At 47.5% G+C, this 72,089-nt stretch overlaps 3 protein-coding genes and 1 long non-coding RNA gene across 5 annotated transcripts; 2 read left to right on the top strand and 2 right to left on the bottom strand.

The window, feature by feature from the left end:
- The first annotated feature begins 3,251 nt into the window (after positions 1-3,251).
- Positions 3,252-8,597, top strand: LOC135821339 (uncharacterized). Of its 2 annotated transcripts, XM_065334401.1 has the most exons (6): positions 3,252-5,216; positions 5,478-6,014; positions 6,206-6,508; positions 6,704-7,351; positions 7,430-7,654; positions 7,809-8,597. In XM_065334401.1, exons 1-6 carry the CDS (start codon positions 4,683-4,685, stop codon positions 8,595-8,597), a joined length of 3,036 nt encoding a protein of 1,011 aa, XP_065190473.1. In that variant the 5' UTR covers positions 3,252-4,682. The 2 variants fall into 2 exon arrangements, with proteins under 2 accessions (XP_065190473.1, XP_065190474.1); XM_065334402.1 differs by lacking the exon at positions 7,430-7,654 and having other exon boundaries at positions 3,254-5,216.
- Positions 8,598-30,873: 22,276 nt separating this feature from the next.
- LOC135821848 (uncharacterized) lies at positions 30,874-35,793 on the top strand. Its single transcript, XM_065334844.1, has one exon. It carries the CDS (start codon positions 30,874-30,876, stop codon positions 35,791-35,793), a length of 4,920 nt encoding a protein of 1,639 aa, XP_065190916.1.
- An 8,734-nt stretch (positions 35,794-44,527) lies between these two features.
- Positions 44,528-49,821, bottom strand: LOC135821435 (uncharacterized). Its single transcript, XR_010554351.1, has 3 exons — positions 49,595-49,821; positions 45,101-45,185; positions 44,528-44,567 (listed from the first exon to the last, which is right to left on the bottom strand). It is a non-coding gene; the product is annotated as an uncharacterized LOC135821435 (long non-coding RNA).
- Positions 49,822-59,890: 10,069 nt separating this feature from the next.
- LOC135821338 (NACHT domain- and WD repeat-containing protein 1-like) lies at positions 59,891-71,627 on the bottom strand (the record flags this gene model as incomplete). Its single annotated transcript, XM_065334400.1, is given in 9 exon segments — positions 59,891-62,845; positions 63,579-63,800; positions 65,202-65,354; positions 65,702-65,913; positions 66,454-66,601; positions 68,298-68,447; positions 68,839-68,957; positions 69,522-69,981; positions 71,434-71,627. Coding segments are annotated over 9 exon segments (3,792 nt in total), but the record flags the coding sequence as incomplete, so codon positions are not given.
- Between the last annotated feature and the right edge of the window lie 462 nt (positions 71,628-72,089).

Raw genomic sequence — 72,089 nt, 5'->3', positions numbered from 1 at the left:
CTGCTCGATGTGGTAGATCACAAACAATTTGATATCGCACAAATTGATCTCAGCATCGTGCGTACGGTATTTTATATTCAGAAAATCCCAAAGTGTCTCTGTGTGGCCGTCCTATGCCACGAGAAACTCCAATCAGGCTCCTATGTCCTCTGCCTTCATGATTGAATGTCCACTTCGTTTGAACCACGAACACAACAATCGAGGACGGCTTTGCAATGAAAAATACAGCTATACTGGAGCTGAAAAAAAGAAGAAAAAAACGTGCTCAGGATGAGACTCGAGTACACGCATACACTCCCAGCAGGTGAAACGCAATTTTTGTGAAAAATGCGTGTCGCCGACTGACCAGTAATTTCGCCTGACGATTTGGGGAGTCCATTGCACATTAGCGAGAATTTCGCTTTTAGTAATTTTATAATCTCTTCCAAATAGAAAGAGAGCTGAATGACTGAATTAATTAGTGATGCATTTGAAGCTTACGTGCGCATGTTGGAGTAGCAGACGACCACTTATCCTGGTCAGTGCACGTAGCTGTTGGTGAGCCGATAAGATTGAAACCCTCATCACAGGTGAAGTTGACATGGCTGTTGTAGCTGAGGCCCTGGATGTTCTTACTGCCATTTCGGGGTGTGGCAGGATCCTTACAAGTGATTGCTGTGGGTTGCAAAGCAAAAACACAACAGAGTAAAGTATGTATGAAGTAGTGGGAAAAAAATTAAAATCAAGATCGGGTGCACGAATCTAGACCTCTCCTGGACCGGGAAAATATTCCATTGAGGAGGGGAAATATGATACGATTCTCTGCAAAGACTGTTGTTGCAAACCACCAGTTCTCAATTGGGAAAGGCCTTCGCGCGTATGGCATTGTGTTCGTTGCAATGTTGTATTTCGACTCCGCCGTACCGCTGATGTTGCTGCATGGCATACGCTATATGCGCTGTGTGCGTTTAGCTGTATACGCTGTTATGTCCAGTTTTATATGCGTATGTTTTGCATGTACGCTGTTTTTGCATGCTATAAATAGCTGGTGTTATTAGTGTTCATTGTTAATTATTCGATGAAGTGAAATACACTGTGTAAAGGAAAAGAGTTGTCCTCGTGCCGTGTGATCGTACGATCCTGACAATTTAGAGAATCTTAGAGGATTCATAACATTTGGCGACCACGCCAGGATAGGAGCGAGCATGGCAGAGCAACTACGCAATTTGGAAGCCAGCTTTATCGCCAATGGAGTTCGGTTAGGATTAGAAGGTGAGTTGTTGATGGAACATGTGGAGCAGAGGCTCCAACAGTACGAGGAGCGTGAGGAGCGCAGTGCCAGACGGCGAGAGGAGGCGCTCCGCACCGAGTTTGACAAAACACTAAAGGAGATTAACGAGCGCATCGCCAATGCGTATGAGGGTGATGGTAAAGCCGCGATGGGAGGTACAGAGGAAGCTTCCTGTCACAGCGGGGGGCGTCAACCGTTGATGAAAATCCCCTCATATGATGGAATGCAGCCATTGGAGCGTTATCTTGACCTGTTCGAGGACATCTGTTCCAAGAACGAGTTCGAAGAAAGCGAATGGCTGCTGCGACTGCGCATCGCGCTAGCGGGGAGCAAAGCGGAGAGGATATGTATTGGATGCAACAATTACGAGGAAGCAAAGCGAGAGTTGCTTGCCTCGCTCGGAAAGACTCCGGATGGAGTGTGGAGGACATTGCTGACAGGCAAGCAGCGGTCAGATGAGTCGTTTCATCAATACGTTGTCCGTGTTTGCCGAGAGGTAGAGGTGTGGGCCACACTCGCTATGACAGAAGATGGCAAAGTGGACACCAAGTATAGCGCCGATATAGGTAAAATGGCCCCGGTGCTGCAAGCAATGGCAAAGCAGGTAATCTTGGAGCAATGCGGACCTGAGATGAAGATGTACCTGGTCGAACGGCAGTGCTACGGGATGTCTCTGCGCCAGGTACAGGAGCACGGCGCGTCTTACCAGGTCGCACACGGACGACAGGGTGATACTGCCAGGAAGCCAGTAGAACGATCCGTGCCAAGGCCCACGGCGTCGGCACAGTGCATGGCGATATCGGTCGCAGATGCAGAGAAGCAGCTAAAGTCGCTGCCACTGGAAGGGAGAAAGGGTTTTCTGCAGCGAGAGAGACTCTGCTGGAACTGCCTTAAGTATGGCCATATGGCCAGAGAATGTCGGTCAGGCTCGAGATGCACGAAATGCCAGAGGAAACACCACCTGCTAATACATGATGTGTTGGATAGAGCAGGTTACAGCCGGAAGAAACCGACTGAGATAGTAACAGAGAAGAATGTTGGATCGTGCTGTCTACACTCGCCAAGTGTGCGGCTGATGACCGGAGTGGCACGGGTTGAGGGAAGAACTCGAAACGCGAAGGTTCGCGTGTTCCTGGACTCGGGTGCTGAGGCATCATTCGTGACTGCAGCGTTGGTGTCAGCAATCGATGCAGAACACGTTGGGGTTGAAAATGTAGAGGTGAAGCCGTTCGGCGCGGAACCAACCCAACAGCGCATGGATAAGTACGCCATCACGATCCAGGGTAGCTCCGCTAGCATTCGGGTACGCGCGTTCGTGAAACCAACGCTAGAGCTGGACCTGAAGTGCGCAAGTCCGCAGACCATTGCGCAGTGGCACAGTTGGGGAGTAGAGCTGAGTGACAAGCCTCAACAAGGGACATCAGACGAAATACATATGCTGATTGGTGCAGACTATATCAACGCGGTACTGCACAGCAAGAAGGAAGTTAATCGTGAGACGGTGTGGAAGTAGGAAGCGACGAGCGGGTTCTGGGCCAGGGGGCGCCCGGGTCCCAAAAAATGGGGTATTATTGAAAAATGGGGTACTAATAGTACCCCATTTTTGCGGTGAAAATTATTTTTGGCCCGGTTTTTTTTGCGGATAAAAATATGTGCCAGGGGGTGACCCTACCTCAAAAAAAAGGGGTATTATTGAAAATATGTATTGGGGTGTTATGCTCTACCCTAAACAATAAGGTAATATGGTGTCATGATTTGGAATTCTGCATGTATCATTAATTTTGATTTTTAGGGGTGGGTAATATGTCCAGCACTACATCATAATATTGCATTCCGATGTCTAAAATATTACTATTTCAAATGTCAATGTTATCTTACTTTTTCCAATTTTATATTAATCAGAACTCATAGTTTTGCAGTATTTTGACTTGTAATTTCAATTTTTCGGATCAATCTCCATGGGAGTCAAGTCCGCCCGATCCGGGTGAAGAAGCATGGGTCTTAGCTCGTAAGCTGTACCCAGATCGGTGAGTAACCGAACGGTTAATTCATCTTTATTACTACAAGAAAATAAATAAAACTTCTCTACATATGGTTCGGAGGTTGACCAGGCCGACATCTTTGATCTGGTAGAGAGAGAAATTCTGGAGACGGTACTCGATCATCCAATGGACTCAAAAATGAATTGTGAACCAAAAATGAAATTATATCAGGTTTTATAGGTCCCGCCAAGTCCCGTCCCGCCGGGTCCCGCCTCCGGGAAGGTGACGACCTTGGAGAACACGGTGAACACGGTGCGCGCCAAAAACCAAAACGTTGCTCGCGACATGCCGTGTCTTTTTTGGTTCGGGTTTGGAATCTTTCCATTGACATAAGTCAATTAGTTTTCCATCTATGTCCGTAATCGAAAGGTCCATGAGGTGTAGAATTTTTCTAGCTTTCCTCTCGTATAATTCTTTTCGACATACAACAATTCTTTCTCGAACTTTTAGCTGCTGGAATACCGGATTCATCTTGACCTCAGATGCACAGATCATGCATCCATGCATTGACGTCACAGTACATCATTGCAGCACTGATTTCACTGTGAAGTGTGGAACATGGGTCAATGCGCGATAAAAGGATGAACGTGATTTCAGCGGGAAGTGCGCTAATTGGTCACATGTTTTCAGCGGGAAGTGCGGTAAGTGGTTAATTGTTTCCAGCGGGAGATGAGTGGATTGGTTAATTGAAAAACAACCAGTTATTCCGAATTCAACTATTACGAAAACCCTATAAAAATAGATCCTCGGTACCTTGTCAAGCCATTGTGTGGTTGTCCGCCACCACCCCTGCTCAGGATGGAACCCCTTCGGAAGAAACCTCGTCAGTCTTTTGATGTAGTGAGATCATCTGATCTGTTGCAATTCTTTAGTTATTGTCCTGATCAAGAGTTTGCAGATGTACTAAAGTTTTTCTCTCATGTTCTACCGTCGCTGGAGCTGCTTCTTGAAGAGAATATTGAGCAATGGGGTCAGTACAAGTGTTCTTTGGTAGTTCAGGTGGTGATGCAGAAGCTGAATCCTGCTACAGGACAAATGGTTTCCAACACATTCTTCTTCCGATCGAGTACAACGCTGGTGCTCAACACCATGGACCTGAGGGACCTTCTCAGTAGGATGATTGCTCAGATCAACGCTCGTCTTGATGATTTCGTTCGTCATGGATCAGGTTGGGTAGTTGAACGGATTTCCTGTTTACACATCGAAATGTCACGCTACTGTGTACTTGGAGGAAGTTCGTACATCCCCTTGCCACCGGAGTTGAAGTCGAAGAAGGCCATTGTTAACGTGCAGAACACTGACAACAAGTGTTTACTGTAAGTATAGCAGTGGGGTTTCAGTGTGGTGATACGGTGTATGGATTGAACTGTATGCCGCCTGTCCATGTCTTATGTCATCCGTACTTTAGATGGTCAATACTGGCTGCTAAATTTTCGGCAGACAAGTCTCATCCATGTCGTCAATCGTCGTACGCAGAACATGCGGATACTGTGGATGTGAGCGGCATCGAGTTTCCAGCAAAACTGGAAGACATATCAGTCATCGAAAGACTGAACGACGGTCTTTACATCAACGTCTTCGGATATGAAGAGAAAGTCATATATCCGTTAAGAATTTCTCAGCAACCGCAGACCGCCATCAATATATTGCTCATCCAAGACGAACGCAATGACGTGGAGGTGCAGCACTGGGTGTGGATAAAGTCATTCAGTCGTCTTGTTGCTACTGGAGCACGTCGAGCACATTTTGTCTGCTTCAGATGTCTCTCAACACACGTCACGGAGAAGGCATTGAATAATCATATGATGTACTGCAGTGAACATCCTGAAGCTACGGTGGAGATGCCAAAGGCTGGTGATAGAGTGATGTTCAGGAATGTGAACAAGCAGCTTCAAGCCCCATTTGTAAGTAGAACACTTAATCAAGGTGAACACACTGTGGTCTGTTTTTTTTTTTTTTTTTTTTTTTTTTTTTTTTTTCTTTTCTTTTCTTTCCTGCACATGTTTCTTGACTCTGATTGTTCACCTTTCTGCTGTTTTACTCGGTGTTGTCTCTGCAGCTATTCCTAATTCTCTATCTGTCTTTTCCGCTGTTTTACTCGGTGTTGTCCCTGCTGCTATTCCTACTTCTCTCTCTCTCTCTCTCTCTCTCTCTCTCAAATGCAGGTGATCTATGCCGATTGTGAGGCCTTCATAGAACCTCTGTCCGCTGTCAAGAAAATCGGTCATTCGACATTCCAAAAGAACAAGCATGTAGCCTGTTCCTGTTCGTACATTGTAGTACGATCTGATGGCGTCGTCACGAACCGTTTCTTCTACCGTGGAGAAGATTCTATGTTCTGTTTTCTGCTGTCACTTGAGCAAGAGGAGGAGATTATCCGTGATGAGCTTCTAGCATGTAATGCTGGTCAAATGATCATTTCAGAAAGTCAGCAACGTGAATTTGAAACGGTAGTCTCCTGTTGGATCTGTGGTGAAGCGTTGGGTAGCGATCGTGTACGTGACCACTGTCACATCACCGGTGCTTACCGTGGTGCAGCACACAACCATTGTAACCTGAACATGCGGATTGAGCCGTTCAAGATCAAGATTCCTGTGATCTTTCATAACTTGAAGGGATACGATTCTCATCACATCATATCTGCCATTGGGAGAACATCCACTGATGAGATTACGTATGTGAACGAGAAAGGACAAGAACGGGTACGTTACATATGCGTGGTGTGTGTGTGTGTGTGTGTGTGTGTGTGTGTGCGTGTGCGTGGATCATGATGTTTTTCTAAGAAGGAAGATCATTACTATGTTGGTACTCATATTCACGTTTATATGATTGATATTCATCTTTACAGCTGCACCTTAAAACTGTGTCTCCTCTTTTTCTTTCTTCTTCTCAGACCAAGCGTCTCGGTGCTATCAAAGTGGTTCCCATCAACAGTGAAAAATATGTCACATTCGGATGGAGACAGTTCCAGTTCATCGACAGCCTGGCATTCTTGAACACCTCCCTAGACCGGTTGGTTTCGGCTACACCACCAGATGCATTCGCCCTTCTATCCGCACGATTTCCAGACGAGGATGAACGCAAACTGTTGACACGAAAGGGTGTCTACCCGTATGAATATATGGGGTCGTACGACCAATTCGAAGAAACGCGTCTACCACCCAAGGATGCATTCCACTCAACGCTAACGAACACGGTGAGTAGTGTGACAGATATAGTAGATCTTTCTCTCTTTCTTTTTTCACCATCTTACTTCGAAGTACTAAAATAAGACAAAATGTGTTTGAACGCTTCCTGCAGCTTCATACTAAATAATTGATTGTGTGGGCGAACTACTAAAATAAGTTCGTTGATTTGTTTTTCTTTTTGGTGTACATTTTCTATTCCCTAGGGTATCAGTGATGAAGACTATGCCTATGCGCAAACAGTATGGACTGCGTTTGACTGTGAAGATCTAGGAGACTATCACGACCTCTACCTGGAGACTGATGTGCTGCTGTTGGCTGACGTTTTCGAAAACTTCAGAAGAACTGCTCACGCAACCTATGGATTGGATCCCGCTAATTACCTCACCTTACCGGGATTTGCCTGGGATTCGCTGCTGAAAATGACGAAGGTGTCCCTTCATCTCATTTCCGACATTGACATGTTCAACTTCATTGAGCATGGCAAAAGAGGTGGCATAAGCATGGTGTCCGCTAGACACGCCACCGCCAACAACAGATATCTATCGGAGTACAATCCAGACGAGCCGACAAGCTTCATCCAATATTTAGATGCGAACAATCTATATGGATGGGCCATGTCTCAACCCTTGCCCGTGTCGGACTTCTGCTTTGAAGCAGTGACGGATGATCTTCTGGAGACGGTACTCGATCATCCAATGGACTCTTCGACGGGATACATGGTGGAGTGCGATTTAAGGATTCCAGATGGTGTGCATGACATGATGAATGACTATCCGTTGGCTCCTGAGAAGATGAAGGTGACACGAGATATGCTTTCTCCATATCAGACCCACATGGCAGAGAAACTAATGGTAAGTCATGGTCTATCTGGTGGATATGCTTGTATTAATCTTCTAAGGTTTGTGTATATCTATACTGTACTCTTGTAGGTGACCGGTTTGGAAGCGAAGAAACTGGTACCAAATCTACTGGTGAAAGAGCACTATGTTCTGCACTACAGAAACTTGCAGCAGTATGTGTCCTTGGGTGTGGAGATTACAGATGTGCATCGTGTGCTCTCCTTCACACAACACCCATGGATGAAGCCATACATCGACACTAATACTGACCTGAGAAAGCTATCAACTTCTGATTTCGAGAAAGACTTCTATAAGGTGGGTACTCCACATCATGTGTGTGTGTGTGTGTGTATTTAGCGATAGTGTGGGATCTAGTATGTACTGGAAGTGTGAATGACCTGAAGATAACAGTTTTCTTATTGTTGTTTTTCTTGGCTTTTTTTTTTTTTTGTATGCCTGTTTATCGTAGTTGATGAACAATGCTGTATATGGCAAGACCATGGAAAACGTTCGAAACAGAGTAAACATCAAGCTCATTCGTGAACAGGATGAAAAACCACGTCTCCAGAAAAGCATCAACAAACCTTCGTACATCCGCAGTGTAGCCTTTGAGAACGATCTGATAGCAATCGAGTTTGCCAAGACAAAGGTGACTCTCAATAAACCCATTTATGTGGGTACAGCCATCCTCGATCTGTCGAAGCACTTGATGTATTCCTTTTACTATGAAGTTCTCCTACCCCGCTATGGACAAAATGTACGTTTGCTCTACACTGATACTGATAGTCTGATCGTACATATTCAAACGGATGATCTGTACACCGATATGTCAAACAACATAACAGCCTATGACACATCCAACTATTCACCATCCCACCACCTGTACAGCACGGTCAACAAGAAGGTGGTAGGGAAGTTCAAGGACGAACTAGGTGGCAAACCCATCAAGGAGTTCATTGGTTTGCGGAGCAAGATGTACGCATACCGCTGTGAAGACAACGACGACAATGGCAAGCGTGCCAAAGGTGTGCAGAGAAGCGTGTTGAAAAACACCATAACCGTCGATGATTATCGAACATGTCTCGTCGAGGAGTCTCAGCTGAAGAGAACAATGAATGTTCTTCGAAGTCGACGACATTGCATTCACGGAGAGGAGCTACACAAGATTGCCCTCTGTGGATTCGACAGTAAGCGTTACATTCTGGAGGATGGTATCAACACCCTGGCATTCGGACACAAGGATATTCCAAAGCACTGATGGATTTCCACACATACTAGAGCATATGTCATATCTTCTCATGAAATACATTGTAAATACTATGCGATTCATAATATTCACGTTAATCCAAAGCATGAGCTACATTGTACATATGAAATGCTAATACTTTTTGAGATCATTCACATCCTTCTTTGTTAACCAGGTATGGAATTTTTCGTCTTGATAACCCTTCCATTTGACGAGCCGACTGTTCTTGTTGTATTTCAACACCTTATCGAATCTCAATCCTGTGTGTCTGGCATGTTGTAGCTCAGCTCCATAGAACTGTCCTTGAATGACTTCTCCCATCAGGTCTTGAACACGATAGGTGTGGGGTACAGTGGGTAGGACATCGTTTACCACGAACACTTCCTCTGTCCAGTTGGGCGTGTACCCTTTCTCGAAATGACGTTTAGCCACAGCCAAACGCACATCATCGCCCACTTTGAATTTAGCTGGTGATTGCTTCGAGTGTACGTCTGCATCTTTTGGTTTTCCATCAAGAGAAGCTTTCGTGGGACTCATGCCGATACTGCGATGTTTCGAGCTGTTGTACTTGGCCATAAGCTGAGGAAGGACGTCAAGATACTGTGTCGTAGCTTTCTCCGTGAAATGGCGCCACATTCTGCCTTTCAGTGTTCTATTGAAGCGTTCCACCACCACGGCTTTTCCTTCGTTGTGGGTGCTGTACATGATGATGTTGTGATCCTTGACCCATTGCTTCATTGTTGCATTGTAGAACTCCTTGCCTTCGTCTACCCATAGTTTTTGTGGTACCCTGTTCGATGTTTTCAGGATCAGGTCGAATGCATCCCTGACAGCAGAGCCAGTTTTGGTTTTCAGGGGTACTGCCCAGGCATAGCGACTGTACAGATCGATGACGGTCAGCAGGAATTTGTAGTTCTTGTTGCTTCGGGCAAACCGTTGCATATCCACTAGATCGGCACTCCAGATGTGATCCACAGACCTGCTCTTCACCTTGCGTCTTTTGAAATGCACTCGTCTGGGTTTGTGCAATTCGTTAGCCAGTTGCGTGTGGAATGGTGTGGACTGCGACTTCTTCTTCTGTCTTCCATCATGAAGTGCTTTTTGCACTTTCGTATCCCACAAGGCTCCACCACCTCGCAAGGCACCTAAACTGAGAACCAGTTGATCGTTTTCCAGCTTTTCATCCTCATCGAAGACTCTTCGGAAAATTCGAAGTGCTTCATCCAGACCATATTTGGAAAATAGCTTTCCCATCAATATGGCATACCATCCACATACTGCTGTGCTTCTGTCTTGAACGGCTTGGGTGTTGGTGATGATCTTACAGTCTGCATAGGCTTCTTTAAAGAAATCGCACAGTGCAGGTTCAGTGTAATCTTGCTCCATAGTGTATAGACTGCGTCCGAAACTGTCAAAAACCAGGATCACGTTTTGCTCGCGACACACGGTCAACCAATGATGTCCACCTTCCGGTGCATCGTACACCGGTAGAACGTTGTCGGTGTTGACGATACAAAAGTCTCCATTGTTCAAGGGTGGTAAGAGGTCGTAACTTGTACACCCCACGAACCCTCCAACACCATTCAATCTTCCTTTGATGTCGGCACTGCTGAGAGGGTAGTCCATTCTTGATCATAGCCTGAAATAGTTGCTCTTCAAAAAGGTTGCCGGTATATTTGTATGTCGGAGGAAACTGTCCAGGATTTGTAGGATCCATCGGTCAAATTCGTGGTCTTGTAATAGATTGAAAGGCACTGATGTTAAAGGTGCCTTTCTCTTCTTCCTGACATCTGCAACGGAATCGCGAACTTGATCGGTAGTGGAATCATAGTTGAGTATGTTGGATGCAATCACATTTCTCACAGACGGGTAACTGATGTGATCGGGATTGTTTTTGAAGTGGGTGTCATATAGACGCTTTACTCGCGGATCAGCTTGCAGTTCCAACAGGGTGGAGGTGCTCAAACTGTGATCTGGCACTTGGGAAAGAACTTTCTTGACGCTTTTCAAGTAGGTATTGTAGTTATTACCTCCTTTTTGCCGCATGAGTGGTGGTATACCGAGAACTTCCCACGAATTTACTCTCTTCTTGAGGATGTGTTGAGGATGTTTCGACATAAACTGCAAGGTTTGCAACCTTTTACGCTTGGGTATCGAGAAGGATCCCTTTCTGGACCCCACCCTCTGTATACTGCTCGGTAGCCCATTTGAGAATTTCACCGTAAGATGCTCCATTCTTATTCATTATTGGAATTTTTTTTCAATGTTTCGGCTAACTTTTCGGCTAACTTTTCGGCTAACTTTTCGGCTAACTTTTCGGCTAACTTTTCGGCTAACTTTTCGGCTAAACACGCACATCAACGAGGTTTTTATTCAAAAGTCACCTTTAATGCAGTGTCTTCGCAATACGTGTAGTACTGATTAGAAGAGCAATCAATGGTTAGGATAGGTCTGCGACACACCGCCAATAACTTCTCATACAATCTAAAGATAATGGATGACTTCGTGCACAGACCACCAAACAGAGTATTGAGATAACGCTTGATATTGCTTTTATCAGTGAAGCGAAATAGATACATAAAGTTTGCATTGATCTTCATGTCCTTAATGTTATCAAAGCTCTGAGAGAGAAAGAACACGTTCAACTTATGATGATGACTGTACATGGTGAAGAACTTGTAGAGACACTCTCTTTGACTGCCGTGCTTCAAACCCATCACTCTGATGTCATCAATGATCACATAGGTGTTAGGCTGGAGATCCATGTCTTCGATACACTCGGGCATGGTGCTGTAATGCTTGAAGGATTTGAGGCTTGGGAGACGATACTGATCGGCCGGCGTGTTGGAGATGACAACTATACGCTCAGGTTGCACACGTTTCAGGAGCTTGATGAGAAAGTAGGATTTACCCATGTTGCTCTGTCCCAGAAACAATACGTTTTGACCCCAGGATTTCAGAGCAGGAATGATTTCCGTGAACCAATCCTTAGACTCGAACTGAAGACCAGGAATGTGCAGCCCGTGTCGAGCAGTGGCCGTGGTCGGAACATCGTCGTTCCTTACGGGACTAGTCTTTTTCTTCCTCCCGATTTCCTGTCCAAGGAGCGAGATAAAGTCCATGATCAGATGTTGTAGGATGGACCGATGTGAGCGGAACTCATAGAAGACGGTCCTGCACTGTTAATGTTCTGTCGAATTTTTTGAGCAAATGGAGTTTCAGGACGGGTTAGGGATCTACGAGGTGCAGACAGGAACGATGAAGCTTCGTCGAGGGCACGATGTCCTAGTTTTTTGAACAATACCCTTCCTTGTTTCTTTATTCCTCGTGCCCTGCGGCCTTTGGAGCGAACATGACGAGCTGGCTTCTTGATTTTTCGAGATGCTCGTTGACGAATCTTCTTCGGTGCATGCCGACGACGACGACTTTTAGTGCGCTTCATGGCACCTGCTGAGCTTCCCTTCCTTACTCCTCTGCCGAATATTTTATCCATTACGTTGTCACCCAGTGATGCCATGGTACCCATGGCCAAGGGAGCAGCCAGGTTCGTCAGGAGTGGTATGGCCTTGGCGGCTAATCCTGGTGGAATGGCTAGACCTCCTCGGTGCATGGCAGGGTTGTAAGCTGTTTTCATTTGCGTTTCCACAATGTCTCCGGACTCTCCTCTCCCCAAAAGCATGGGAAGAAGTGTCATTCCTGCCATGGCAGCCAGGGGTCCAAGTCCACCGCGTTGCATTGCATCTTGTTTTGTCGTGGGTTCCGCCATCTGCTTTTCCATCTCATCCGGTCCAGCACCGATTAGGTTTTTCCAGAAGCTCTTTTTCCAGAAGAATCCACCGTGTTGTCGACTCGATGTTTTCAAATCACCACCGTAGACACGATGTCTGGTCTCCAGGTCACCACCTTCCATGATGCCCTTTTACTACTAGGTCGGAATTAATTCATACAACTTCGGCTTTGATACCTTCATCTTTGCTCATGGTGTACAAGTACTTGTCCATGCAGAGAAGGTTGACTTTGATCGAGGCACCATTTTCGCTAGGTCTCCTCACGGGGGCGTTTGTCACGTCGGTAAATTGATAGTCGATGGACAGATTTCCTCTCGATCTTGGATTGTCTGTGGTCCGATCCAGATTCAAGTTGATAGGCACCATAAAGTAGTGATTGCAGTAATCTGCAGCGGTGATGGGGATTTGCGTTCCATACGTCTTGCCGAAAAAGTCTTGAACCAGATTGTAGCCACGCAGGTAGGAGGATTTGTTGTAATCGTAGAAGTATTGCCCTTCAGTATTACGACTCACATCCCACTGGAACTTGAGCGGGTTGTCAAAGAGCGTCTGGTCATTGACAGTGACACGAAGTTGACTGAGATTTGCATGAATCATGGCCAGTCTGTTCGAAGAATGCGATGCTTCACCTCCAGCCAATGCTGGCTGTGTACCATGAGTCAAATCTGTGAAGAACAGGATCATCCTGCGTGGAATGTCCGCATTGTGAAGCAGTTCCAGTGTACCAGCATCATCTGAAATGCTCTTTTGTATGAGACGAGGGCACCACGTGTGGAAATAGAGTTGTTTGGGAAGGCGTACACGATCGGTGAGATTGGGTTCCATGCGATAGGTAGTGTACACAAAGTCCAATTGGAGTAGATCGATCTCAATATCACCGACGCTCAGAGCACTGTTGGCACCACCGCCTTGATCGCTAAGCATGATGTATCTGGAAAGCTCGGATTGTGGCAGATCAAAGCGAAGCTTCACCTGTGTACCCGGGGTAACCAAGCATCGTCCTGATTGAAAAACGGTAGGAAGGGTCTCAGCTTGTACTGAAACCGTCCAACAGCTGCACGAAGTGCATTTTCCTGAACCGTGTTGGAGAAGCCTTCGTTGGTGACAAGCTCGACGGTGGGTGCACGCCTGAGTGTGAAATCATCGACGAAATCCGGTGCTTGTGCTGCATTAGCGTTTGCAGCGTTTGTTTCGAAGGCATAGCCATGCTTACGCTTCACACCAAGTTGATAGGGCGATAAATCCACACCTCTCAATGCTCTTTGCGGATCCAGTTTCTGTAGACCGTAGAGATCCGAGTCCACGTACTGAAGGCGTTCGCTGCTGCTTTCCATTAGACTGAGGATATGCTGAACCATTTGCATGTCGGCAACTTTACTCGATTGCGTGACCTCTGTTCCGTTGATCTCCACTCGAATGTTCTTGAACCACGAAAAGGCTGGTGACGTGGTGCACACCCATCGCGTGTAGTCTCCAGGCTGGTTATTGAGATTGTTTTTGACACTATAGCGCATTTTCACGATGAAATAGCTCTCCCCCAGAGCAATGAAATTCGGCGACGAGATGTCTAGTTCATTGTTCAGGGATGGTGGTGATCGATCTGCTGTGGAAAAGAGTCGTACTCCGCGTCTACCCTCAAGCAACGAGAGTTTCTTCTCCGTCCTGTCGAGGATGTTCTTCTGAACGATCTTCGTGTTGGTCAGGAGTCCCGTGAAGGACTCCGGAGCTTGTGGTGAGTATATCTCCTGTGCCATTCTTGCGAGTCACATTATAATAGGGGTGAATTTTTTTCAAAGATCCAATATCCAGTGTCTTGCGAAAGTCGTTCATCATCGATATCAATCGTTGATGCTCCTCGTTAGTGAGCTTCCCATCTTCCAGAGTAATGCCCAATTCCAACATGAACGAGTCTTCAGCTCTCTCCATCTGCTGCAGTTGTTCAATACACTTGACAAGCTGACGTTTGGTGTCGAGAACGTGTTTACCAATGCATGCCATGATCACACCGATAATCGTGCTACTGATGGCGATGATTCGAATGCGATGTTCTCCAGATACAACACCACTCCCTTGAAGGATATTGAGAATGGTTTGAATGAGTATGAGAAAGGACAAGATTGCAGTGTTGTAAATCACGTACTTCTCCCGGCAACGCACCTTTTCGCTCTCCAATTTCTTTCGTTTTGCTATATCCTCCACCATGTCACGCACGTGACGGACACGAACATCTGGAAGATCCATCTAAGTAGTTGTGTTGGTGATCCGAAGATCAAGGTAGACGGGATATCCGGAAGTAATGTGTTCACCGGTGTTGAATTTCAACCAGAACGAAATGCTAGTCACGTTTTCGTGTGGAATCAGCAGTCGTTTGTCTTCTTTCCCGAACACGTAGTTATTCAAACCGTTGAGGGTTTGAATAAGAAAAGTCTTCAGCACCCTCGAATCAGTATTGTCTTCGTACTCCACAGCAGGTCCAATGAGGTCGGTGTAGAGCAGGACAAGTCTTCTGCCTTTCGTCAGATCCACAGCGAACGGGAACGTGTGAGATCCCTCGATCGTGTATGGCTTGAGAATAGTGCCCACACCCAGCACCAATGCGGGTGAGTCCTTCTTCAACAAGCACCGTTTATTCCTGGGTACCGAGACACTTATGCGGCTGGTGTGACGAGAGTAGGAAAACACAATGTCTCCGTGTCCTGCTCGTTTCAGAGTGGCATTGATAATAGACACCAAATCGTCTACATCGCTGTATGTTCCCGTCTTGATGGAAAGTCTATCCTCTTCTTCTTCTTCTTCTACACCATGTACCACATAGAGTTTGTTCGTTGCCTCGTCTATGTTCTCAAAGTGTACTTCAAACTGAGCCGATTCAACATGCAGGACTTTATCACGCGTATCGAGCTCCTTCACATTTAGAGTAAAGTTCGGTTTGTGCAATCCCCTGCTCACGCCCGACGTGTTGTTCGCCACTGTCAATATCACAGACATTCTGGTGTTGTGATGACACTCACTATAGATAGGTTTTATTTTTCATTTTCATCTCAAGAATGTAGTGTAGCATGTGTGCTATATATTATGTACAATCAAAGTAGCACTTTCATATATCGTAGTGTGCCATGAGTTCTGTGTGGATGCGCTGGACTGTGTGAGAAGATAAACTCTCTGCAAAGTGCAAATGACAGAACAACTTTGATGAAGTGCCGTTGAAGAATTGAGTACCACCAATGCTATAATTGCAATCTTCGATTCCATTGGTCCTGGAAAATGGGACAGTGTCTAAGTTGGAATGTATCAAAATGGAGTTTACGTATAGAGTGAATAGGCCTTCTGAATTCCGAGCGTAACTTATGACACACTTTGTACCCAAGAGATTCGTCATACTCGACACAGGTTTATCCAAAGCCGCCGATAATTGGCTGACTACAGACGAAACGGGTATGTTGAATGATGAATGGCCGGGACGCGTGAAGTAGTTGCCGCTTATGTGGGTGGCAGTGAACAACACGTACAAACTATCCAAGCTGAAATTTCCGACAGTATCGATATCGAATGCCTTCAATGCCATGTTTCTAGGGTCAGGTGCGTCCACTTGAATTACTTGGAACATTGCAAAAGACATGTTGTCGTGAAACAGATTGACGAATCGTTCTCTAATGGAAACTTGGCTGGGTTGTGTAATGTTGAGGTAGAAGTGATCGTCTCGGAACATGTCGATGCTGTTCACGTTGATTCTCTTGTCCTTCATGTCAACGAGATTTATCCCTCTGTATCTGTTTCTGCTCACCCTGGTGACGGATTCAAATCTGCTAGGATGAGAGTATATGTAGAGGTAGGCGTTTCTCCGAATGAGAGGTAGTAGATGAAACGGATCGGATAGGTTCTGATTTGATTGCGGACCCATGGGGCCTCTGGTTCCTTGAGGACCTATGGGGCCGATGATTCCTTGGAGACCCACGGGACCTCTGTTTCCTGGAGGACCGGTTGGACCGATGGTTCCTTGGGGACCCATGGGACCTGTGGTTCCTTGATCACCTTGCACACCACGTTCACCTTGTGGGCCGTCTTGTCCATCTTCTCCTCTAGGTCCAATCTCACCTTCAGGCCCGACCAATCCACGTTCTCCACGTGGTCCAACTTCACCTCTGGGACCTTCTGGACCAGGTATTCCTTGATCACCTTTTTGACCGCGCTCACCGCCTTGCCCATCAGCTCCTCTAGGTCCAGTCTCACCTTCAGGACCGGTCAATCCACGTTCTCCACGTGGACCAGCTTCACCTCTTGATCCATGAAGCCGACCAAACGCCTTCCATTTCGAGCTGAATTTCTTGTACACGATGAGCGTGGTTGCATCGAGATAGAAGTCACCATTTCTCCCTACAGAGTTCAGTGGCATGCCACCTCCGCTAAGCCATCCCAATCCCCGATCACCACGAGGTCCTTTCATCTTGCGCACAGTGTCCATACCAGTTTGCAATCTCGATGATGCTTGTTGGATTTCATTCTTGACCCAACCGGCAGGGACAGCACATGTCAAAGAACTATCATCGTACGCCAAATTACAGATGGAATGCTCGTTCATGTTGAGGTTAGCATCCATGGACACGGATCCATCTGTTTTCACGTGCAGCTCATCAGCTGCTATGGCTTGATCTGTGTAGCGCGTAGATCTGTTTTCCACATCTTCCACTTTGCTCTCATCGGCTTTCACCTCTTTCAGTTTCTCCACATCATGAACCAAGGTGTTTTCGGTGTCATCGTTCCCCACAACTGATTGTATTTCGGTAATATCATTCCGCATGCTTTGCATGTGCTTGAGGGAAGTCTCCTCCCCATCACTCCTATGGAAATGCGTAGCCCAGTACGCCATCTTCACACACACACACACACACACACACACACACACACTGTTCTAATTATGATAGGAAATATTTTCTTTCTCAAATAAATCATTATGATACTCATGTGTGCTAGTGGTAATCTAATGAAGCGATGATATGTTAGCAAGAGAGAGAGAGAGAGAGAGAGAGAGAGAGAGAGAGAGAGAGTGAGAGAGCATGAAAAAAAAAAAAAAAAAAAAAAAGGGTTAGGATATAAAGTCTTTCTGATCAATCAATGTGGTAAGATAGACTAAGCATTTAGCAGATTCAAGTCCAGTGAATTGTCCGGTAGGGTGTCAGGGAGAGACGCTGCCGCCGCCACCGTTGTGTCAAACGCAATGTCAGCAGTCACGTTGTCAGCAGTGCTCCACTTCTTGAGGAATGCAATCACCAGTCGAGTCAATTCAGCCTCGGGAAGGTCTTGCACGGTGTCGTGATCCCTTTCACAAAGCCGTGAGTCTACAAACATCAGGGGGATTGCCGAAAGCCATGCCTTGAATTCGCACTTCTCCCTGTTGAAAGATATAGTGGAAGGATGCAGATAGAGCTGACACTCTTCGTTCATCGGGAAGTTGGGCACACCCTTGGTTGGCTTGAGATACAAAGCAGTCACACTCTTCCCTTGGTACATTGCAGGGAAGATGTTACTCCGTATCCTGTTGATATGTGGAGATCTCACGGCACGTCTCAAAGGTGTTGAGGTCTTCAGGAAGAATTGAATGAGATCGTCTTGTGAAGCCTGGACGTACAGCTTAAGTTGACCAAAGCGTCCTTCACATACCGTGCCATTGACAAGCATGCCCGGTAAATCACCGCGCGTATAGTAGAAATCGGTGCCAGGAGCAACATGATAGTCGTGGGCGGTCTTGCTGTACATTGCTTGAACACACTCTGCTGCCCCATCCGTAATAATGGTGGCGACACCTGGTAGTATGGTAGGACGAGGAGATGGCATCTTGATCTTAGGCAGAGGCTCCAGATTCGGATTACGGCTAGCACGTCGCTTGTAGAGACCGGGTTTCTTTATCGTCTTGATAGCGAACGGGTCAATACCCAAACAGTCCACAACATCTTCACCAGCAACAACAGCATCAGTGGCCATCATGATATCAGTCACGAGAGATCCAGTGAGATCCAGAGGGAGAGAGAGAGAGAGAGAAGGCTTGAGCAACGAAACAACAAAGGCAGTTGTGAGTGAATGGAGGACTGTGCTTGCACATATATACCCTTTTGACCGCCGCCGAGTTTGAAATAACATCCCATGGGAGGTGACGACCTTGGAGAACACGGTGAAATTGTTCAAGAATCAACCAATCAGAGGACACGGTGAGCAGATGATAAGATTTAACCAATCACAGCACGACTTGCACTTGACCTGTCGGAACATGTCTCGGTCATGACTGAACGTGTCTCGACCATGTCTCAGAACAGGTTCCCGAGAGTGTAAATCTCCAACGCATTGCTAACATTGATGACGTACTGCAGTCTTGGTAAATTGATAGAGTATGTTGGCAAGATCAGGTGGGAGAGAGGTCACGTGATCTACTAAATATTCCAGACTGTAGTCATGCCAACAATAGGCATCTATTAGAAGATGCATCATGGACAGGTCTGCAGGTGACATCAAGGACAAATTAACTTTCAGAGTGTTCAGCTGTCTAGCGGACAGAGGACCCTTGATGTGTTCCATGAGATGTAGAAGAAACATCAGTGGAAAACATGATGGAAGAGGTTGTGTAATGCGGCTGCTTCTCAACCATGATACATTACTGCGCGGTAAAGAAGAACGCAGTGTGCGCACTGCATCATGATCCTCATGAAGTATACACGATAATGCTATTGCATAGTTCATGCTTTTATAGCTGCTGGACTTCTTCATTGCTTGCAGTGCCTCTTGAACAGGGTGAAACTGTGCATGCGGTAAAGTGAAGTCGATCTTGTTGAGAAAATGTACAAGATGACGATTCACACCTTGAATGCGATCGGAATCCGTGTAGGTCTTTATGCTAGTACAACGCTCTCTCCACTTTACCTCGGGCATGTAAATGTCAGCCATTACCAATCCACACTGAGAACAAACTCTATGACCAGCATGCTCAACTTGTTCTTCACGATGATAACACACTTCTTCACTTTCCTCTATCTCCTTCTTCTTCTTCTTCTTCTTTTCCTCCAGCGCACATTGCTTCTTTGAACGAACATAAGCATACAGGATCTCAAATTCAGAATCCATTTTCACTGCACCACAACAACTTGAAACTGACTGGATCATCATTCAAGAACACACCTTTTATACTTACATAATCATGACACCATATTACCTTATTGTTTAGGGTAGAGCATAACACCCCAATACATATTTTCAATAATACCCCCTTTTTTTTGAGGTAGGGGCACCCCCTGGCACATATTTTTATCCGCAAAAAAACCGGGCCAAAAATAATTTTCACCGCAAAAATGGGGTACTATTAGTACCCCATTTTTCAATAATACCCCATTTTTTGGGACCCGGGCGCCCCCTGGCCCAGAACCCGCTCGTCGCTTCCTACTTGTGGAACACAGAGATAGGTAATGTATTATCTGGTCCAGCGTCTGCACCAAGTCGTAACAGTCAGCCGGTGACCGTGTCATGTGTCACAGCCCACATCGACAAACTATGGCAGTTGGATGAACCTCCAGAACAACATCAGCACCTGCCATCTTTCCCGCTATGTCGCCAGGGCAGCGGGTACCAAGTGGGTCTCTTGTGGCGAAATGAGCGTCGCCCAACGGATAACTATGCTCAAGCTACAGTCATCGCAACGTGGCTTCTTGAAAAGCTGAAGAGGAATGGGAAGCGTGCGCTCTATGATGATGTGCTGATCAGGGAATACCGCGAGCTTGGAGCAATTGAGCTGGAGCCGTGTGATAGCGATGCCCGGTACTATGTACCGCATCATGGTGTATTCCGCGAGCACGCTGCAACCACGAAGTTAAGAGTGGTGTTCAATGCCTCGGCGACGGCGCCAGATGGCAAGTCGTTGAACGACATGGTTGACCCTGGACCGTCGCTATTGCCGAGTCTCGCAGGTATGCTATTACGGTTCCGTGAATATAAGAGCGCGCTGCAAGCGGACATCCGCAAGGCTTTCTTCATGGTTGCGGTTAATCCCGAAGACCGTCCGTACCTGCGTTTCTTGTGGCCCGGTCGAAGCGACAGCGATGAACTGTTAACCTGGAGGCTAACGAAACTGCCATTTGGCGTAAACTGCTCGCCATACATGCTTACTGCGGTGATTCAGCATCACTTGAAGGAGCTACGGGCGTTGTCTGCACCCAAAGAGCGAGATCGTATTGATCTCTTGCTCACGAGTTTCTACGTTGACGATTTGGTCTCTAGTGTCTCAAATGCCTCGGAAGCTAAGGAGATGCAAGAGTTCAGCGTGCGGGTGCTTACGGATGCTGGCATGGAGTTACGCAAGTGGCGAGGCAACGAAATCCCGTGCGATCCAGAGGCCGGAGATAAAGTTCTCGGTCTGAAATGGAAAACCAGTGAGGACTTGCTCAGCATAGCAGCGCTAGGCGAGTCCGATAGGCCGTCTGTTTGGACCCGGCGATCCCTCCTCAAGTGTGTTGCGTCAGTGTTTGATCCGCTAGGTCTAGCAGCACCGGCAGTTGTGCCGGGAAAGATACTGCTACAGCAAGCCTGGAAAGTTGGAGGCGACTGGGATGATAAGTTGCCTGATGGCATCGCAGCCGCATGTGCGCAATGGTGGGGAGAGTTGGCCGAAGTGGTGAGCATTGACATACCACGTTGGATTTGCTGCACTCTTGACACGCCGATTGCGCTTCATGCCTTCGCCGATGCCAGTGAGAAAGCGTTTGGATGTTGTTTGTATGCAGTCGTCAATGGACAGTCGCACTTGGTATTTGCCAAGGCCAAAGTGGTACCCGTGTCTCCGCCCACGTTAGCCCGCCTTGAGTTACAAGCAGTATGTCTAGCGGCTCGCTACGCTGAGTTTGTGGTGAAGGAGCTGCGTGTGACCGTCACGCAAGTCTATGGCTGGACTGACAGTCTCACTACCGTTCATTGGATCAGTAATCCATCGTACAAATGGAAAACATTTGTGGCTAACCGCGTCAGTCAAGTCCAGGAGATCTCGAAGAAGGTCGGCATTGTGTGGAACCATTGCCCGGGCCTTCACAACCCAGCAGATTTACCGTCGCGTGGGAGTAGTGCACAGCAGATCCGTGGTCCGTTCTGGAGGGGCGGACCAACCTGGATCACGGAGCCCAATGACTGGCCCACCGCATCCTCAACCGCAGCTACAGATGAGTCCAGTGTAGAAGTACGAGTGTCAGCCACCACCTGTAGTCAAGAATCTGATAAGGAATGGTGGCTCCGATTCAGTAAATGGTCGAGGGCACAGGGCATGGTGACTCGGATGTTGCAGTGGAAGCACACTGAGCCTCATGCTGAACTCTATTTTGCAGCAGACAACGTATTGTACCGCATCGTTCAAGCCGCATGTTTCGCTGAGGATCTTGAGCTGATCAAGCAAGGTCAACCAGTGAAGCCTGGGTCGAAGGTGTATCAGCTTGCACAGTTTCTGGATGAGCATGGAGTGCTCAGAGCCGGAGGACGACTTCAGCACAGCGAGTTGGCGTATGGAGCCAAGCACCCAGTCCTGTTAGGCAAACATCATCTGACCGAGTTGCTCTTGGAGAAAATGCATGTTGAAAGGCTGCACCAAGGTGTAGAAGGAGTCTTGTCGTTCATCCGGCAGAAATTCTGGATTATCGGTGGTCGACGAGCGCTGCGCAACATTACTCAGCGATGTGTTACATGCCGCCGCTACAAGGCTAAGGCTGCCTCAGAAGTCTGCCCGCCGCTGCCAGAAGACCGAGTTGTTCACGAGAGGCCGTTCGCAACTACCGGCATCGACTATGCTGGTCCATTGTACGTGCGCCGTGGTGAGTCATCTCCGAAGGTATGGATAGCATTGTTTGTGTGTGCCACCACCAGAGCAGTTCACTTGGAGGTGGTCGATAGTTTAAGTACTGAGTCATTCTTGATAGCATTTCGGAAGTTTGTCGCAAGACGCAGTTTGCCGTCTCGGATCAGGTCTGACAACGCTACAACGTTCAAGGCGGCATCTGACAAACTGAGTGTGCCATGGATGTTCAATCCTCCAGCTGCAAGATGGCATGGAGGCTTCTATGAGCGAATGGTTGGTACAGTGAAGAGTGCCTTGAAAAAGGTAATGGGAACAGCGTTTCTGAAGGTCCAGGAGCTTGAGACCCTCTTGTATGAGGTTGAAGCAGTGGTGAATAGTCGTCCGCTAACTTATGTGTCTGATAGCCTGGATGAGCCACCAGTAACCCCTGCAATGATGATGGGTAACATCTGGATGTCGTCAGAGAAGCCAGCAGGTACTCTGGACGTTGCGCAGATGTCATCGAGATTGCGTTACCTCAGTCGGACACTGGAGCATGTCAAGAATCGTTGGGAGGTGGAGTACCTAAGTCAGCTGAACAAACACCAACAGACCATGTCGCGCCCTTTAGCTGTGGGTGATGTCTTTGTTCTCGATGATACCAAGCGCAAACAGTTCTGGCGTTTGGGAAGGATCATCGAGTTATTCCCTGGTCGAGATGGTAAGCGTCGTGTTGCCAAGGTTAAGTTGAGTACCAGTACCCTGTTGAGGCCGATCCAAAGGTTAGTGCCGTTAGAAGTATCGTCACAGGACGTGGCTCCTGGGCTTGCAGATACCACTCAACCTGCTATCGTCCCTCAGCAGCCAGCGTATGAACCGTCAGCACAGTTACCACCACCACGGCAGCAGGAGATGACGCGTTCTGGGCGCGTAGTCAGAGCCCCGGATCGTTTTTGACTTGTGTGCATTGTTGTACGGCGGTGAGAAGCCCTTTGGTGGGTAGAAAGTTGAAAACCACCAGTTCTCAATTGGGAAAGGCCTTCGCGCTTATGGCATTGTGTTCGTTGCAGTGTTGTATTTCGACTCCGCCGTACCGCTGATGTTGCTGCATGGCATACGCTATATGCGCTGTGTGCGTTTTGCTGTATACGCTGTTATGTCCAGTTTTATATGCGTATGTTTTGCATGTACGCTGTTTTTGCATGCTATAAATAGCTGGTGTTATTAGTGTTCATTGTTAATTATTCGATGAAGTGAAATACACTGTGTAAAGGAAAAGAGTTGTCCTCGTGCCGTGTGATCGTACGATCCTGACAATTTAGAGAATCTTAGAGGGTTCATAACAACTGTAGCACTAGATAGTAAACACTGGAACTAGGATTTCCATGCCACTTACTTTGGCAGCTTATACTTCACCATTACAACAAGAATATTATTCTCACTGTCACAGTCTGATACTATCAGCAGCGAGAGTTCCCAGATTGACTAGAGTGCTCAACATCACAAGGTTGGAGAAATGCCACAAAGGTACGACGAGAGCAGTGACACGCGGATAGATCTCCGATGTAACGCTGCGTTTCATGCACATAGCCAAGCTACGGCAATCCTTGAGAGAACTGTTAAACTCTTCCCCTCCCCTCCCCTCTCGTACAGTATTTTGTCAACAAGCCACAAGAAACAAACCTGTACAGCTGGGAGGCGCTGCAAACCCTGACGGGTGTTGGCAGGTGCGATTATAGTCCTTGTAAAAGACCGCGTATCCATGATTGCACAGTACGACGTATTGCTTATATTTGTACTTGTATACGTGTCCTGCAGAGGATACGATATGAATTTCTCTGTGGGAGGAGCCTAAGCCCCGGGGTTGTCCATTGTGTATAGCGGGCAAAGGGCAAAAGGCTGTAGAAAAGAAGAGAAGACCGAGTGGCGTGCGTAAGCACTTTCGTACCAACTGAACACCCAGTTGAAACTTCATAGCAAACAAAATATATAATTATTCCAGCACGCATGCGCACATAGTACATGTCTAAGGTTCGTGTTGTCACCCTTCCAGTGCTTTTCCCGTCTCCGTTGGGACACAATGACCCATGCCGCGCCTACTGTTGCACCAGAGCCAGTTTTGTGCTTCTTGAGTACTGCACTTGTATGCCATCAGCAGGAAACAAACACGCACAACAGAGCTATTGATAGTAGGTTCGGCGAGCTGATGTCTGTTCGCCTCTTCACAGCTGTGTCTTAGCGCCTGCTCACAGCTGTGTCTTAGCGCCTGCTCACAGCTGTGTCTTAGCGCCTGCTCACAGCTGTGTCTTAGCGCCTCTTCACGGCTGTGTCTTAGCGCCTGCTCACAGCTGTGTCTTAGCGCCTGCTCGCAGCTGTGTCTTAGCGCCTGCTCACAGCTGTGTCTTAGCGCCTGCTCACAGCTGTGTCTTAGCGCCTGCTCACAGCTGTGTCTTAGCGCCTGCTCATAGCTGTGTCTTAGCGCCTGCTCACAGCTGTGTCTTAGCGCCTGCTCACAGCTTTGTCTTAGCGCCTGCTCACAGCTGTGTCTTAGCGCCTGCTCACAGCATTATTTTGTTTGTCTCTTATCATGACTGTGAATTAAATGAAGTTGGTTGTTCCAACTAGGAACACACGCTTCTTGCCGAACTTGACACTTGACTGACTCACGACTGCCATCCGGAGCACACGAGGAGCACGTCGCACCTTCCACTCGGCAAACACTCGGCAAACCTAGTTGGAACAATCAACTTCATGACTATTACCGCCGACGTCGCACATTCTAAGTTTGCGAAGTAAATGTTAGAGAAAGTAATCATGACATTTGGGCCGTGTAACCAACATGGTCGGCATAATAGAGAGGTTCCGCATTACGTAAAGTTGCTTTCACTGCCGTGTTCGGAGTTGCCAAGGGCAACTACATGATTTGAATAGAAGCCTTGCATTCACATCGGCTTCTGAAGGAATATTTATAAGAACGGCTTTTATACGCGACATTAAATATGGTAGTATAATTATGACACACACACACATGACAGATAATGATTCCACAGATGGGCATGGCAAGTGACTTCACATACGTGTTCACATCCGTGGTTTAACTGAACTCAAGAATACACACATCTTCATGTGGCTGATGGACGTTCTAGCGGCTCAAACTGGGAAAAATCGTGCACCACCACACTTATAATCCTTCCTTCCCCAACTGTTGGAGTCAGGTGCATGACACTGAGTATTACCCAAACGATCTAGCTATTCTCTTCTGCCTTTGCAGTATGATACTGTGTCTGGTTTGGTACTCATTATTTTACTTCACAAAGTGAACAGGATAATACTACTTACAAGTAATACTAATAAGTGAACAGGCAATGATTTCTTCGCCCAGCCAACGCTTGGCTCTCGCAGAATGATGAAAAATTAAAGATGGTTGACCGGTGATGTCTGCATCACGTATGCTCCCATATCTATCTGTTGCTTGCTAGTGTGTGGAAGAGGCATCATGAATGCAAATAATGATAATCACATCTGCGTAAACGACGGCATGAGTAGAGTGTTCTGAAACGCAGCCAGCTATGCGGGTAGTTTCAGTATCCCAGGATGCAAACGTTATGCACTAACAAAGCCATCGACTCTGATACTGTGTTTGGCACGCACGCACACACACAAAGCAACACACCTTCGCAAGTCGGCGGCGCTGTAAACCCTGTAGGGTTTCTGCATACACGGTCATAGGTGTTGTTTGTCAGAACGTATCCCTGGTCACAGGTTATGTTATATTCACTGAAACTTCCGTTGAAAGCCGACGACAAGCCCTGTGCAACTCCATTGCTTATCACTGGCAGAGGGCAAAACACTGCGCAGAATGACATAAAGAAAAGCAGTGGGAGCAAGTGAATGTAGCTCCTTGGAATGAAACCAAAGACGAAATATACAGATAGAGTATTAAACAAAGACGGCATTTTACAGACTAAAGGGATGCAAAAGCCGTGCACCAACATACATTGATACGGTCTGTCCCACACACACATACACAAAGCAACAAACCTTCGCAAGTCGGCGGCGCTGTAAACCCGGAAGGGTCTCTGCATACGCGGTCATAGGTGTTGTTTGTCAGAATGTATCCATGATTGCACGAGATTTTATATTCACTGAACCTGCCGCTGAAGGGTGACGGCAGGCCTTGAGCAACTCCATTACGTATCACTGGCAGAAGGCAAAATGCTGCATAGAATATAGGAAAGGATGCAATGAAACGAGCGGACATCAGGGGGTGTTTCTATTATCTATGGTTAAGATCAGTGATTAAAACAACAAAATGCAGTCTACAAATCTCTTTCCATAATGATCTCACTTCTTGTCACTTGTGTGTATAATAGTGCATGTGAACTGCGTGCTTTGAGATCTGATTATTGCACCAGTATGAGACGTTATGGGAAGAAGATGATAAGTAAATAGCACCTGAAAGGCTTCAAACTAATACCGCGGGTAGAAACAGATTCTTCTGTGTAACTCCTCACGTTCTACATCAAGATAGTGGCTTCAGAATTCGAACTGGGCAGAAAGTGATAAGACTTGAGCATGAATCTCGTGGGAACGGTTCAAACGCCAAGCTGGGTGAAAAGTGGGTGGTTGGGTTGTCAAGGTGAAAGCCCGTACACAAGACGGATTGTTCGTGTACTGGGCCATTCACTGCACAACATATTCAACTGAACTGCCGAAGGCGGATAAAGTGCATTGAAGTCATGCACTACGTCCAGTTTCACAAGGCTTTAGAAGGCCATTCTGCAGCTGTGGTCCATATATAATTTCATACCGTTGTGAACAATTATAATCTTAAAATCCCATTCCATGCTCAATTGAAGCATGGAACTGGTTGAAATTTGATTTTGAAGACGAGACTTGAACCTTGCGGCTAAAACAGGTCAATTGTTTTTGACGGCAACATTTTGCCGCCTTTACTATTGTGCGTTGTCCTGCATGCTTTCACCATTAATCATGTTTGAAGTACTCACTGTCCAAGAAGAAGAACATGGAAAGGAGACACATTGTAATAATGATACGTACATGTACAGCACATTTGGATGTCGTCGACGGCCGAGCGTGTTGTGGAAAACGAAAAAGGGTCTGAGAACGTGAAAGAAACCTGCACAAAAATTTACAAACAGGATTGTGAACATTCACCGTAACCCAATTGTGATCATGGTAAGATATCTCGCGACCTCTTCACCTTTCTTGTTGCTGTATGTTGCTCTGTTTTGTTGTGTTTTGTTGTGTTTTGTTGTGTTTTGCTATGCTGTTGCTATGCTGTTGCTATGCTGTTGCTATGCTGTTGCTATGCTGTTGCTATGCTGTTGCTATGCTGTTGCTATGCTGTTGCTATGATGTTGCTATGATGTTTCTATGCTGCTGCTGCTGTTATTGTAGTTATTTTATTTTATATTTTTACACAAAGAACAACTCGAAATGTGACAGGAACAAAATTAATCACCTGCTCCACGCTTTAGAGGCACTAAAACATCGATTTTCGGCGAATTCAGTGGAAATTTTGCAAATTCGGCGCAATCATCGGCTATTTCTTCACAGCCATTGACTTCGTCATCTTTTCCTGCTGACCGATTTCGTTAATGCCTTAAGTCACAGTCACCTTTCGCAGTATAATGGTTACAGGGATTGTATTTGCATACCGTAGTGCTGAGGCACAAAACACATCGATTTTCGGCAAATTCAGTGCGAAAAATGCATATTCGGCTAAAAGATCGGTGATTTCTTCAAAACCACAGTTAACCCACATGCATGCACGCATACACACAATAAAACTCAAAACAAACAAAACATCAATATGCACATTTATCCAGACACGCTCTCACGCACACACACACACACACACACACACACACACACACACACACACGCATGTGCGTGCCAAACGTACAAAACGTGGACACATGTACATGTACACCAAGCAGATCGAATACAAGGTAGTGGGGTTTGCCATAGTTTTTTTTTCTTTCAATTTTGTCTGATAAATGTTTACGAGACTTTGCATCGAGCGACACCGTGGATAACATTGAGCCAAGAATTATGCAATACACAAGTAGGCAAATAAATGTGTAGGTGCCCGGCAACACCAATCGGGCGAGTCACGGCAATGTATGTATAATTGCAACTTCAACGATACACATACACGGTTGACCACCCATGCCTCAAACCGGCGGGTCAACCACATGGTGGCCCGGCAACTTCAAACGGGAACTTGACACACCGATACCACAGACACAGTTGACCACCCATGCCTCAAACCGGCGGGTCAACCACATGGTGGCCCGGCAACTTCAAACGGGAACACACCGATACCACAGACACAGTTGACCACCCATGCCTCAAACCGGCGGGTCAACCACACAACAACATACAGGTGTCACAACACTGAGAGGCAAATGCCGCATGATTTGACCCTCCTTGGGGCCTCGTCACGTGGCACAAGATACCAACGTGTCATGTCTAAAGGGAGGGAGGGAGGGGAGAAAATACGACCTTGAGTCACTTTGACTAACTGGATGACAGAAATTGTTGACAAGGAAGTTGCTTTGCTGACACGAGGCAGGGCAAAGCGGCCACGCAAGACTATTACTATTATTTTTTAATCCACCATTTTCGGAAAAAATATTTTTTATTCATGTGCCGCGTGACGAACCCGTGACAAACACGTGCATGCGTGGGCTAACTTGGCTTTGCTGCTCAAAGCCGTCATTTTTCGTCGAATTTTTTGGCCGGCCTATTTGGGAAATGCATAATACTGACACAAGGCAAAACAACAGAGACCAAATACTGACTGCAAAAAAAAAGAGAAGAAAACACGCGGGAACGTGTTACGTGGCAACTATCCACGACTGTAACAAGATGATAAACTGTCAGAAAGTGCGATAGTTGCCGCTTAGCTCGTTCTTGTGTGTTTTCTTCTCTCTTTTTTTAAACATTTATTACTGGCTCAGTATCCTAGAATACTTACTCTGTGTCGCCGACTTAGGGTGATGAACCTGGTAGTTATCTTCACCCACCCACTCTCCACCACGTGAGTCTGATTCAAGATGGTCTGGGGAAACGCTGTAAGGTCCCTGATTGGTGAAGCCACCACTCGAAGGTCGACGGAAAGGCCTGCGTAATACCAGAACTGCAGATTGCAGCGCACGTTCTCTTTTGGTTTGATACCACGTGATTCCAGTATGGCATGCCGATCAGCAGTGGACTGAAACTCCGTAGTCAGGGAGTACCCTGTAGACATGTACAAATGGAATACCTCAGGAAATCATGACAGAACATCATGACTGCGGAAGCGGATACTGCAAAGCAACATACTTTCGGCGCATCTTTTAAATATTCGTCTCTTTTCGGCATGACGCTCGGTGCAGCGGAAATCTTGAATTTATATGCTGCAGTATGACAGTGCAAGCAGGAGGGCTATAGTGGATGCAGGGGCGTCACAGGGTGGCTGTGAGTGGTACGACCGGGGGTCCGGGGTGTCCCCGGAGAAAAAAATAAGGATTTTTCGGCTAACAGGCCACCTTTTAGCGCTCTACAGCCGCAAAGGAGGGTTCCCCTAGCACTTATTCGACAACCCCACTCCAGCTCCAAAAACATACTTCTCATGGATTTTTGGTATTTTCTGTACATCGTAGGTAGCCAAGCAAGGCAAATGGAACCCATTCAATGATTGTTGTGTATCGTGTCGGAGAAAGGTCTTCTGGGGTGTCGTCGAGATCTCGTTGCGACCGTGACTCCTGCTTGTCTCCCTGGCTAGGTGCTGCTTGCTTTGCTTTTTGCGTAGTGTTTTTGATTATTGTTTACTATTGCGTATTGTTAGTGTTCGTTTTGATTTGGTACAATACTTGTTACGAGATACGACACATTGTGTAGTGTGTGTTTGCAGCACGAAGAAGACTGCTCACCAGAACGGTTAGCTCAGGAGCTTGGGCTTACCTTGTGCAATCACAGTTCATCAGCTTGGACATTGCGCTTGGTCCCATGCGAATAACCGACTAGAATAGTAATTATTTCTTCGTTGCATTTTTGAATTGTGTTCTTGCTAGCTCGTTGATTTATTTAGTTGATGTGTTGATTTGTGTTTGATTACTTATTTATTTGATGCACGATTTATGTGCGCTGATTGCGTGATGGCATGCAATTATGATCATGCTTGCGCCAGCTAGCTAGATGCCTGCGCCGCGCACTGATGTTAAATGAGTTAGTATGCGCCCCGCGCTGTTCATGCATATATGGTACATGGTGTGTAATGTTTGCCGCACATGCGTATACGTGCCTCGCCTCGTACTGCTTATGTGCCGCGCGCCGTACTATTGCTGTCGCTTTGCCGCCAAATTTAGCTTCCGCTTTCCGAGCGCTGTACGCTCTTCTGTACGCTCATGCCAAAGTTGGACACACGTTGTGGCTGGCCAGCGCTTTACCCCTCATGCGTTGTTCTTTTCCTTGATGCTGTGGTTTGTTTTTCTTTAGTGTTCTAGAGTTCTCTTTCCGATGTAGTTCGTATTTTTCCAGTCTCTTCTTCTCAATGTATTCTACTGTTCGTTCATTATAGTCCGTAAAGAATTACGTGACCTTTTGTCTTGTGGCGTCTGTGCGATCCTGAAACTTTTGAGGTGTTAGTAGTGAACACAACATTTTGGCGACCACGCCAGGATCGAGACGCGTGAACATGGATGAGGTAGAAGCGAAGCTGATCGCAAATGGTCAAGCTTATGGCTACACTGGAGAGGCATTGCGTACTTACGTAGAGGAGCGTATCGAGAAGCACGAGGAGAAAGTGCGTGCAGAAAGAGAGCGCGACGAACGAGCAGGAAGTAGATTGGAAAGGAAAGATGACGAGCAGCTGCTTGCGAGGATTGCAGATTTGGAGTTGCAAGTCCAGCACGCACGAGAGACTCAGAGTGATGAGAGCACTTTGTTGAATACGACGAATGGCAGTTTAGCGAGCAAGAGGGCTGCCATCAAGATGCCGAAGTTCGACGGTAAGCAGACTGTTGAGACCTATCTCGAACTGTTCGAGGATGTGGCAAAGCAAAATGAGTTCAGCGACGACGAGTACCTGATCCGCTTGCGCGTGGCTGTTGCTGGCAGCAAGTTGGAAGGTGCATGCTATGGCTGCAACACCTTTGCCGAAGCGAAGCGCGAGCTGCTGATGGCGCATGGGAAGACCGCCGACAAAGCGTGGCAAGCCCTGATGGCCATACAGCAGAAAAGTGATGAGAGTTTCTACCAGTTTGTGGTACGAGTGACGCGCGAGACGGAGAAGTGGGCAAAACTCGCCAGGCCTAGCCGTACCTCTAGCCGCGGACAAATCGGTGAGCTGGATGACACTGAATTGTTCGGATGTGTCGTACGTCAAGTCCTGCTAGAAGCTGTGTCGGCAGAAACTAAGGCCTTCTTGATCGAGAAGAGATGTTACACGAAGGACTTGAAGGCGTTTGCGGAGGATGGTATGGCTTACCAAACAGCCCACGGACGTAGCAAGCTGAAGCCTGCCAAGTCTAGCACCAGCGACAAACGTATACCGTTTGCGTCGGCAGAGTGTTTGACGGTCAGCGTTGATGAGGCTAACAAGAAACTGTCAGCTATGGCGTCTGAGCACCGAAACGCGTACGTCAAGGCAGAGGGACTGTGTTTCAACTGCCTGAGACCAGGACATCGAGTGATGAATTGTCAGAACAAGGGTCGTTGCAAGCACTGCAACAAGCGACACCACAGTCTACTGCACAGAGAGGACAAACAGGTAACATCAGAACCGATAGCCGAATCGAAAGTCGGTACGTATGAATGTAGTGCAAACAGCGTGCACTTGATGACCGGCGTGGCTGAGGTACAAGGACCTAGCCGAAAGGCCAGTGTACGCATATTCATCGACCCAGGTGCGCAGGCATCGTTCATCACCGCGCCACTGGTGAACTCGCTGCAACCGGCACACCTTGGATCGCAAACTGTCAGGCTGAAGGCGTTTGACGTGGAGCCGAAGTTTGAAAAGATGGACAGGTACCGTGTCACCATCAAGGGTGCAACGAAGTCCATTTCCGTCAATGCCTGGCAAAAGAAGTCGCTAGGTCTCCGATTCGATCCGCTAGCAGACAGCACAATTGCACGTTGGCAGTCACAGGGATTGCAGCTGTCTGATGACTCGACAAAGGCCGGATCAAGCGAAGTGCACATGCTGATTGGAGCTGACTACTGCAATGAGTTCCTTCTCCGCAAGGAGCAAATCAATGGAGAGACGGCCTGGCACACTGAAATAGGCTGGGTGCTGTCAGGACCGGCTAATAGTGAAACCAAGTCAGCGACCGTCAGTGTGAGTTGTATTGAACTTGACCGACTGTGGAAGATGGAAGAGGTGCCGGAAATAGCTGAGACGTTACCGGACTTCCCGATAGAGCGGCAAGGCCCTCATTACCAAGTGGGATTGCTATGGCGATCTGAGAAGCGTCCGCCAGCCAACCTCAACCAAGCGATGGCAGCGGCACACTCACTGCTGAAGCAGCTACAGAGACGAGGTCAACGTCCAGCGTATGATGACGTCCTCATCACTGAGTACTTGAAGCTGGATGCCATTGAAAAGGAACCGCATCCGGAGGAAGCCGGCTATTACATGCCGCATCATGCCGTATTCCGTAGCGACGCCTCAACGACGAAGACACGGGTCGTCTTCAATGCATCCGCCGCCTGCACCGGAGCACCATCCCTAAACGACATGGTCGATCCCGGGCCATCGCTCCTACCGGATCTCACTGGTATCCTCCTCAGGTTCCGTGAGTATGAATGTGCTGTACAAGCCGATATTCGCAAGGCTTTTTTTATGATCGGAATGCGTGAAGAAGATAGGCCATATCTGCGTTTTGTTTGGCCTGAGATAGGTAGCGAAGAAATGTGTATCTGGCGTTTAAAGAAGCTGCCTTTTGGAGTGAATTGTTCTCCTTTCATACTTAGTGCTGTGCTGCGCTTTCATCTCGATAGTGCATTCGAGTCTGCTTCTGCTGCTGAGCGTGATATCATAGAGCTGCTGCTGCGTAGTTTTTATGTTGATGATTGCGTTTCTAGCTTGCCATGCTGTGCGGATGCTGAAAAGCTGCAGGAGTATAGCGTTAATGTTTTGCAGGGAGCAGGCATGGAGTTGCGGAAGTGGCGAGGGAACACGATGACCTCAGACCCCGAGGCTGGTTCCAAGGCACTGGGTATTGTGTGGAACACCGAGTCAGATTGTATTTCGGTGGCTGCGCTCGGTGATGTTGAGTGTCCCAAGGAAGTGTCTGGTTGGTCTCGTCGTGCGTTGTTGCGTTGTGTTGCCGCTGTGTTCGATCCGCTAGGTTGGGCGTCACCCGCAGTGGTGCCAGGCAAGATGATGTTGCAAGAGAGTTGGAAGCTCGGCGGTGGTTGGGATGACCCATTCCCTATTGATTTGGCTGTCCGATGTGCTTCATGGTGGGGAGAGCTCGCAGCGCTTTCTTCCGTTAAAATCCCCAGATGGATCGGGTGTACTCCAGATGCTCCAGTCACGTTGCATGTATTCTCAGATGCATCCGAGAAGGGCTATGGCTGTTGTTTCTATGTTGTGTCCAGTTTGACGTCTTCTTTGTTGTGTGCGAAGGCGAAGGTTGCACCTGTTGTACGTCCCACTCTTGCGCGTCTGGAATTGTCGGCTGTGTGTCTTGGCGTGAAGATGTTGTCCTTTGTCGTCAATGAATTGAGAGTGCCAATTGAAAGGATTGTGGGGTGGACAGACAGCCTAACCACATGGCACTGGATCTCAAAGCCGTCGTATCACTGGAAGACGTATGTTGCTAATCGAGTTGCTGCAGTGCAAGAAGTTTCGCAGAAGCTGCAAGTAGAATGGCGTCACTGTCCAGGAGTTAGCAACCCTGCAGATCTTGTCTCGCGTGGTGTCCCAGTGTGTGACTTGCAGAAGGAGATGTGGCTGCATGGTCCGTCATGGTTGAGCGATGAGTCTCAGTGGCCACCAGTCATCTCGTTTCAGAGCACCAATGAGTCCGTCACCGAAGCACGCGTGTCGGCTGTGGAGGTTGACACTCCAGTTGTTTGGCCGTGTGAGAAGTTCTCCAAGTGGCAACGAGCTCGCGGTTTGGTCGCAAGTATGCTGTCATGGCGACACAAGGGTGTTTCGCGTGCAGAATTGATTCCATCTGCTGAGTCTGTGATGTTTCGCGCCATCCAAGAGCAATGCTTCCCCAAGGAGTTGTCCCAGTTGCGGAGCAAGGAGCCACTGAAGAAGGGTTCGAAGCTGTTCAAGTTGTCTCCGTTTCTGGATGAAGCTGGTTTGCTCAGAGTTCGTGGTCGTCTGCAGGAGAGCGATCTGTCCTACGAGGTTCAGCATCCGATCATCCTGGGCAGATGTCATCTAAGTGAGTTGTTTCTGCGTGATGCTCACCTTCAGCGAATGCACCAGGGTGTAGAGAGCGTGCTTGCGTTTCTACAACAGCAGTTCTGGATTCTCGGAGCTCGTCGGTTTCTTCGTAGCGTGTCGGAGAAGTGCATTGTTTGCCGCAGATTTCGCGCACAGACTGCTGCTGAGGAGATGCCGCCGTTGCCCTCAGACAGGGTGAAGCACCACCAGCCATTCGGTCTCACAGGTATTGATTATGCAGGTCCGTTGTACGTGCGCAGTTCATCAAATGTTCAGAAAGTGTGGGTCGCACTCTTCGTGTGCGGTACTACTCGCGCAGTGCACCTAGAGCTCGTGGATAGCCTGTCGACAGAGGTGTTCCTGCTAGCATTGCGTCGTTTCATCGCTCGTCGTGGGAAGCCGCTGCGTATACGTTCACATAATGCTACGACGTTCAAGTCCGCCGCAGACAAGGTGGCAATCCCGTGGTTCTTCAATCCGCCATCTGCCCCGTGGCATGGAGGGTTCTATGAGCGTCTGGTGGCATGTGTGAAAGCTCCCTTGAAGAAGGTTCTCGGTCGAGCGTCATTGAGTCGAGATGAGCTGTTCACTGTCTTGACGGAGATCGAGAGAGTCGTCAACTCTCGACCCCTCACTCCGGTTTCTACGGATGTAGCTGACGAGTCGCCGCTGACTCCAGCCATGATGTTGGGAGACATCTTTGCAACCGGTATTGCCTCGTCTGACAGACCACTCGATCCACGGCAGTTGTCCGCTCGAGTCAAGTATGTCCACACCGTCTACGAGCACCTCAACCAGCGTTGGTCGTCTGAGTATCTCATTCGTCTCAGTGAGTATCATCGGTCGAAGTCAACTCCGATTGTCGTGAACGACGTTGTGTTTATTGCCGACGACAACCGGAAGCGGCAATCATGGCGCTTGGGTAGGGTCGCAGAGCTGTATCCTGGAAGAGATGGCAAGTGCAGGGTGGCCAAAGTCCAAGTTGGCCAATCGTCCATGCTACGGCCCATTCAACGCTTGGTTCCGTTGGAAGTAGCGAAGGAGCATGTTGAGCCGCCTGCTGTGGACGCTGAGCCGCAGCCGCAGACACCCGCGAGCGCTGATCCAGTCAACGTCGTCGATGATGTTGAAATACCTTCGACGACCGTTGAACCGCAAGTTACGCGTCGATCTCGTCGTACCGTTCGACCACCACCTCGTCTTGATTTGTGATCAGTGTGGTTGAAGCCCTTTGGTGGGGAGAATGTTGTGTATCGTGTCGGAGAAAGGTCTTCTGGGGTGTCGTCGAGATCTCGTTGCGACCGTGACTCCTGCTTGTCTCCCTGGCTAGGTGCTGCTTGCTTTGCTTTTTGCGTAGTGTTTTTGATTATTGTTTACTATTGCGTATTGTTAGTGTTCGTTTTGATTTGGTCCAATACTTGTTACGAGATACGACACATTGTGTAGTGTGTGTTTGCAGCACGAAGAAGACTGCTCACCAGAACGGTTAGCTCAGGAGCTTGGGCTTACCTTGTGCAATCACAGTTCATCAGCTTGGACATTGCGCTTGGTCCCATGCGAATAACCGACTAGAATAGTAATTATTTCTTCGTTGCATTTTTGAATTGTGTTCTTGCTAGCTCGTTGATTTATTTAGTTGATGTGTTGATTTGTGTTTGATTACTTATTTATTTGATGCACGATTTATGTGCGCTGATTGCGTGATGGCATGCAATTATGATCATGCTTGCGCCAGCTAGCTAGATGCCTGCGCCGCGCACTGATGTTAAATGAGTTAGTATGCGCCCCGCGCTGTTCATGCATATATGGTACATGGTGTGTAATGTTTGCCGCACATGCGTATACGTGCCTCGCCTCGTACTGCTTATGTGCCGCGCGCCGTACTATTGCTGTCGCTTTGCCGCCAAATTTAGCTTCCGCTTTCCGAGCGCTGTACGCTCTTCTGTACGCTCATGCCAAAGTTGGACACACGTTGTGGCTGGCCAGCGCTTTACCCCTCATGCGTTGTTCTTTTCCTTGATGCTGTGGTTTGTTTTTCTTTAGTGTTCTAGAGTTCTCTTTCCGATGTAGTTCGTATTTTTCCAGTCTCTTCTTCTCAATGTATTCTACTGTTCGTTCATTATAGTCCGTAAAGAATTACGTGACCTTTTGTCTTGTGGCGTCTGTGCGATCCTGAAACTTTTGAGGTGTTAGTAGTGAACACAACAATGATTCAGGGCCATTGCCCTCGAAAAAATAGCAAAATTCGAAGTACAAGCGTGTTGCGCGGTCTAGCGCCAGCGGCTATGCAAAAACGTATGTCGTGTCCTGCAAAAGTCTGCCGCGTCGCGTACACTATGTACACGTCCGGCCTGGGCAGTCGCGAAGTAATTATTTTAGTTGTTTTCAGAGAGAGAAGAAGATCCTTTGTTGATCGGTGGGATTGAAAGATCTGCCAGTGGACCGGAGAGCTACAACAATGGAAGCAGAAGAAAGCGCTTGCGGAATCTTCTCTGTCTTCGTGGCAACAGGACTTTAGTTTGCGAGAGACTTTCGTCCTGTCGTAGCGGACGAAATTCTTGTTGCTGCTACCAGAAAACTCGGGGAACGAAACGATCGTAAATCGTTATAATATAGGTGAAGCGGGTCGTGTCGGTGAACAGCTGCAGAATATTCTGCCGCCGTGGAGCAGCAGTCCAAACACTTTTCAGCTTCGGAGAATGAAGCGCTTCCCTTTTCTGTTGACAAGCGCTGCGTTCGCGGGTGTAATGCATTTTCGAATCCGCTTGCAGTAGATCGTCAGGAGCCAGAGGTACTAGGTAGGTGTCGTTGTGGAAAGAATATAATTATTATGTTGTAGCTGACAAGTGACATACATGTAGTGTCTCTTGACGTGCTGATCGCCATTGTAACATGGTAGATCTTGGAAAATTTTAGTTCTGGACCCAGTGATCGCCGCCAGCTCAGCTCTGTTTCCGTCAAGTTTGCAGTGAATGCGTCCGTGAGGAATCCATCGTCTGGTTATCTCTAACCGTGACTCCAACCGCCTATCGTAATGGATAGCCGCCTGGAGTCTTGGGCGTAGCTGCTAGTGCTAGGCATCAAGTCTGTATGCTCCTTGCAATGAAAGTAACAGTTGCGATGTTTTGTACAAGTCCGAAGATCCTTGAATTTTTTTATTGCTTTTTCGGATGAATTGGGTGGACCATCCTGGACGAAAAGTGGTACGACCATGGTCGTAGTGGTCGTACCGTGTGTGACGCCCCTGGGATGAAATGTAATGTGGCCGAAAAGGATTGTGGCCCACGGAGGGTTCTAGCCAGGTCAATATAGTAGGGGGGGGGGCGGGCATGGGAAAAAGTTACCCCGTGACTCATTTTTCCATTGTCCAAAATTGTCTTGCCATGCAAAATGTAACATACAGGGTGAACCCCGACTTCACCCCTCATAAATGTGCCTTTATGAACCCTCTAGTAGTGACTATCGGCTGTATTTTCATTGAATGGCGTGAAAAAAAACACAAAAATTGAAAAATGAGTAGGGGGCAGCACCTTTTCACAGGGGGGCGCGCAAACGGAGTAGGGGGCGCTGCCCCCCCCTACCCCCCTTTGGCTAGAACCCTGGGCCCACGGAAGCTGAATTATGAAATTAATTATAACAGGCGGAAATTTTGTAGAAAATGCAGAAAGTCCGCAAAATGTTCGGATTTGAGTTCGGAGACAAAAAGGAGTCAGAAAAAAATAAGGATTTTTCGGCTAACAGGCCACCTTTTAGCGCTCTACAGCCGCAAAGGAGGGTTCCCCTAGCACTTATTCGACAACCCCACTCCAGCTCCAAAAACATACTTCTCATGGATTTTTGGTATTTTCTGTACATCGTAGGTAGCCAAGCAAGGCAAATGGAACCCATTCAATGATTCAGGGCCATTGCCCTCGAAAAAATAGCAAAATTCGAAGTACAAGCGTGTTGCGCGGTCTAGCGCCAGCGGCTATGCAAAAACGTATGTCGTGTCCTGCAAAAGTCTGCCGCGTCGCGTACACTATGTACACGTCCGGCCTGGGCAGTCGCGAAGTAATTATTTTAGTTGTTTTCAGAGAGAGAAGAAGATCCTTTGTTGATCGGTGGGATTGAAAGATCTGCCAGTGGACCGGAGAGCTACAACAATGGAAGCAGAAGAAAGCGCTTGCGGAATCTTCTCTGTCTTCGTGGCAACAGGACTTTAGTTTGCGAGAGACTTTCGTCCTGTCGTAGCGGACGAAATTCTTGTTGCTGCTACCAGAAAACTCGGGGAACGAAACGATCGTAAATCGTTATAATATAGGTGAAGCGGGTCGTGTCGGTGAACAGCTGCAGAATATTCTGCCGCCGTGGAGCAGCAGTCCAAACACTTTTCAGCTTCGGAGAATGAAGCGCTTCCCTTTTCTGTTGACAAGCGCTGCGTTCGCGGGTGTAATGCATTTTCGAATCCGCTTGCAGTAGATCGTCAGGAGCCAGAGGTGTCGTTGTGGAAAGAATATAATTATTATGTTGTAGCTGACAAGTGACATACATGTAGTGTCTCTTGACGTGCTGATCGCCATTGTAACATGGTAGATCTTGGAAAATTTTAGTTCTGGACCCAGTGATCGCCGCCAGCTCAGCTCTGTTTCCGTCAAGTTTGCAGTGAATGCGTCCGTGAGGAATCCATCGTCTGGTTATCTCTAACCGTGACTCCAACCGCCTATCGTAATGGATAGCCGCCTGGAGTCTTGGGCGTAGCTGCTAGTGCTAGGCATCAAGTCTGTATGCTCCTTGCAATGAAAGTAACAGTTGCGATGTTTTGTACAAGTCCGAAGATCCTTGAATTTTTTTATTGCTTTTTCGGATGAATTGGGTGGACCATCCTGGACGAAAAGTGGTACGACCATGGTCGTAGTGGTCGTACCGTGTGTGACGCCCCTGGGATGAAATGTAATGTGGCCGAAAAGGATTGTGGCCCACGGAGGGTTCTAGCCAGGTCAATATAGTAGGGGGGGGGGGGGGCGGGCATGGGAAAAAGTTACCCCGTGACTCATTTTTCCATTGTCCAAAATTGTCTTGCCATGCAAAATGTAACATACAGGGTGAACCCCGACTTCACCCCTCATAAATGTGCCTTTATGAACCCTCTAGTAGTGACTATCGGCTGTATTTTCATTGAATGGCGTGAAAAAAAACACAAAAATTGAAAAATGAGTAGGGGGCAGCACCTTTTCACAGGGGGGCGCGCAAACGGAGTAGGGGGCGCTGCCCCCCCCTACCCCCCTTTGGCTAGAACCCTGGGCCCACGGAAGCTGAATTATGAAATTAATTATAACAGGCGGAAATTTTGTAGAAAATGCAGAAAGTCCGCAAAATGTTCGGATTTGAGTTCGGAGACAAAAAGGAGTCAGAAAAAAATAAGGATTTTTCGGCTAACAGGCCACCTTTTAGCGCTCTACAGCCGCAAAGGAGGGTTCCCCTAGCACTTATTCAACAACCCCACTCCAGCTCCAAAAACATACTTCTCATGGATTTTTGGTATTTTCTGTACATCGTAGGTAGCCAAGCAAGGCAAATGGAACCCATTCAATGATTCAGGGCCATTGCCCTCGAAAAAATAGCAAAATTCGAAGTACAAGCGTGTTGCGCGGTCTAGCGCCAGCGGCTATGCAAAAACGTATGTCGTGTCCTGCAAAAGTCTGCCGCGTCGCGTACACTATGTACACGTCCGGCCTGGGCAGTCGCGAAGTAATTATTTTAGTTGTTTTCAGAGAGAGAAGAAGATCCTTTGTTGATCGGTGGGATTGAAAGATCTGCCAGTGGACCGGAGAGCTACAACAATGGAAGCAGAAGAAAGCGCTTGCGGAATCTTCTCTGTCTTCGTGGCAACAGGACTTTAGTTTGCGAGAGACTTTCGTCCTGTCGTAGCGGACGAAATTCTTGTTGCTGCTACCAGAAAACTCGGGGAACGAAACGATCGTAAATCGTTATAATATAGGTGAAGCGGGTCGTGTCGGTGAACAGCTGCAGAATATTCTGCCGCCGTGGAGCAGCAGTCCAAACACTTTTCAGCTTCGGAGAATGAAGCGCTTCCCTTTTCTGTTGACAAGCGCTGCGTTCGCGGGTGTAATGCATTTTCGAATCCGCTTGCAGTAGATCGTCAGGAGCCAGAGGTACTAGGTAGGTGTCGTTGTGGAAAGAATATAATTATTATGTTGTAGCTGACAAGTGACATACATGTAGTGTCTCTTGACGTGCTGATCGCCATTGTAACATGGTAGATCTTGGAAAATTTTAGTTCTGGACCCAGTGATCGCCGCCAGCTCAGCTCTGTTTCCGTCAAGTTTGCAGTGAATGCGTCCGTGAGGAATCCATCGTCTGGTTATCTCTAACCGTGACTCCAACCGCCTATCGTAATGGATAGCCGCCTGGAGTCTTGGGCGTAGCTGCTAGTGCTAGGCATCAAGTCTGTATGCTCCTTGCAATGAAAGTAACAGTTGCGATGTTTTGTACAAGTCCGAAGATCCTTGAATTTTTTTATTGCTTTTTCGGATGAATTGGGTGGACCATCCTGGACGAAAAGTGGTACGACCATGGTCGTAGTGGTCGTACCGTGTGTGACGCCCCTGGGATGAAATGTAATGTGGCCGAAAAGGATTGTGGCCCACGGAGGGTTCTAGCCAGGTCAATATAGTAGGGGGGGGGGGGGCGGGCATGGGAAAAAGTTACCCCGTGACTCATTTTTCCATTGTCCAAAATTGTCTTGCCATGCAAAATGTAACATACAGGGTGAACCCCGACTTCACCCCTCATAAATGTGCCTTTATGAACCCTCTAGTAGTGACTATCGGCTGTATTTTCATTGAATGGCGTGAAAAAAAACACAAAAATTGAAAAATGAGTAGGGGGCAGCACCTTTTCACAGGGGGGCGCGCAAACGGAGTAGGGGGCGCTGCCCCCCCCCCCCCCCCTACCCCCCTTTGGCTAGAACCCTGGGCCCACGGAAGCTGAATTATGAAATTAATTATAACAGGCGGAAATTTTGTAGAAAATGCAGAAAGTCCGCAAAATGTTCGGATTTGAGTTCGGAGACAAAAAGGAGTCAGAAAAAAATAAGGATTTTTCGGCTAACAGGCCACCTTTTAGCGCTCTACAGCCGCAAAGGAGGGTTCCCCTAGCACTTATTCGACAACCCCACTCCAGCTCCAAAAACATACTTCTCATGGATTTTTGGTATTTTCTGTACATCGTAGGTAGCCAAGCAAGGCAAATGGAACCCATTCAATGATTCAGGGCCATTGCCCTCGAAAAAATAGCAAAATTCGAAGTACAAGCGTGTTGCGCGGTCTAGCGCCAGCGGCTATGCAAAAACGTATGTCGTGTCCTGCAAAAGTCTGCCGCGTCGCGTACACTATGTACACGTCCGGCCTGGGCAGTCGCGAAGTAATTATTTTAGTTGTTTTCAGAGAGAGAAGAAGATCCTTTGTTGATCGGTGGGATTGAAAGATCTGCCAGTGGACCGGAGAGCTACAACAATGGAAGCAGAAGAAAGCGCTTGCGGAATCTTCTCTGTCTTCGTGGCAACAGGACTTTAGTTTGCGAGAGACTTTCGTCCTGTCGTAGCGGACGAAATTCTTGTTGCTGCTACCAGAAAACTCGGGGAACGAAACGATCGTAAATCGTTATAATATAGGTGAAGCGGGTCGTGTCGGTGAACAGCTGCAGAATATTCTGCCGCCGTGGAGCAGCAGTCCAAACACTTTTCAGCTTCGGAGAATGAAGCGCTTCCCTTTTCTGTTGACAAGCGCTGCGTTCGCGGGTGTAATGCATTTTCGAATCCGCTTGCAGTAGATCGTCAGGAGCCAGAGGTACTAGGTAGGTGTCGTTGTGGAAAGAATATAATTATTATGTTGTAGCTGACAAGTGACATACATGTAGTGTCTCTTGACGTGCTGATCGCCATTGTAACATGGTAGATCTTGGAAAATTTTAGTTCTGGACCCAGTGATCGCCGCCAGCTCAGCTCTGTTTCCGTCAAGTTTGCAGTGAATGCGTCCGTGAAGAATCCATCGTCTGGTTATCTCTAACCGTGACTCCAACCGCCTATCGTAATGGATAGCCGCCTGGAGTCTTGGGCGTAGCTGCTAGTGCTAGGCATCAAGTCTGTATGCTCCTTGCAATGAAAGTAACAGTTGCGATGTTTTGTACAAGTCCGAAGATCCTTGAATTTTTTTATTGCTTTTTCGGATGAATTGGGTGGACCATCCTGGACGAAAAGTGGTACGACCATGGTCGTAGTGGTCGTACCGTGTGTGACGCCCCTGGGATGAAATGTAATGTGGCCGAAAAGGATTGTGGCCCACGGAGGGTTCTAGCCAGGTCAATATAGTAGGGGGGGGGGGGGGGGCGGGCATGGGAAAAAGTTACCCCGTGACTCATTTTTCCATTGTCCAAAATTGTCTTGCCATGCAAAACGTAACATACAGGGTGAACCCCGACTTCACCCCTCATAAATGTGCCTTTATGAACCCTCTAGTAGTGACTATCGGCTGTATTTTCATTGAATGGCGTGAAAAAAAACACAAAAATTGAAAAATGAGTAGGGGGCAGCACCTTTTCACAGGGGGGCGCGCAAACGGAGTAGGGGGCGCTGCGCCCCCCTACCCCCCTTTGGCTAGAACCCTGGGCCCACGGAAGCTGAATTATGAAATTAATTATAACAGGCGGAAAATTTGTAGAAAATGCAGAAAGTCTGCAAAATGTTCGGATTTGAGTTCGGAGACAAAAGGGAGTCGCCCAATGGAAGTTACACGTTTGTTAAAGGCATCTTGTGACGAACTCCTTTTTGACCTAGCTCCAAGCTTTGACATAGCAGGGTTTTGTCACGACAACATGCCGTCCTGAATTACCGTGCACATACATGATTGTACTGTTCGCCTTGCAAACACCGACCCTCGATTGTGTCCTTGATCGCGAGTTGATTCTCTTCTTGTGGTTGAAAGCATGCAATCTATGCTACTCGCGAGTTCCCGTTATTCTAGACGCATTTATCTGCGAATTTGAATTAATTCAAATGAAAAAATTTCTAGACCGCTTCGTCTGCAAGCCATGGGATTGTGGACATCCCACGAAAACATTACAACTATCACTACTGAGCCAGAGAATGTCCAGTAAAACCTAGTGTAAGCGACCACCCCACGGTGCAAGCAAAAGCGGCCGTTAAAGCCAGGTGGTCTTTAGAACCAGGTCCCAGAATGTCTGTGCAGAACTGTCGGTGCATTGAAAAACGGTCCTTCAAAGAGCACTTGGTCGCTAAACACAGAGGTCGCTTATGTCGTCTCGGTCAGTCGGTAGAGCATGAGACTCTTAATCTCAGGGTCGTGGGTTCGAGCCCCATGTTGGGCGCCAAATGTCGTCTCTGGCTTGAAACCGTGAACGAACTGCCTCTTCGCTCCTCGCCACGCCACACAACAAAGGACCAGTACAAATTGTTAGAGAGCTTTTTCTTTGACTTGATTTCACAAGGCGACTGGAGAACTCATAATGAAGAACTAACTCTGACAACGAACGACGGACGACTGACACTGAGACAAGACAAGACAACAGAATAATTATATTATAGTGAAGGCGTACAACGGGGACAAGACGAGCAAGTGTGTACCAACAGGGACAGAAGACGGTGCAGCCGCATGTACGCAGGAGTCAAAAACAGCGCAGCAGCATGTACAACAAAGACCCACAAAAGCAGCCACATGTACGACAAAGAGCTACACGTGCAACCGCATGTACAACAAAGAGACACAAGCGCAGCCGCATGTACAACACTTACACCAGGTTGTACTGTACAAAGTAGTAGCAGCAGCAGCAAACATGACGACAGAAGTAACGCTAGAAGAATTTACCTTGCCTTCCCCGGTAGGATTCTGTCCGTTCCCAATAGTTGGGTGTGTCCGAGGCGTTTTTATAGCCCCCAAAGCCCTCCTCAAATGTTACTGCGTCACCACATCCTGAAGAACAGGAGACAATGGACAACAAGGTCAGTATCAATTTTACGTCTGATGATCGAGTCAGTCCGTGAAATTCAGAGTTACGAATAAAGAACTGCTCGTCCGTCTGTCTGTGTATTCCGCTCTTTGCTTTCGGCAAATTGAGCCCTCTACGGACTGTGGATGAACTTCACATGGAGATGATCTTTTATAATTATTTATTTATAGAGCAAGAGTGGTCAACATGATTCACACACATGTAGATAGATTTTGTTTATTTATTTATTTATTTCACCTTCCCGTGGCCAGAGAATATAGGCCAATATGGAGGGAGGGGGGGGGGGGGGGCGGCGGTAGTATTTTGTTATGATCAAGACATTTTGTCGTTCTAAACAACATCGTCAACGCATCAGGACTTGTTCTAACCCTGTGAAGGAATTGAACAGTCCTGAAACTGTGCACCTCCTGAATTTCTGACATATCTGGAAAATGGTCTAACTGCATAACTATTTTCTCTACGGTGTTAGGTTAACAGTTGAAGATCGAGCACTCACCTTCATTTGTGTTTCCGCTCGTCATGGAAACATGAGTTGCCAGCGCTATCACTAACAACACTAGCTGCATTGTGCTTTGTGTCATCTAATGCGGACAGGGAAAGGCATTTCCATTGACATACATAGTCACAAACATTCACACACGCACACCGACGCACACAGACAGACATACACACACACACACACACACACACCGACGCACACAGACAGACATACACACACACCGACGCACATGCACACATATCAACACACACACACACACACACACACACACACATACACACACACGCCCATCAATACACACACACACACACGCGCGCCCATATACATACACACATACAAGCCTACATGCATACAACAACATTGACGTCATAGTGCTCAATTTCCGACATACAGAGCTTGACTACAAATCAAACAAAATACTCAATCTGCGGGCAGAACTGTTTCGTCCTTTGGGATCTCATCAGCGCAGCACAGAGGAAATGAGGCCGAACAAAATACCAAACAAAATAATGTATATTTCAACTCAGAGTTTCATGCTCAGAGCAATCATCAGGACTATTTCAGCTTGTGCTTGTCCTGGTTGCGTGCACCTTCCCCTTCTATGTTTCGACTAGAACTTATAACCTTCCAACTCAGACTTCCAACTTGTAAGGCGGCTGCTGGCGTGCTCATCCATGGCGTGCTCTAGTAGAGCTAATTGGCAGCATTAGAACGTCACACCGTCGTCCAGTGTCGCGCAATGTTATCGCTTGAGCTGATTGTCAAGTAACTGGCGGTGTTAGAGGACATTATAGCGTGATTTGTAGTTCCTTGCTCCCTTACTTGGCATAACACTAATCCATGCCTCTCCATCCGAGTTTAATGCATAACACCATCAATTCCAAATAAGGAACAGGGAAAAGAGTCCACATACAAATGGGCTCCGTCGAAGAGCCATCAGAGAGATTGGGAAGCATTCCATATGAGCACCAACTGGCGCATTACATCCCTATACTCTGCTATACTACATGAATCAAGAGTCCACCGAACTTGTTTTGGGATCTCCATACTCCTCCTACTCTCGTGCGATTGGTACACTTCACTAGAGAAAACCTTCCCAAAAAGGACAAAATTAATGTTTCATGAAAGGCCAGATACACACTGAAGTACACCCATACCAAGACCAAGACGCCATAAATATGTTTTATGGACGATTTTTCGTTCGTACGTGAGATCTATCAAAGATGTACTATAGAGAATCGTGACTGTGCGACAGGACCATCGACTCTAGCCTCCTTTCGACAGTGACTCACCCAACATGATCTTCCCCCCGATGTGTGTGTGTGTGTGTGTATGTGTGTGTGCGCGTGCGTGTGTGTGTGCGTGTGTGTGTGTGAGGTGCATCTAAATTCCTAATCATGGTCGAAATAACAAAAAAGGTATGTTACAGCATCAATGCAAGCTTATTCCCTATTTCACGATTGCATGTATGGCGATGATCAAACACGAAAACCAGGGAGTCGTAAAATACCTTTTATTATATTTTTTATTTTACGACTCCCTGACGAAAACCAACCCATAACACTGTACTATCATTATGCAGGTAGACGATCCACACTGCAGACTACAAGGTTGCTACGTTTGAACTTTCCATAGGAGCTCTAGTTCTGAAAGACTGTCAATGGCCAAGTATTGAACTCTCCTAGGTAATGCAGTGGCACACAGTTGGGAACGGCGCGCAATATCAGCACATACATGTAGCTGGTTACGGAAACATAGCCAACATAACGAGAGAGCTTCGAAGCTCAGGGCCCTACGCTATGCTGTTTTGCCTTGATGACCTAGACAAAAAAAGCATAGAGATGTTATAAATTCTTATAAATTTCTCCTTTTTTTTAAGACATAACCTGGAATTCGAACCCGCACTATCGCCCTGCATGCATCCCCCGATACACTTCGCATACATACTAATTCTTCCAAGTTGCTTCACGTTATGATCTTGCATTTGAAAGCCCTATTTGAATATGCATTGTGGCCAGCTGTCTTTGATGGTACGGTACGGGACAGGTACGGTCGAGGATAATACGACACCGTCTATCGCCTTGATGACCTAGGCAAAAAAAGCATAAGGATGTTAAATTTTTTCAATTCTCCTATTTTTTTAAGGCATAACCTGGGATTCGAACCCGCACTATCGCCCTACATGCATTCCCCCATACACTTCGCATTCATACTCATTCTTCCGAGTTGCTTCACGTTATGATCTTGCGTTTGAAAGCCCTATTTGAATATTGCGGCCAGCTGTATGTGGCCAGCTGTGTTTGATGGTGCGGTACGGTACGGGACAGATACAGGATAGCACCAGGCGTGACACAAACACACAAACAAACAAACAAATACCAGATTAAAGCTGTGTGGACCCTGGCTAGCGCCAGACGTTACTGAAGTAACGTCTGGCGCTAGCCAGGGTCCACACAGCTTTAATTTGGCGTTTGTTTGTGTCACGCCTGGCGATATCCCGTATCTGTCCCGTACCGTACCATCAAAGACAGCTGCCCACAAACAGCTGACCACAACATTCAAATAGGGCTTTCAAACACAAGATCATAACGTGAAGCAACTTGGAAGTATGAGTATGAGTGCGAAGTGTATCGGGGAATGCATGTAGGGCGATAGTGCGGGTTCGAATCCCAGGTGATGCCTTGAAAAAATAGGAGAATTGATAAATTTATAACATCCTCATGCTTTTTTTGCCTAGCTCAATTATAGGTTTCATGTATATTCTGCTGGTTTGTCTCCTCCTTTGCCTTCTTTGCCTTTTATTTGTATTCTTTTATCTGTTTTACCGCTGTGGTTGGCTTTCACCCTTGTCTCAGTTTTTACTGGCCGACATCATGATGTGACAAGAGATAATGATCTAAATACATACAAAAAGGTCATCAAGGCGGTAGACGGTGTCGTATTACCCTCGCCCGTACCTGTCCCGTACCATCAAAGACGGCTGGCCACAATATTCAAATAGGGCTTTGAAATGCAAGATCATAACGTGAAGCAACTTGGAAGAATTAGTATGTATGCGAAGTGTATCGGGGGATGCATGCAGGGCGATAGTGCGGGTTCGAATCCCAGGTTATGTCTTGAAAAAACATCCCTATGCTTTTTTTTGTCTAGGTCATCAAGGCAAGAAAGCATAGCGTAGGGCCCTGAGCTTCCAAGCTCTCTCGTTATCATCATTTTTGAGAACTAGACCTGGTCCAGTGAGAAGGCATTCTACTGCCTGTAATTCTGGTGAAGTAAAATAAAGTAACAACAATATCTCCGCACTATCGTCTCTTGCCCGTGTCTCTTCATGTCACCCTTTTTTTCTTCTTCACTTTGTGTGTACGTTCACACCAGGTTCCTTTTCATGGGGCAGTTCTCCATTGTAGTGAAGGGCCATAATAATTATATCATAATGAGTTATAACTAAAGGTCCACCAAAGCAACCAGGTCACACTGCACATTCAGCGAGTGAGACCACAACTGACCATCAACCATCAACAACAACCGACAACAACCATCAACAACAGGCCCTTAGCAGCCCCATTTTGGTTGGTCCGGCAAGATCCGACCTCGATGCCCCCCCCCCCCAAGCCTACACTCCTAGTAGTGCTACCGTGACATATGCCGGTACATGGACAGGTACAACATGTACATGATTGTACGTGCATGTACATGCATGTAATCGTGACCATGCAGAGTGACATAGGGCGAGAAAAGGAAGAAGGATGTTCTGCATGAGTCAGGAAGAAGGGCATCAGCATGTTGTGTCCGTCCAAACAGAACTTGTTGAAGCCTATGAAGCATAGCAACAGTATCTGAACGCATGTGATAAAAGAACCAAAAATGGACCTTTGGTCCCTTGGAGGAGGAGAAAGGACATTGCAATGGAGGAATGGCAGGAGGTCATAAAGTACAGGACACCACCCACATAGATCTATGTTATAATGTACATGGTATTCGCAACAACATGTACATGACATGTACCACTAGAGTTCAAAGTATATCCTCTTGCTATTACCATGTACTGCCTCTACTTACTTGTATACCTCACTACGGCTCTACTTATTGCACATATCATGGGTGGACATCCTGAGCTGCTTACATGTGTGAGCTCCTGCTTTTTTTTTGCTTTTTTTTTTTTTTTTTTTTTTTTTTTGGCCGAACAATGGTCCGGCAGCTACCGGACCTGCCGGACCGCCTGCTACGGCCCTGATACAACCATCTGAGTTCAAATTCACCATTTACTATGCCAATTGTTTCACTCCAAGTCAAAGCAACAAATACACTGCTACGCACGACCTCATTGAGCCTATTCTAGGGATTGAGTTCATTTTTGCCTCCCGGGTGCAATGCTTGAGTGCTTTTCTTTCTCTGCATCATCATTAAAAAAATTATGCAGTCAATAAAACACGCTTCCTAACAAACAAACCGTGCTATCTGGTCCAAAGGAAAGTACAAGTCAACATTTACCTGAGCCATGTCGCATGCGGTCGCAGCAGAAGTTCCCACCAAGCACTGGCCTAGGCAGACGGATCGATTTCAAAAGCAAAGTCAACGCGTTGATTTCGTCAGTTTTTAGACAAACATCCGGGACCAGAACGATAACAGTCAGATTGCGATGGTGCTTATTCTGCCCGGCTCCAACAACGAGCTCAAAAGATTAGTTCAAAAGGATCTTCAAGGTATAATTCAACAAGTAGGGTCTGGTCTTCACGATACACACAAAAGGGTAACAAGCTTCGTCTTCAACAAGTCTCAGTATGAAATTGCCCGGCTTGGTAGAAGCAATGAGCAAAGCAGCACATATCCTGACACGATCACTGATGGCCTCGAACCCTTTTGTGCAATCAATTGGTGTAGGGTACCGAGTCCTAAGAGTACCACCTTATGAGGGCACTAGCGGTCATAACAATAAGGAATTGCTACGCACATCATAGTACGACGGGCAGGCGTGTATATATGTGTTGCATGCGATCTTAAAGGGGCACTCCGGGAATTTTTTCGGTGGTGTGTTCTCTTCATGGGGGCCTTATATGGCCCCCAAGGAATGGGGAATCGCGAAAACTAGACCCAAAAAGTCGATACCGTATTATCTCTAATATAAGCACGATCCTTTATTTTTTCGATGTACCTCCGCCCCGTGCTATTATTGGAGACGTTCCTTTATTGGAGACTGTTCCATTATTATTTCAACCTCATTTCAGAGGTTTGTTGCCACGCCAAATTCATGTCAGACACACACACATTTTCGGTTTTTTCGCCGGTACAGATAATGAATTTTTACACAGTGTGCTTATAATGGAGACTGAGCACTTTATTTTTTTAATGTCGCCCCAAGGTGTTCTATTATTAATAATAATAATAATAATAATAGCACATTTCGCGTAGTAGAGCACTAAATAAAGAAATTCAGTGTTTTTTCCGCTTCTGTCTTGTGAGCATCATCAGCTAGGTGTAGTAGCTGCTGATACCGATTTCTCGCCGGGTGTCGAGCTGCACAGTTTCCTCCAGTCTGTCTTGTCTGCTGCTTGTTGTCGGCACCTGGAAAGGTCTTCCATGGTCTTCATTGGCACACCCAGCTTATTCAGCTGAGCAACCAGACTTGTGGCCAGTGTCAACCTTGGCCGTCCACGAGGTGCTTTGTTGCCCTTGTCAAAATAGCCGCCGCGTTCTATTATTGGAGGCGTGCTATTATTGGAGACTGTGCTTATATTAGAGATAATACGGTACATGTATATGAAGCCAGGGAGCCGGAGCCTTGGAGGAGGGCCAAGTAAGTTTGTCTCCTCTTTTGATGGTTTTGATGACGTCACGTGTGATTAGAAATTAATTCTCTGCATTTGAAGATCTTAGTTGTTTGAATTTTCTGGTGATGAACTGGAACGATGTTTGGTCGACATTCCCAAGCTTCACAACTGCGGACATACTCTAAGGAACCTGAAGGACCTCCTGAGGTGCCCCTGGCCTGGTAGAAGCGCAGCCTGATGAGGGCCAGGAAATTGGAGCGGACGACTTCACTGGTCGACAAGAAAATTAATAACGATTGGTGTTCCTGCCAGAAATGTGGGGTGATGCAGAGGGCAGTCGATTACCTTCGCTGTCGAGAGAGCGCTGCAGCTGTTAGCATTGACAGCCCTTTGACATGAGTTACACATCACCCCGACTTCGCGTCAGCTTGTCTGAACAAAACTGTTCTGACCATATGCCTCACGGCGTATAGAGAATTTCGGGATCCTCGTACTCGGACCAGTGAAGTCGTCCGCTCCAATCTCCTGGCCCTCATCAGGCTGCGCTTCTACCAGGGGCACCTCAGGGGGTCCTTCAGGTTCCTTAGAGTATGTCCGCAGTTGTGAAGCTTGGGAATGTCGACCAAACATCGTTCCAGTTCATCACCAGAAAATTCAAACAACTAAGATCTTCAAATGCAGAGAATTTGAATACTGATCACATGTGACGTCATCAAAACCATCAAAAGAGGAGATCGAGACAAACTATAGTTTACTTGGCCCTCCCTGGCTTCATAATTATATCGACTTTTTGGGTCTAGTTTTCGCGATTCCCCATTCCTTAAGATCCTTGGGGGCCATATAAGGCCCCCATGAAGAGAACACACCATCGAAAAAATTCCCGGAGCGCCCCTTTAAGTACTTGCAGAAAACGCCAAATTTGGACGATGTGCATATGTGCGGGATACCGGGATGTGCTGGTGTGAGTATAATTATATGCATGAAAGGGAAATGGCGGCTTGGCCAAGTGATGTTATTTATTATAATTATTATTATTATCAAATTTTTGATAGGGCAATCCCCACAGGCCTAAGGCCTTCTTGAGTTCGAAACATGAAACGTCCATGATCCAGCAGGAGTTTCAGCTTTTGTCTCAATGTACATGTATAAACAAGATAATCATCTTGGTATAAAGTGTATACAATCATGCGTCAACAGTTCCACAGTTCTGCAGTTTGCGGATGATGTTAATATGTATGCAGCTGGTGACTCTGCTGAGGAAGTCATCGGAGCTTTGAACGGAGATCTGGCCAAGCTGTCTGTCTACCTGGAAGAGAAGCGCATGACGCTGAACCCAGCAAAGACGAAGTTCCTCCTCCTTCACAGAAAGACAACAGCAGTGCCTGGTTCCGCCAGTGTCGTCATTGACGGCGTCCATGTTCTTCGAGCGCAGTCCGCGCGCTATCTTGGCATTGTCATTGACGAGCACCTGACTTTTGGGCCACAAATTGACGGTTTGATTGGGTCTGTCAACAGGAAACTCGGCGCCTACCGCATGTCAAGACATCTCTTGCCATTCCACGCACGGCGTAGCTTTTACCTTAGTGTTATTCAGTCGTCATTGGAGTATGCAAGTAGCGCATACGTCCACACCCTCAATTCTTACTATTTCGATAAGTATGTCCGGCTATTTAACAGGTGTCTAAGAATAGTTTTTGGTTTCGATAACTTTACCAGTGCCTCTCATATTCTTAGCCTATACAATCTCTCTCACATTTCTGTCCGATTCAATTTGAAGCTTTTTATTCTTGTATTTCGCTCTGTCCATAGCGGCACATGTAGCTCCCTCCTAAAAGAAATTTTCCATACCCGCTCCTCCAGTGCACATACTACTGCCGTCACTAGGTCCCAGAATCTCTTTTTCTCTGGCCTTGCCTTCTGCCCACACTAGAGCTGGTTTTTCTCGTCTTGGCTACATAGGTTCTGATCGGTGGAATATGCTGCCTTCCACTGTTCGCTCTTGTACAGATTATCGCCCATTTGTTCGTTCATGCTTAACCTTTCTAGGGGCTCCCGTAAGAAGACCATAGGTCTGTGGGAAACACCCTAGTAAAATAAATAAAATAATAATAATAATAATAATAATAAAAGCAAGAAAAGTCAGGAATATCTCAAATTTCTAGCATGCTCTCGGTACATCAAGCCACAACACCTCAATACCGCGTATATTCTTCCTTCTTCTCCTGAAGAACAATACGTGTACCTGTCGTTGCTATTGCCGCGAAAATGGCCAGTGCCACTCGCTAGATGTAGTAGACAATTGGTCATATTGTAGAAGTGGTCGGATGCATTCCCTTAGGACCCTTACTCATGACTCATGGAAACGTGTCTGACTGGATGGCAGTCTTTCTCCACCTTCTAGCATGTGAACCTTTTAGCAACAGAAACACTACAACTACACGCCGGTTCGCGCAAAGCACTCCTGAAAGCTGGAGCCGCCCTGCAACTGTGCACTCTATCCTTCCCCTTTAATACTATAAATGTAGGCGATTTACGATGGTTCACATTGACCGGTTCATATCATACAAACTCCTCAGGACTACTACGATTTGACCTTTCGATACCCATCATACGAGAGTGTTATTGGTTAAAACTATCATTACTCCCGGCGATGTTTAAAGGCAATAATATAGCACTCCCTAAATACGGAGCAAGAGGTAGCCCTTTCCCAAAGGTGCTCTTTTAATTCGCGCTTAGTGCTTTTCGCGTCCCTCAAAATATGCTGAAAATGTGCTCTTTTTTCAGTGAAGCATAGCCATGATACATGTAGAGGATATAACCCGAGTCAGAGGGTTATACCGGCTGAATATAAAGCCCGACTGCGATAGCAGGAGGGATTTATATGAGGGTACGGTATAACCCGACTACGAGGGTCATATCCTACTTATGCCAGGTACCCCTACGCATTTCCAGAACAACGAACCTATTTGGAGATCTCCTACATCATGCAGTACATGAACATCTTCTGATGGTTATCAGTTGTCAATTGAAAGAATGGTCGAGCAAGGTCAGAAGGAGATTCCTCCGTGGATGTTTGGCATAAGATTTCCTTTCAGTTCCAGTGCATATTGTAGCATCTTCATGATCTTGTCTTGAGTCGTGAGCGGTGCGGAAGTCGACTGAATTGCTGCGGTGCTGGAGTAGTTCGTTGAATCAAACTACCGTCACTAGTTAGATTACAGCTTGGACTCTTTGGTAGTAAGTGTTACTATAATTATGGTACAGTGCTGATTTTCACATGCGGCATCTCATAATCAGTTTTGCTTGCAAGTAGATGCATTTGCATACACTGTTTTGTATCACATTTCAATCCAATCTATTGTAGCCTTTTCCAATCGGGTTGAAGTGCATGTACACTGGTATTATAAACTTATTTACGAAGGAGACAGTCCGTTGATGATCTTCAACTCTTCGAAGTACAATGTACATTGCTGACCCATTCGGGATACTTCGTGGTTATTCGACGTTCTTTATCCTCAGATTCAGTATAACAGAATACTCTGTAGACGAATTCCAGGTCATTCTTCTTTTCCATTGTGTACTGTTCCTCGTCAGTGTGCCGTTCTGTGTGGAGTGTACACGCGCATGTGGTGTCCGTTGTGTCTGTTTATGTATGGTCCGTGCGCTGGAGTACTGCCGCCGTACAAGTTCACTGCCTTTCAGGCAGTGAACTAATACGGTGGCAGTGCCCTAGCGTACGTACCGTGCACCGGGATTTATATTCTATATAAATCCCGCGCGGGATTTATACTGGCCAATATAACCATGGCTAGACGAGCGCTGATTGGCTGAAAACAGGCCCTCCGTTCCGTACCATGGTATAAGTTCAGATATGAACCCAAGCTGAGAAATGAATACGCACTCTTCCATTTATGGGTCCACAAAAGGCAAAACAGGAAGTAAAGTTCAAAATCCCACTTTTTACAGCATTGTGTACCACAGCTTCACCAAGGAGTCGTCAAATACCTTTTTATGGTACATATATTTGACGACTCCCTGAGCTTCACCAACAAACAAAAAATGCCCCCCAAAAAGCGGCGTGCCAAGGCCCATCGAGCACTCGGAAACTGTGATCGCATGCATGAGCAAACAGATTTTGGCACTTTTCAGCTAAAAAAGCTCAAAAAGGGCGATATTCACCAAAAAACGCAATAAAGGGCGAAAGAAACGGGCTTTTCCAAAAAGGGCCAAAAAGGGCGAAAAAAGGGCGAGCACCTTTGGGAAAGGGCTAGCAAGAGGTCATAAACGTTCTTGGTGATTCTTGGTGAATGGTATGCACGACCACTTGATTGGTGTACTCACGTAATGTACGTGTCTGGGTCTATGCTTATTATTATTGCAAATAACGCTGAGTAATTACACGAATGCATAAAAACCAGCATTTGCTTCCGGGAAGGATTCACAAACATAAGACAAAAACACCATGGCTCAATGTAACTGCACATCGAAAAGCAGCTTCTATTGTCAAGTTCGAGTGGCAATGTCAGAAAGACGGTAGACTGTTCGTGCACGATGTTCACCCTGCAGGGGATAAGTCAAGGACGCGGCTCGGCAGAGGAAGATGAGTGCCGCGGGGTGCCATTCCACCGTGACTTATCCCCTGCCAACTGCCGCAGCTGATTAAGGCCTCTAAAAGCGTGCCCAGGCGAATGCCGAGTCGGGCTTGGCAGTCCTGAGAAAGAGCTGAGAGGAGAGTTGTGCTGGGTCGGCCCAGTCGACCGCGCAGGCTCGCGGTGGCTGAAAACTCCAACACGCGCTGTGGGGGAGAGCTCTTCTGCATTCTCAGTACGTGGCCAAGGAACTCCCAACGCCGTTGGTCAATCTCGAGCGAAATTGGTGCTGAGCCGCAGATGTCGTACAGATGCTTGTTGGTAATAATTGTGTTCGGGAACTTAACGCCAGCCATTGTTCTCAGATGCCTTCGATGAAAGGTGGCAATCCCTCTGGTGGTGGCATCTGTGAGACCCCATGTCGCACAGTTGTACAACAGCACTGGCTTCACATACTATGCTTATTGCAAGTACAGTATAACCTGTATCAAAAGACCACCGTCACGTGACTAGCGACCAGCCCGGTGAGCCTGGTGAGTTGAAGTTTTTGGAACACTTGGGAAAACATATTCATTGTGTGTATTTTGCACGTAAAAGAGGCTGATCACCAGCCTGGTACATGTACTACAGACCGCAGGCACGGACGGTCTCACATTCACAATACTTATGGTGATATGGCTGTGCGGTGAAAACCTCCAACTAAGGACCACCTGCCACTAAAGACCACTTTTTCGGGCACCAAGGCCAAGGGGTGGTCGTTAGTTACAGGATTTACTGTAGTTCTCTTTCGTGACAGTTTGTACCAGGTAAGTCAATCTGATACTGAACATTGTCGTACCGTTAGAAGAAGCTACTGCAAAGTGAGAAACTTTCGCTAGCGATTGAACTTTGCTAATATACATCGCCGCAAACGGCTCAGTATATTGATCGTAGACAGTGCAAGATCCGACTGAAGCCATACCATCGCAAAAGATTCTCATCGTGAGCCGGCCCAATTTAATGAAGAAGCATACTGTAAGACATGTTATTATAACGAGTCGCAAATTTAACGATTGTCCAAAATTCATAGGTTAACGAGAAGATTATGTTAACAATCTTGCAGTATTCTGCCATATACACACACAGCATATATGAAGCAGTACGGCCTCAACGGATCTATTATAACGAAGAAATGTCATCCGTTAAAACGTTAGAATGATTTGCTTCCTCGTTATATATACATGTCTTACAGTAATTTGTGCGCCGTGAAAGTTTATCGTTTTACAGTAGTAAGTTATCTGTCAGTCATTGCGCGCTGCGCATGCGTACAGGGCATGTATCACAACTAATACTTAAGTACTTACTTACAAATTTATGTCTAGGAAAAGGTATTTCTGAATTGTCTTCTCAGTTTGGTCAGCCAGTCGGATAGGAGTAGGGAGCTGGGCAACTTTTTTTCCATTTTTTCAGGTTACGTTGTGGAGGTCAAACCGGTGTCTTTCGTTTTGATAGTATTTCCTCTGATGGTCAACTCGTTGCTGGATGCTCTGGCAATTCTGTGGATACGTGTTGCGAAATGGCTCAAGTAAGTTCTGAAATACGAGGGCCGTTGTGGGAGTTTTGTTTTCTTGTTCATGTATATTTTGAACATCAACTGTGAGGAATTCACATGGAAACGAGTTACGAAGCAACTCATTATTACATTTTATTGGCTCAGTATCCGAGTTAAATCAACTGTGAGACAAAGAATAAGACACGGAGGTAGCCCTTGGCGGATTATGCCAGCATAATATTTGGCATAATCTTGGGATTTCGTCAAAAATTTATGCTCCGGCGTAATATACGGATTCCAACGTGTAAGGTCGGCATGATCTTTCGGTTTAGACAAAAATTATGCTTAGGCGTATAATACAGCTTTGTCAGAAAGCCTGCAGATGTTTTTTTTTTAAATACCCCAGTTACGACTCCTTGTCATAGCCCTTGGCGGATTATGCCGGCATAATATTTGGCATAATCTTGGGATTTCGTCAAAAAATTATGCTCCGGCATAATATACGGATTCCAACGTGTAAGGTCGGCATAATCTTTCGGTTTAGACAAAAATTATGCTTAGGGCATGGCCGTGTGTGTATGCGTGGTTTCTCAATCCTCTATGTACAGCGTGAATACATAGTGGAACCGAGCATAATTCAGCATATTTGTTCGCATAACTGTGGCATAATCAAAAGCATAATTTGACGATTGGCCGAGCATAGTCCGCCAATGGCTACACGGAGGTGCAGACATTGGCATTGCATGAACGAACGAACAGCGAATTGACAGAATGAAAGCTATTATTGCTATGTTTGTGATCATTATGAGTGCGAGCAGGTTTATTCACTGCTTTATTTATGGAGTTTTGTTTTGCTACTTCTCCCACCTCGTCTTACGAGTAGATTGTGTGTTCAATAGAGTTGGAAACACGGATACTGAGCCAATAAATATAATTATAATAGAAGAAATCACATGGAAACGAGTTATGACGCAACTATCCACCCGCTGTCACAAGAGATAACAAGCAGTCAGAAGGTGAGTTCAGATTTGAGTCATTTTGTTCTTATCTGAGTCCGCGATCATGGAGAGCATCGTGTGATGCGATCATGGAGAGCTTCGTGCGATGCGATCATGGAGAGCATCGTGTGATGCGATCATGGAGAGCATCGTGCGATGCGATCATGGAGAGCATCGTGCGATGCGATAAAGGAGAGCATCGTGCGATACGATTTATGGAGAGCATCGTGCGATGCGATCATGGAGAACATCGTGTGATGCGATCATGGAGAGCATCATGCGATGCGATCATGGAGAGCATCGTGCGATGCGATCATGGAGAGCATCGTGCGATGCGATCATGGAGAACATCGTGGGATGCGATCATGGAGAGCATCATGCGATGCGATCATGGAGAGCATCGTGCGATGCGATCATGGAGAACATCGTGTGATGCGATCATGGAGAGCATCATGCGATGCGATCATGGAGAGCATCGTGCGATGTGATCATGGAGAGCATCGTGCGATGCGATCACAGCCGTCATGTCCTAAGTGTTCTTCGGCGTCCGATCGTACTGTACTACTAGTGCTGCAGTCACACCTCGCTTAACCGCACACTTCCGTTTTCCACAAACATATCCGGATAGGCGAGGGAACCGGATAATCGAACACACATACTGTAAGTTGTGTATGTATGTATGTATGTATGTATGTATGTATGTATGTATATTTTTATTTGAATTCGCAAGTACACACGGGCTACAAGCCCAATTACATGGAAGCGAATGCCATAATGAGGCCAATTTTAAAGAAAAAAAGGTGGAGGAAGGAGGAGGATGGTAGCAAAGCAACAGGGAGGACAATTCAGGAGCAAAATCAACAATTGCACAAATGTGAGAGCACCTGAGACCGAGGGTACCTGTGGAGCGATAAAATGCCAAGCAAACAGAAGAAAGGAAATCACAAGCCAATACACGCTAAACTGCGCTTGAGTTATAATGAAGGGGAAAACCGGAGCTCAAGAAAATTATAGCATACAAAGTCATAATAAGAAGTCAACTTGATGAGAAGTAGCACAAGCAAACATTTCCTGACAACGAGAGGGGCTGTAACTACAGCCACAGCAGTAGCTGCTGTAGCAGTAGCAGCAGCAGCAACAACAACAACAACATGCATGGCATATTCTGTAAATCGGTTACCAACGATTTTCTTCCGGATGGCGAGCGATTCGGATAAAAGGAGGACCGGATAAACGAGGTCTGACTGTATTTTTAGTTTATTGGTACTGCACTCGCCACACTCTGGTTCAAGTCCTGCCCGGGAGCGGTTTTTCCAGCCGTGCTGCTACCCACAGTCAACTGGGAACTTGTGGCTGGGCACAATGGGGTACATGCATGCGGCGAATGGGATTTTCTCGGCACTTTTGCCAATGGTTGTGAGATTTATCCCCTCGCCCCCATCGTTAGGCGCTGCATCTGCCGCTAGGGTTTGCCGGGTGTTCGCGGCCGTCGTGAATTCCCTTCGGAGAACGGACACTATAATTGGCCTTTTTTTACTTGCCACACTCACCACTCTGAGTGTCGGTTGCCATGGTGATATCGATGCAGCTGACGGGGTGTTGCCAAGTATCCTGCACCGCAGCTGGTGAGCTTACAGTATGTCAGCCTCGCCGCCAGGAGCTGCATCTCACCACCTTGATATGATCAGACATGGTGAAAACAATAGAATTGTGTACGGTACCATTCGCCTGTTCAGTAATCTCTCCTCGTCTTCTACCGAGGGTAGCAACGTGTCGTCTGAGAGTGCATAGAGGAGGAGTGATGATGGTGGAAACAACTACAATATCTACTCAACCTGTAAACAGAACTTTTTCATTCTTTGTGGACTCGTCAGGGCAGCACAGAGGTAATGAGGCCGGACTTGATAACAATGAAAATATCTTTTTCGTTTCATCGATACTTTCCAAGCGGCCAGATTTAAACCAGGCCCGGACGTACCATATCTATTATGCTAACGTAGTAAATTCTATAAAACAATGCATATCTGCAGAGCAAGTCCACAAAAAGTGACAACCAAGGTGAAATATTGTGTGTTGAAAAATCCACAAAACTATCTACTGGGCAGTCAAGTCAAGATAGGATTCTTGTAGTAACAATGCCTGCTATTATCCAAAGCAATGTGCCAAATGCAAGCCTACTGGAAATACCAGGTGTAACTCACTGTCTCTATTCAGAGTTCTACGCGCATTAAAGGCTGTTTTCTGAGGATCGCTTAGTGCGTGAAACAGTTAAAACACTTTTCTCATCACCTTGTTATTGTTTAAAGGGTTATCATCTGTGGACTATGCTTGACTAAAATGAACAGCTTACTATAATCGTAACCTACTGGCGTGATATCTACTGGTAGCGTGGCAAGATAGCAGTACATGTGTGATCTGGTCAAGCTGTGGAGTGGGACTCTGCATCACATGCGTCGATCACTTTCAAGCAGTACGTTCAGTCTAGATCACTCCGGTGCAAAGCAATGTGTACAGCATGGTGCGCTGGCACTGGGAGCACCAGCAGCAGCACCAGCACCAGTAGCAGCACCAGCAGCAGCACCAGCAACAGTAGCAGCACCAGCACCAGTAGCAGCACCATCACCAGTAGCAGCACCAGTACCAGTAGCAGCACCAGCACCAGCAACAGTAGCAGCACCAGTAGCAGCGAAAGCAGCCGCAGTGCAGACCCTAGCCGAGAGTGTCACAGCAGAATGCATGCCTTGCTTCCAGCGTGCTGGTTCGCCGCGGGACCTGCTTCGCCGCCTCGTTTTTCGTCTCCAGGGTTCAATTCCGGCGAACATCCCGGTCCATCCGCGAAAGCTTTGTCCGTCGGTGGCTTATCAGCACTTATGACGTCATCATTGGCCGAACTGATCGCCGCATTACAATGGTGAGGTGTGCTCTCGCCAGGTTCAGCGTCCTCGTCGCGAGAACTCATCGTCATAACGGCGGGCTCTGCACGCGTCGCGTCCAGAGTGCTGGGGACGCGGTTTGACCGGCTGCTGCCAGCGTACTGTTTGTGTACATAGTCACAAGGAGTGCTCGCCTCCTGTCCATCACGACCGTCAACATCATCATCATCGTCATAATCTCCACGATGGTCACGGTGGATTCGGAATGCGCTAGCTGGAGATACGGTACCGCCTGGAGCCTGGGCAACTTTGCTCCGTGGCGATCTGTTGGCTGCAGGATCTACCATTGCTGTGGTTGCCGCCGGTGAACGCTGCAACTGGTTAAGTTGACTGGCATCAACCGCGTGCTGGTGGACTGTTTGTCGACCAACTGATGATGTAGCATCAGATGATGTCAGTGGTGCGTTAGACGATGTCCCTGTAGAAGCAAATGATGTGATAGGGATGGCAGACAATGCTGTGGATGAGCCTGCGGGCTGCGTCGGTCGCGCAGGCCTGATGCACTCCAGCTGAAGCGGTGCTTCGTTGCCATGGCGCAGCAGAGCACAGTGCACCTGACCGTGTTTGTTGCCCCAGGCAACAAAGCTGCCGCTGGCGCTACTACTGCTGCTGCTGCTGCTGCTGCTGCCATCACTGGATTGGCCGCACGTAAACGCGGTGATGCCGTCCTCGGGCATTACGGATGCCACCGGGTCTTCCAACGTTGCCAGCGACCGGCACACCTTGATGCAAGTCTGCGTGTCGCCAATGGCTAGAAGGTCACCTAGCGGGCACAAGAATGTCACGGGAAATTGACAAGTGTGCGAGTGCAGTGGAGACCCATCCGTAGAAGACCAGCTGGAGAGTTCGCCGCCTGTTGTCGCCGTGAATATGCTCGTACCGTCTGCGCTAGCTGTAACCGCGCTGAGAGGACTCGAGTGCACAGGTCGCAGCTGAAAGACGGGCCTCACGTCCGCGATGACCAAGTGTTCGGCCGTTGGCGACGACTGGCTTGACGTCGCGGATGACTCATTGATGACGTCATCCAGTGTAGCAGTGATGTCGTACGCGTTTGCGGTGCCGTCTTTCGAGGCGGTTACCACCAGAGTAATCCCTCCGTTGTTCGGACGGCAAAGTGCACTAGCCGTGAGCGGAGCTCGATGACCAATCAGGCGAGAAAGCACTTGGCCGGACCAGATGTCCCAGATAAGACTAGTACTGTCGTCGGACGACGTCACCGCCACCCTGGCCTGAAGTTGCAGCAACGCATTCACTGGCTTGCGGTGCTTGATGAATGTACGCACGTTGGTCCAAGCGGCGTGTTTCGTCGTTGTGTCAGGAGCTGCACCATCCGTCTTAACCCGCTGCCAGTGATGCATCTTACCGCTGGCATGGGCCGACAGGAAAGCCAGTGGTTCGTCATCACCACTGTGTGACAGTAGTGACAGAGCTCGCACCGGACTGTCACAGTTTAGCGAGCTCCTCACTGTTTCACCATAGCCGCCGCCGTCGTGCAGCAGCGAGCGTTCAAACACGCCGCCATCCTGGCTGCCCGATATGACCGTGTTGCCCTGGGCAACGAGAGCCGTCGTTCTTCCGCGATGACATCGTGGTGCGGAGCAGTACGGATCGGCGTCCAAATCCAGAGCGGTCACCGTGCCATCGGACAGTGCCGTTAGCGCATAGCGTCCGTTGACCCCCTTTAACACCGCAAGCGGCTGGTAGTCAACGGTTACCACGAGAAGCTTCGCCGCCGTCGAGATGTCCCAGACACGGACGGTGGAGTCGAGTGCGCAGCTGAAGATGCGGTGGCGTGAGTCGTCGACGGTAACACCACTAACCGGTGCCGTGTGACCGCGGAAGATTGTGATTGGACGCTGTGGCCGAGAGGTATCCCACAGCGCTATTGCTCTGTCGTGCGAGCCGGACACAACTTGGTTTGGTCTGTGGCATCAACCGCATGAAATCGCATACACACACGGCAAACGTGCACGGTGCATCCGTGTACACGCACGCATGCACACACGCACACACACACACATGCACGCTCACATGCACACATATACACGCACACACACACATACACACACACACACACACACACATGCACACACACACACAAGCACACACACACACACAAACACACTCACACACACACATACATACACACACACACACACACACACACACACACACACACACACACACACACACACGCGCATAAACGTTCCCATGCAGGACAAGAGAGTGAAGAAGAGAAGATGAAAGTTGCAAGTCTGGTGAACACAATGGTTAAAGTACAATGTGGAATTGAGGAATAACAAGAACAAATGCTCCTAACACCCAGCTACAGACTGTCAAACTCTAGTCTAAGTGAATGCTCCTAAAGTGTAGTCGGGGCCATCTTTAGCCCGCTTTCTTGCCAATCTGAACTCCCACTGGCTGACTTTTCTGTTTGCTTCAGTAACCATGGGCGATAACAGAAAAGCACATGACAACGGAAATATGTTCACAACATGGGACATGAGGTCTGACGCCGAGTGATCTTCTAGAGTATTCGGCGCTCGGACTTGGAACGCGATGACATGCGACATCTACCGTGAACATATACGCGTGTCGGCACATTCGCACGCACACACGAGCACGACGGCACACACAGACGAGAACACGATCTCACCTGCCAGTCACAGCAGCTAGCCCGGACACAGCTGCGGTGTGGAACTGCAGCACGGTCTGCAGCTCCCCGCTCAGCTGACCCCAGACGGCCACCTCTCCACTGGCCCCGCCCGTGTACAGCCGTGACTCATCGCAGGACAGTACAATGCTGTGAAGACTGTTGTCATGGTTGCTGCTTGCTTGCACAGGACTTTCCAGTTTGAATAACTCCTTGCCAAGGCCGCTGAAGGATGTAGCACACAAAAACACACACGCACACACACGCACACACACACACACACACACACACACACACACACACACACACACACACACATACACACACACACACACACACACACACACACACACACACACAAACCATTCGCAAGGAATATGAAATTTTCGCTCTACGTCTATCAAGTCTTTGGATATAAATCAATGCTGGACTCGCAGCAATGTGGAAAATCGTTCGACACGGTATTAGAATCTGTTGGCAAAGTGTTTGACAGGAGGACCTGGCTTCCTCTTGGAGTGGACGAGATTATTCACCGATATTATGCTCTGCTTGTAAGAGGTTTCGTCCACAACGGAGAAAACAGAAGTTAGTCACTAACTTAAGCTAGTGCACATATGTTGTGGAATTTCCCCCCGCCACACAACCACTCTCCGACTCATCCACGCGGGCAAGAGGACGACACAGTTTCTTGAATAATATCTCTTGGAATAAATAACTAACTGGCGGGCGGGAGAACGGGGGAGAAAAGACAAAGAAATAATAAACAACCAACAGTTATAAAACAGAGAAAAGGGCGAACACATCGAAACGACCAATCAGGGACTAATACGTACAGAACACATGACCAAGGCCAAGACAACCAGACCACGGACGAATCACACATGACTCTCATTCCCAGACCAAACTAGCACTGCGCATGTACAGCATTCACTTGACAGTCACTCTCACACAGACGGAAGCACATCCTCACTCTCTGACAACGCGTACTCTTGCATGTACCACATACCATAAACGTCACACATCACACCATACTCGCGCGTACACTTAGACCATATATGACATTCAGACACTGGACTCCACAAGACAAGAACCAAATACAACGACATGCGTAAATCATAGTCGTAATACAAATTCGCAACACATACACATTGAGCAAACCCAACTGTACTCTAAGTCTACAATTGTTCGGCCCATTCACATTCCGGCCTCCCAGGGCTAAAACACATTTCAGGCTCATTAGATGTTGGCCTGTACTGCTGCTGCCTGTTTACACTGTCACACTGAAACTTGCAAAACAAAATTTCGGCCACAAAAATATTCGGCCAAATATGACCAGGCCGAAAATATTTTTACAGGATGCGACAGAGCTCTCGGCCATTGAAGAAAATGTTGAGTCACCTCCACCATTACACTGCGCTCTTTAGGCGACTAGACCCTCCTGCACACAACCATCACCATTGCGAGGACACTTCCGTAGACGATATTGATGAACTCCTTCAGACAGCTGTTTCGCTAATACATAGCTCATCAGTGAAGGTAGATGTTGAATGATTAAAAATATAAAAAATAGCCAAAAATAAATATGCGCCGAATATCTGTCGACTTTCAGTATGCTCCAGAACTCACCTACTGACGAGGTCGGTGTTCCAAAAGCGTACGGTACCGTCCTGGCCCACCGACACTGTACGGTGCGAGTGGCTGAGAACACACAGGTCGTTCACTCTACCGCTGTGCCCGGTCATGACGGCCTCACAGACTCCAGTTTTCACCGTCCACACACTGCACGCATAAAATGAACACAAAGCACAAACAAAGCTACAGTGAAATCTATGCTTTTCCTTCACCTGGAAGTGTAAGCCAACTGTTCCTGCATTGGTGTATGGCTTTATAGCATACAGTACACATACAATAGGCTGTTAAAACCCAGTGATAGTTTGAGGGCAGTTCCTGTGCAGAGACGGCGACGACGTGACAAGACTAGACTCACGCCAAATAGCACAATGGCCAAACATTGCACTGGCCAAACGGTACAGTCACAGTGGCCAAACAGCACAATGACCACACGACGCAATGGCCAACGGGTACAATTGCCAAACTGCACAAACATAAACTACCACATGACTCACCGCAACACTCCTTGCTCATCCCCGGTGACGCACAGCTCTCCAGTCTTGTCCAGATCCAGGCAGGTGACTGGTGACTGGTGACCTTCCAGCATCTGCTCCATGTCGCCGCTGAATGGATCCCAGTAGCGAGCTGTGCGATCATTGCTTCCGCTCACCAACACTAGGCTCTGGTACGCGCCGCATTGCAACGGGTCTCTGCTGCCAGGGACAACCTAGATATGCCGGGGAAATCACACACAACAGGGCAACGTGTGTACTATACTTGCATACCAATATGTTGCGACTTCGGCGGGAATATATGAAGAATTTGTTTGCTTGTGCGCTCTAGATGGCAGTAATGAGTCTGTGAACTGTAAAGCAAAATGTGCAGGGGCGTCGGACACGGTACGGTCACTACGGTATTGACCGTACCACTATGCACCCCAAGTACCCTGTGAGCCAATAAAATACACTGATTTGGGCTCTAACTTCCCAAAATTTTCGGCTCAGCCATCCCTCCCACACGAGTGAATTGTACTTCAGTTGGCTGACCGTACCACACTAAATTACCTTCCGACGCCCCTGATGTGTGAGCTCGAACGCTTGGAACAGCAACATGTTTCATGCCCACCCCGCCAAACAACCCGTGCACGAACGCATACACACATGCACGTGCTCGCGCACGCTCGCACACACCCACACACACACACACAAACAAACACACCCACACACACACACACACACACCTACACATCCATGCTCACATCCATTACCTTCAGGGCTAGACAAGTGACAGCTTGGCTGTGCGACCGGAGCTTTGACATCACATGCTGACCGGCCGTTCTAAACGGACAGGCGAGTGGTGTCAAGCTCGATACCGTCGTGTCTCTTGACGCTTTGATGAGATTGTGCAACCGAGACCTAAAGTTTGTATGAAAGAGACAGAAAGATGAAAAATGGCAATGATGAATATGATGATGACAACAAACTTGGATAAATTCGCTAACCCCTTTGCAGCCACCTCCAAACATGCGTAGTGTGTGTGATGAAAACAACTTGATTATCATCCTCTTTTACTTGTCGAAACAACTACGTTTACAGAGGGGTTATGCGAACGATGCAGGGCCGGAGGAAGGAGTTTGGGAGTGGTCCGGCCAACCTTTGAGGGGGGGGGGGGGTCCGGGGGACCTCCGCCGGGAGAAATATTTAAAATTTACGTGAAATAGAGCGAATTTGGGCGTCTCTTAAGGCTCCAGAAAATGCAGAAAATTATAGTAAAAGAACACAAACACAACTTTTTTTAACCGTATGATTAAAGCCATACAGTGCCGGTCATGGAGTCCTGAGCTACTTCGAAGCACATCACACGTCGGCAGTACAGTCGAGTCGTGTACCTCTGGATTTTTACACCGGTTTTGCACGAATCACATGGACCATCCAGCTGGGAAAGTGGTCCGGCCATGGCCGGACCAGCCTGACCGGTTCCGCCGGCCCTGCGATGTCATGGTGGTTGTTGTGTTGTTGTTTGGCTTTATTTAGAGTGGAGTTCCAAAACAGGCCTAAACCTAATGACAATGGTCCCACTGATAATAAGAGAAAAGAAAAAATATAAAAATAAGCGGACAAACAGAACAAAGAAGAAGATACAGCTGTAGTTAGATAACTAATATGAGCACGACAGCAGGGGAAAAAATGTCCAAGCACGGAAACCGGGAAGAAAGGAGAGAGAGAGAGAGAGAGAGAGAGAGAGAGAGAGAGAGAGAGAGAGAGAGAGAGAGAGAGAGAGAGAGAGAGAGAGAGAGAGAGAGAAAGAGAGAGAGAGCGAGAGAGAGAGAGAGAGAGAGAGAGAGAGAGAGAGAGAGAGAGAGAGAGAGAGAGAGAGAGAGAGAGAGAGAGAGAGAGAGAGAGAGAGAGAGAGAGAGAGAGAGAGAGAGAGAGAGGTAGTGAAGCAGATGAGTTCATCCTAGTTGAGGGTACTGCCTAACAGAAAGGCCAGGCTTAGCGATTTGAAAGTAGAGCGCTTTCTTTCGAGGCGTGCTGTGTCAGGCGAGCTAGTTCCACAGGATAGCTCCAGCATGGCTAATGCGCTTAGCTGAGGATGCAGTGGTGGACACAGGAATGATGAGTAACTTGCTTCTCCCTCCTCGTGTTCAGAGAGAGGGACTACGGGTGAAAGAGCTTGCAAACAGAGTACTTGAAAATTTGTTCAGGCAGCGCCAAATGAGTACAATAATGTGCAGGTGGGTGTATATGCTGAGGGTATGGGCGTTCATGCGTTCAAGTAAGGGAGCCGTGTGAGTGCGAGGGGCTGCCTTGCACACCGAGCGAGCCGCACGTTTGAACAAACCATTTCGGCGCTTGGTGAGTCAGCGAAACTGCTTACGGAAACTGAGTATACAGTTTGTATCGGTGGTTTCCATGGTTTTGCTAGTCCACCGTGCGGTGCCGCGACTTTGCTAAAGCGTCTCAACTGATGATGTAACCAAACCGAACGCCGATGTCCCACAGTCAAGTACCTGGTTAATACTATGGGATATCGGCGTTTCCCTTTCATTTCTTATCGATGATGTAATCGCAAAAAACCTCACAATGACTCTTTCTGCAGTGCACATCTTACCTCTCATGTGCTTGGTCATTCCTGACAAGAGGTAGCAGTCGTGTAAGCAGCTCGGCACTAAGGTGTTCGCTGTTCTGCCGCAGAGACGGGCTTGCCAGGAGCAGGGTGTCGCGGAGAAGTCGCAGCTCCTCGGATACATGGCACTCCTCCCTGCACGCACCCAAGCAGGCATGTTTGCATAGACAGCATGAGCATAGCAGAGAAAAGTAATTGCCCCCATTTCAGACCCCCATGTGCACACATGCACGCATGTGCATGCACACACACTAACGCATACACACACACACACCTGTCCTGTCCTGTAGAGTCACTGCCACAAAAGGGTCACGTGATCCCATCACTGGGAAACTTGAGAAGAGAGAGAGAGAGGACACGACGCTCGATGATGCTCCAGGTGCACGGGTAGTCGCACACACACACACACATAAACACACACACACACACACACACACACACACACACACACACACACACACACACACACACACACACACTGGACACCAGTGTTATGAAGAGCACTTAACGTGGCACGTGAACTCACATGACTTGAGGCAAGCTGGGTACAAGTGGGTCAAAGTCGGCAATCAGTGCAGCCACACCGCACGCACGAATCTTTGTCAGCATCCATGAGTAATCACTCAGCAAGCTACGACGAATCTCCTGAAAGAGAGAATGCACAAGATGTAAGGTTAGCATTTGAAAAAGATCTCGGCCGAAAGAATTAAAAAAACACAAATGATTGATATCCTTCTTGCGCTGAATTTGTGCAGCAAATGATCGTTCCTATTCATATATCCAATTACAGGAGCCTCCTAGAAAGACATAGATAGGGAAGGAGGGAAAGAGGTGAATTTTCAATTGACAATAGTTCTCTATACTTTATGTATTCCATATAGGAATGGGATGAGTAGGTTCAGTTGACAAACCCAGTCTTTCTTTTCATCTCTTTCTCTTCATATCTCTCCTTTCATGTCTATAGCGGACAATTCCTCAAACTCTGCTCCTCTTCCTCCTTCGTATGGCAAACATTCATGAAACACACCGGAAAAGTACCAAATTCTGCTCAAATTCTGCTCAAATTCTGCTCGTTCTCTGCCAGTATTATCCACCTAGCGCAAGCCCCCTCCCCCCCCCCCCCCCTGCAATCCACTTTCTATTCATCCCTACTTCTCATCCCTCCAGCCCCCCCCCCCCCCCCCCACCCCTGCTCTCAATCTTCCTCACCTCCAGACGACCAGACTCAACAAGCTGGTAGGGAAGCTCGTTCAACTTGCGTAGGTTGTACCTTTTGGATTCGCTCGCCCGAGCCTTGTCCATTGCATTGGCAGTGGTCTCGTTCACTGCACTCATGCAGGCCTCGTGCATTGCACTCGTGCTGACCTTATTCAGTTCACTGCCACTTGCCTCGTACATAGCACTTGTGCTGGTCCCCTTCATTGCACTCGTGCTGGTGCCGTACAGTGCACTCTTGCTGGCCTCGGTCATTGCACTCACACTGGCCTCCTGTATTGCACTCCTATTAGCCTCGTTCATCGCACTCGTGCTGGCCTCGTTCATTGCACTCTTGCTGGCCTCGTTCATTGCACTCACACCGACACTGTCCGGGGATTCCCCGAAACACAGAGGCTGCAGCATGATGCCGCGGTCCTCAGAGCTGTCCGTCGCTAGGATTCCATCTTCAACTCTACGCAGCACAGCAAGAGAGTATCACACATTATTATACTGAAGTCCCTCTCATCAGCAACAACACATATGACCGATTGGTTTGCAGGCCTGCCTGCGAATCATGAGGTCCCGGGTTCGAGACCCGCGCTGGTAGCTGGGAGCGTGTAAAGACTTTTTACGTGTGTAAGGACTTTTATGCGTGGTGAACTGCGCCGACACCCACGGTCAACTGGGTGCTCACAGCTCAGAGTGAGGGTAACAAGGATGCAGTTTACAGGGTTATGGGCCGTTACACGCCCGATTGGTTGAGAGACTCACCTACTCTCCCCTGACTCACTTGTGAGGTCTGCATTTGCCACTAAGGTGTGCAAGGCATAGGCATAGTGGTGGCCTGCGGAAGCGAAGGCTAGTTTGTGTGTTTCTGAACATTCAAGCAATGCCAACGCGAATCCCGCGAATTATTATTATTATTATTAAGTTTCTCTCATGTATGCCAGTATATTAACGAGTATGGGCCGCACTGGAGTATAAGCCACAGCCAGATTTGTTGTCACAAGATACAGACATTCACCCTGTATTTCAAGGTTGATTTGACCGCCATGGTATAAGCATGAAGTGGCTACAGTGGAGTCTGCACATCCTTAGGAAGATAGTATAAGCAGTATCGATTTTTAGGGTGAATTACAAGGGTGTAAAGTGCGGCTTTTGCTCCGGACAATGCCGTACTCATGAAACCAGTCTAAAACGGCTACTCAGGGAACGTTCAAAACGTGGTCTCTGTTACCAGGTCATCTCCTTATCCATACCCAATTGACTGGATGTAGCAACCCCGCTTGGTCCTAGCTGGGGTGGTCCGCTTTCGGAACAGGCGGTTACCTAACTCGAGTGGTCGCCTTATACATGTTATGAGTTCTGATAGTACTGTAAGGCAGAAATTGTCGGTGGTGCTTTTTTTCGGTAACTTCGGTGCCGTCAATTTTTACCGAAAATAAAACGCACCGAAAATTCCGGTACTACTGGTACAACTACCGTAAAGTCGCGGATAAAAGCCGGGTTTGCATACAAGCACATCGCGGATAGAAGCCTGAAAATCAAACGGGGTCAAATGCATATAAGCCTGTCGCGCGTAGAAGCCTGGCTTCTGTGCAAGCGCGGATCGTGTAGGTCAAGAGTGCATGCACTATGTACAGTGCATAGTAAACGTGAATACAAGCCTGGCGAAAAATGTCAGTAGTGCATATAAGCATGGTTTGCATACAAGCCTGGTTTGCATTAAAGCCTGATGCCGAAACCGGCTTATGTGCTTATAAGCCCGGCTTTTATCCGCGACTTTACGGTATGCATGCAGTACTAGTACACTTACCTGGAAAACTGGGTTTTTAACGAAAATTTCCGCCCACCGAACCGCCGATTTTGGAGAATACCAAAAATATTACACCACCGAAAAATTTCTGCTTTTAACAGTACTTGCCTCTGTTTACACCGGAAGGGCTTGGCTTTTCCACTCCACTTTCCCAGGAAGAAGTCAGCCAGTGCGGAGTGCCGGTCTCTCTTCACCGCCCGTGTCAGATACCGGTCACGTGCGGCATCCTCCACCAGACAACTGCACCACCTCAGCACACAGCTGTTGTCCACACCGCTGAACACTAGCAACGAGCCAAGCGACTGTAGGCACACACACACACACACACACACACACACACACACACACACACACACACACACACACACATACACACACACACACACACACACACACACATACACACATACACATGCACGCACAGTGTATCCGGCCCATATTTTGTGTTTGTTTAACTATCAGTGACTACATATATGTCTGTAGACGTTGAAAGATCTGTATGCCTTGCAAGAATGCACCGGCTGACTAGCTAGAAAGGGAAAGACATGCTCCACAGGGATCGGAACAATCGTAACGGAAGCATGCGTGTGTGTGTATGTGTGTATGTGTATGTGTATGTGTGTGTGCACTGGGGGCAGGGGTTCTGCAGTTGGATCCCAGGACGGATACCCTGATGCCGTCAATCCTTTTTCTGCACCTTGTCCTCACCCACTTACTGAGGTGTGGTGAGCCCATAAGTGGGATCATTTTCAAGTCCACCCAGA

This window comes from Sycon ciliatum, chromosome 7, assembly GCF_964019385.1.
Source record: "Sycon ciliatum chromosome 7, ocSycCili1.1, whole genome shotgun sequence".
NCBI lineage: Eukaryota > Metazoa > Porifera > Calcarea > Leucosolenida > Sycettidae > Sycon > Sycon ciliatum.
The sequence above is the reverse complement of the archived record's forward strand: the minus strand, read 5'-3'. Positions and strand labels throughout refer to the sequence as shown.

Coding starts and splice junctions, on each gene's coding strand:
- LOC135821848 (XM_065334844.1), top strand. CDS start 30,874: ATGGATGAGGTAGAAGCGAAGCTGATCGCAAATGGTCAAGCTTATGGC.
- LOC135821339 (XM_065334401.1), top strand. CDS start 4,683: ATGCCGCCTGTCCATGTCTTATGTCATCCGTACTTTAGATGGTCAATA. Junction 6,509..6,703: donor ACTCAACGCTAACGAACACG/GTGAGTAGTGTG, acceptor TCTATTCCCTAG/GGTATCAGTGATGAAGACTA. Junction 7,655..7,808: donor TCGAGAAAGACTTCTATAAG/GTGGGTACTCCA, acceptor TGTTTATCGTAG/TTGATGAACAATGCTGTATA.